This window comes from Carassius auratus, unplaced genomic scaffold (genome assembly GCF_003368295.1).
Source record: "Carassius auratus strain Wakin unplaced genomic scaffold, ASM336829v1 scaf_tig00023476, whole genome shotgun sequence".
NCBI lineage: Eukaryota > Metazoa > Chordata > Actinopteri > Cypriniformes > Cyprinidae > Carassius > Carassius auratus.
Genome location: NW_020525272.1, coordinates 48,103 through 120,191, shown reverse-complemented (window position 1 = coordinate 120,191; position 72,089 = coordinate 48,103). Strand labels below are relative to the sequence as shown.

Sequence of the window (72,089 nt, the reverse complement as noted above, 5' to 3'; positions counted from 1 at the left end):
GAAAAATGTGTTTGTTCATTTAAACCATTATGCGCAGAGAGGGTGAGAGAGCGTGAGGTCTGCAGTCTTGGCCATTAGTTGATTTCATTGTTTTTGTGTAGGTAATACGTTGTCAAATACGTTTTAACTTAAATAGACTACCCATACAAGCAGTTAAGTCTCTTTGTATTATTTTGTCCTGTTATTGACGTAATGCACGTCATTGACAACATGCGCCACCAGATGTTCGAATATTCGTGTTTTTTTTAGAGGGAATATTCGAACATCATTTTTGAGCAATTTTGACAGCCCTAGCTGGAACCCATAAAAATGAAATGTTTACTCCTAGTATGTATATTCTGTACAGATTTTGGGTGTACTCACACTAGGCACGGTTGCCATGAACCGGGCCCGAGTACGATTGTCCCCCCTCCCCACTCCCTCTCTGGCCTGCACTCATTTCACTAGTTCACGCTTACATATAATTAGCTGAGGTATGGTATGCGTATTTGGCGTGCTGTCCGGGGAAGGGCTCTGAGCTCGGGAATTGCCCAAAACTAGAGTACCCCCCCTTCCCCGTATATTGTAAAGTGAACTTGAAGTGAGGAGATGGGGTGGAGGAGGGATGCTGATAAACCGTCAATGGATAGAGGTAAGTCAGCGATATTTATACTGTGGGATTGATTACTTGATTGTGGTCCACCTGTGATGATTAGGCTAAGTATCTGACGCGCTCCTCCCGAATCTTCATTGATAATTACATTTCACTAGTTCACGCTTACATATAATTAGCTGAGGTATGGTATGCGTATTTGGCGTGCTGTCCGGGGAAGGGCTCCGAGCTCGGGAATTGCCCGAAACTAGAGTACCCCCCAAAAAGGCAAGTGTACAAGAGGACAGCCGCCAGTTTAAAGAATGCCCCCCCACAAAAGCAGAGTACTGGCGGGGGCTGATTTGGTTTCTGAGAAGTCATCTCGTTGGCAGGCTGGAAGGGCCTACGTACTCCGGAGGGAGCGACATGGGAGTTGGGAGAGTAGGCCCTACCAGCTGCAGCTAGTGAACTACGTGGTTGTTGGCGCCCGGTCGGTAGGGCTCGGGCCGATGCTCAACTGGAGCTTTTTGGCGTTGGAACGGTGAGCCCTACCGGCCGATGAGGAGGAGCAGCGTGGTTGTGGTGCCCGACCGGGAGGACCCGAGTTGCCTCGACCGGAATAGGTCACGGTGTCGGCGTACGAGCCCTACTGGCTGATAGCACCTGCTATTCAGTGGGTGAAGGGCCTAACGCTGACCGAGAGGGCCCATGAAGCCTCCGACAGGAGATTGAGACTCAGGATGACGGACGTCTGGGTCCTCTCGGTTTGGCAGATAAAAAGCTTTTGGGCTAGCCGACAAGGAGGACTCTGGCAACATCCGAAGGGAGATCCCGACTCACGGCATCGGATGGATGAGACTCACTTGCGGCTGGCAAGCATAGGCCCGTCCGGGAGACTCTCGCCAGACGTCTGAAGGGAGCACACGCGACAGACGGGTAAGCCTCGGCGGACGGGGAGGGTTGGAAAGGAAAACCCGACTGGGAGGACTCTCGCAGCATCCGATGGGGCCTCTAACTCAGAACAGCGAACGGGTAAGCCTCGCCAGACGGGGTTAAAAGATGTGAGAGTAGCTGAGGGTAGCTTTTTTTTTTTTTTTTTTTTTTTTGCAGGATTTGGCGAGAGGACGAGACTCGTAGCGTCGGACGGTTAAGCCTCGCCTACCGTCAAATGGAAAGGTAAGTTGCGTGGCTGAGAGACTGTTACCGACGTCCGAAGGGAGCACACACATCGAACGGGTAAGCCTCGCCGACCGTAGAGTGGAAACGTAAAGCAAGTCTGTCCAGGAGGCTCTCGCCAGCGTCCGAAGGGAGCACACACATCGAACGGGTAAGCCTCGCTGACCATAGAAAAGGAAAAGGTAAGGTTGTCTAACCGGGAGGCTCTCGCCGGCGTCCGAAGGGAGCACACGCATCGAACGGGTAAGCCTCTCCGGATGGCGGACAGAAAAGGTAACGATAGGTGGCCAGGAGGCTCTTGCCAGCGTCCGGCGGGGACAAAACTGGGTGAGCCTCGCAGGCCGTAGGATGGAAAAGGTAAGTTTGTGTGGTCGTTAGGCTGTCGTCGGCGTTTTAAGGGAGTTTGCTACTCCCGGCAAGAGACGGGTTAGCCTTGGCGACCATAGGAAGGAAGGAGAGTTTATTGTGTGTTTGGTACTTGCAGCATTTGAACAGCTTGCTTGTAGGTTTGTAACCTAAACCACGCGGTAAGGTCGTGGTTGGCTGGCCAGGAGGCTGTCGCCAGCGTCCGATGGGAGCACTCGCATCGGACGGGTAAGCCTCACTGGCCGAGGGTGGAAAAGGTCAGGTTGTCTAGCCGGGAGGCTCGGACCGACGTCCGATAGGAGCTTAGCTCCAGGAATCGAACGGGTAAACCTCTCTGGCTGAAAGACGGAAAAGGTTGTCCGGCCGGGAGGCTCTTACCTTCGTCCGACAGGAGCTTAGCTCCCGGATAGAACGGTTAAGCCTCGCTGGCCAAAGGACGGAAAAGGTAAGGTTGTCTAGCCGGGAAGCTCTCACCTACATTCAATGGGAGCCCTGACTCCGTGCATTGGATGGGTAAACCTCTCCGTACGTAAGACAGAATGGCAAAGCAGGTAGCCGGGGGCTTTCACCTACGTCCGAAGGGAGTGTGAGCTCCTGGCAAGGAACGGGTAAGCCTTGCTGGCCGCAGAATGGAAAAGGTGAGGTTGTCTGGCCGGGAGGCTCTCGTCAGCATCCGATGGGAGCTCAAGCTCTTGGCATCGAAGAGAGAAGCCTTGCCGGCCATAGGATTGAAAAGGTAAGGTTATCTGGTCGGGAGGCTATGGCCAGCATCTGGTGTCTTTTTATTTATTAATTTATTTATTTTCTATATTTATTTTTATTTATTATATTTATTAAAATTTGCGACACCAGATGGGTAGTCTCTCCAGCCATCGGAGGGAAAATTTAGATTGTTTTATCTGCGAAGAGCCCGTTAGTGTTCGGCGAAAGCGTAACTTGCGGTATTGGATGGGTACATCTTGCCATCGGAGGGAAAATTTGTTTGGGCTGCAATGTACTCATTGGTGTTCGATAGGTAAATGTTGCTTTTTTTTTTTTTTTTTGGTTAATCGGCCTATTTTAATCGGGTAAGCTTCGCTGGTGGTCGGATGGAAAGTCCAAGATTGCTTAAGTGGGAAAGCATCTGGCAGGATTTTAATACTTGCGATGTCAAACGAGAAAGCTTTGCTGATAGTTGAATGGAGAAGGCAAAGGTTGGTTCAACCGGGAGCCCTCTTGCAGGGACTGGCAGGGAGTTCGATACTAAAGATGATTTATTTGTCTACGAGGGTAGACGCTGTGAGGCTTACTTGCATAATTGTTTAGCAAATCCAATGAGCTGCTTCCGATAATGAGTCCGAAAAAATCTTGGTGCAGTCATAGTATCCGATATTAAGCTTGCAAAAATAAATTGGATTTCCTGTGCCAGTGTACCCCAAATAGGTGCCATGTATCGGCGATGTGGTCATTGTCAGCACGTGAGATCGATGGTACATATCGACGATGTAATCGTGCATGGGTGGAGTAAGAGAAAGATTCTTTATACTGTCTGAGCTTACTATTTACCATTTTGACCATGCAGGTGCACGAAAAGAGCCTATGGAATCACCAATAATCAAAAAATATACTTTCGGACGTACTGATACGCTGGTATTAAGTATAAATACTATATTTAAATACTGCTAGTTCATGTAGTCGGCATTACGGTCATCTCGCTTGTCCAGTGAAATTTTTTATTTTTTTTTAAACCTACGTGCTCACATCATCCTTTGGGAGCATGGGCGAGCGGGAAATGCAGTGCTGAGATGGGATAACGGAGCGGTTTGATAGCCGATTTAAGGTAGGCCACCTAATGATTATTATAAAAAAACGTTGGTTGGAAAATGGGCCTAATATCGTCTTGGCTATTGTCGATACATGATGCTATCACCGCAACCTCGGATGCATGGCATGCCTTTAGGCGGAGGTGATGTGTGTTTTTTTTTTTTTTTTTTTTTTTAATATATATTTAGGTGTAGGAAAGGCTCCTGCGGGAGCAGATGCTGCTACGGCAGTGGGGAGAACGGGAAAGGCTCCTGCGGGAGCAGACACTGCTACGGCAGTGTGGAGGTATAGGAAAGGCTCCTGCGGGAGCAGACACTGCACGGCAGTGAGGAGGTGTAGGAAGGCTCCTGCGGGAGCAGACACTGCGCGGCAGTGAGGAGGTATAGGAAAGGCTCCTGCTGGAGCAGACACTGCGCGGCAGTGAGGAGGTGTAGGAAGGCTCCTGCGGGAGCAGACACTGCGCGGCAGTGAGGAGGTAAAGGAAAGGCTCCTGCGGGAGCAGACACTACTGTGGCAGTGGGGAGAACGGGAAAGGCTCCTGCGGGAGCAGATACTGTTGCGGCAGTGGGGAGATACAGGAAGGCTCCTGCGGGAGCAGACACTGCAGCGGCAGTGGGGAGATACAGGAAGGCTCCTGCGGGAGCAGACACTGCAGCGGCAGTGGGGAGATAAAGGAAAGGCTCCTGCGGGAGCAGACACTGCAGTGGCGGTGGGGAGGTACAGGAAAGGCTCCTGCGGGAGCAGACACCGCTGCGGCAGTGAGGAGGTACATAAAAGGCTACTTGCTTCGGCTGCTGTAGATGTTGGCTGTGGGAAAAGTAAAAAGTGTTAGTAATATTTGATGGGGCAAGCTAAAAATGGATGGGTAGCCTACTGTGTTACCAGCTTAGCAATTTGTTGCCTGATTTGACAATTCCTCAGGCCTTGTCCACCTTATTATGTTCCTGTTGGAAAAGCATCTTTCCTCTCATTTGGCCTCCGGGCTCTTTAGACGGACTCCCGAGCAGATACGTTTGGAACGCTGTTTCCACGTTGTATTATGGACTGTGGAAACAGAGGCCTTTGGAAACGATTGAGCATGTTTTTTAGTCTTGTAAGGCGTTGTACCGAAAGACATGATTATAGCAGTAACGTTAACCCCTTACCAGACACCCCCCATTTTTGGCATGGAGGCAGAAATTATATACCCAAAAAGATGTTTCTGTTCATGATTCTTTCTGACTAGATCCATGATCAACATTTGTCCACGAGCTAACACTTTGACGTTTACCGTTCAGGAATAGGAATAGTTTTCCTGACATGATGGAAAATTAATCACTGGAATTATGTTTTAGCGAAATATTGGTCAAATATAAAAGCCAAAGTCTTTGGACTTCAATTGATGCGCGGTTTATCCAGATCAAGTAAGAGAGTGATGTTTAACGTGCTGTGAAAATGAAACGTAGACTGGGGCCGTTGGCGATGCTTGCAGCAAATGGGTTAACAGCAGTTATGTGCTATTCGCTTCCAAGTGGTTTCTAAAGAGATTTACTTTCCGTTTTTTTCGGATTACGGTCCTTAAAAGGCGATGGTAATTTTACTCACGCTTGCTATCCTGCATCTAAACACGAGGGCAGATGCGTCTTAGATTAATTTTGAGTGATCACGCCAGTGAATGGTAAAATAGGTCCCTAAATGATTTGGTCCTACCAGAAGACTTGCATGGAAATTAAAATTTTAAATTAAATTAAGCATTTAGCAGGCACTTTTATCCAGAGACTTTTTTTTTTTTTTTTTTTTTTTTTAGAACTTATGTCTGTATCATTTCGGCGAGGTTTAAACGTGCGCGGTAAGGCGAATGTAACAATAATAATGCATTTTATTTGTAGAAACAAACGCCAAAAGCAATACAACAATTCATTAAAGACAGACAGTCTTGGATAAATGTGACTTAATCAACTTTTTAAAATCGCCCAACATAGGTGCATATCTGACGTGTAGAAGAAGTACATTCCATAGCTTAGGGCCTTTATATGAAAAGGCTCTTTCCTCCATGGTCTTTAGCTCACATTATGGCTGGTGAAGTGAAAGAGAGTTAGTAGAGCGAAGAGAGCGTGATGGAATATAAGGACTGATGAGTTCACAAAGATACTCAGGTGCAGTCCCATGAAGTGCCTAGTATGTTAAGATAGAAATTTTAAAATCAATTCTCACGTTTACGGGAAGCCCGTGTAATTGTGAAAGAACCGGTGTAATGTGTTCGCGAGGAGAAGTACAAGCGTGCGGCAGAATACTGAAGCTTGCTCAACGATTTAGCTGGAAGGCCTGAGAACGAGGCATTACAATAATCTAACCTAATGCCTTTGGCTTCGTGGTTAAAAAGTGGCATCATCATCCGACGGAACGGTGTATCTGTAGTCCAAATCTATGCGGGATCAACACCCCGGATCAGCGGGTGGCGGTAATGCACCTTTACGTTGGTTTGCCAAAACCGCCATAAAACGCTACTGGAAGAAGACGGAACTACGTCAAGACGTAGTTTAACAAAACTTTAGCCGCAAAACTGCTTTTAGATGCAACACTTTGAATGCAAACTGCCGTAAAGATCCAATGAAGAAAAAGAAGAACCTGTTTTTTAGCGTCTTCGCCTGGAAATGTATTAGTCTGCGCCGCTAGAGGAAGCGGCCTCAAACTGCCACTCGGCCGGAACGCCGTGGTGAAAGGCTGAGCCGTGGTTGGATTCTTTCTGCTGCGATCCAGCGCTCGACGAGAGCTCGGTCTCGGGCGGCACGATCGTGTATCGAGCAAGACGAGCTCGGAGTTGCACGGTCTATTGGCCACGATGTGTGGCTTGGCGAGGATAGCAGCTGTCGCGATGACGCTTAATGCTGCTCGACGGCCGTGTTTGGCTGGGTAGAAATGATCTCGGGTCTGGCGAAAGCAGCAGGTCTTATAAATCCCCTGTTTAGCGCTCTTCGTTGGTACGAAAATTGGGTCTGTGATAAGGTGACTGACGAAGCGAACCAGCATGCTGATAAACCGTCAATGGATAGAGGTAAGTCAGCGATATTTATACTGTGGGATTGATTACTTGATTGTGGTCCACCTGTGATGATTAGGCTAAGTATCTGACGCGCTCCTCCCGAATCTTCATTGATAATTACATATATAGGGTTTCAGCATTCGTGCCGGAGCACGCTTACGTCATTATGGTGCGACGGTTTCGGGATAAACAGGAAGAGCGGCGCTCTCTGAACACAATGGAGTGCATCGCTCTGTTTTCTTTGTGGATAATTTTGTGTTGTTTGGTCCACAGCCTGTTGTTAAACAGATGTGTCGCCTTAGTGGCGCGAAAATTTTCACGAAATCGTGCTGCTCGTATGAGGATGTTTGCAAGGTACCAGCTGAAGTGCAGCAAGGACTTTGCAGTTTTTAGTTTTTATGCGTTTTGCACCTTAGACCAAAGAGACCCTTTCCCTGCCATGTTGGTTTTGGAGCGTCGCAAAACCGTGATGCAAAGCGTCCTTTTCCGTGCCCCGGCACGGTTAGCGCTCACACTGCATGCGAACCGCGCCGAGTCCAACTGAACCGTGCCCTGGCCCACCTCTTCCAAGCGGGCCAGGGCCGGCTAATCGAGCTGCGCCCGGCACGATTCGGAGCACTCACACTAGTCAAACGAACCGCGCTTTGGTGGTCAAACGCACTCGGGCACGGTTCAAACTGGCTGTGTGAGTAGTATTTCATATAAAATATCCTGGCTGGATGCTGACTTTCCACTGTTTATACTCATTAAAACTGAATAGGAGTCTGAGCAAATCACTACATCCATAGGATGAACATCTTCTACCCACTGAAGTGCCATTAAAATTCCAATCATTTCTGTGGTGTATACTGAAACATGATCTGTAATTCTCTTTTCAATACTATATTTAAAATGAGGAATGTAAACTGCTGCTGCTGTATGTCTAGTATCTGGATTCTTAGATCCATCCGTGAATATTTGAATACTGTTATAAATTTCCTTGACTTAGGTGCTGCTTCACAACTATATCTTTTGTTATGATTATTTCCTTTTTTATTATCTTCTCTTGCAATGTAAAATCTACATCAGGTTTAGGGAAAAGCCATTGAGGAATTGCTGGTATTACCACTGTGGGAATAATATTTAAATTATTTATTTCTATGTTCTGGGCTTCTTTTCCTACATTCCATCCAAAGCTCTCCTTTTCCATACTCCCAGCATTTTTGTAGGATCTTTTTCACTGGGTGATTCTCATCATGTCCCTTTATTGTACTCCAATATATCATTTTTAATTGTAACATCCTAACCTCCATAGGCATTTCTGCCATTTCTACATGCATTGCTGAGAAAGGGGATGTTCTCAATGCCCCACAACTTATTCTTAATGCTTGCGACTGAATAACATTTATTTCCTTTAACTTGGATGCTGATGCTGAGCTGTATACTATGCATCCATAATCTATTATTGGTCTGATCAACGCACAATATATTCTTCTTAATGATTGTTGACTAGCACCCCAATCTACTCCTACAAGACACCTTAAAACGTTTATTCTTTTTTTACATTTATCTATAATTTCCTTTATATGACTGTCAAATTTAAGTTTTGAATCAATCCACAATCCCAAATATCGAATTACTGATACTTGTTCTAAGGTTTGTTGATATAATTTTAATTTAATTTGTGGGTTACTCTTCTTTTTTGAAAAACAGATAACTTGAGTTTTTCCTACTGACAATTTGAAACCCCAGTTGTTTACCCATTTTTCCACTTCCTCTACTTCTCTCTGCATGCTTTTTTCAACAAATGTAACATTCTGTCCTCTTTTCCACATGGCTCCATCATCTGCATATAGGGATTTTCCTATTCCTTGTCCTACCTGAGACAATACATCATTAATCATTATATTAAACAAAATTGGACTACAAACACTATCTTGAGTAGTACCATTATCTATTGTGTATATTTTTGAATAACTAGACCCAATCTTGACCTGTATTGTACGCTTGAACAGAAAATCCATTATCCAATTATACATCCTTCCTTTGATACCTATGTTATCCAACTTAATAATCCCTCCTTCCACAACATATTGTATGATTTTTCCACATCAAAAAACACTCCAATTAATACTTCTTTATTTATAAATGCTTTTCTAATTTCTGATTCTAGATGTATGATAGAATCCACCCTTTCTAAATCCACTTTGATGTGGACATAAAAGATTGTTCTTTTCTATTGTGTAATTTAGTCTAGCTATTACCATTCTTTCCACTATTTTACATAAGTTCGATGTTAATGCAATTGGTCTATAGTTAACCGCTTTGGAGTGATCTTTCCCAGGTTTAGCTATTGGAAAAACTACTCCATGTTTCCAGGAGGAGGGGAGCTTTCCTACCTCCCATATTTTATTGAATAGATGTAATATGACATTGAAAGATCTATGTGATAAATTCTTTATCATCTCATTACATATATTGTCTTTTCCTGGGGATGTATTTCTTAAACCTGTCAATACCTGTTTAAGTTCATACAGAGTAAAATCTTTATCCATGGGGCTTTCAGATGACATTCTTTGTACCATGATATTAGGATTATCTCTTATTACTTGCTCTCTTTTCCTTCTCTTATCCTCTGATATGTTACAGTTACTGTGAATCTTCACAAATGTTTTTGCCAATACTTCTGCTTTTTCACTTTCTGTCATTATATATTTGTCCTCATCTATTATTACAGGAATATTTCTATAAATTTTATTCCCTCCCATTTTCCTAATGAAGCCCCATAATTCACTTACACAAAAATACACTCGGGAGTGGACGGGCATTCGGAATGGTCAAAAATACGTGACAAAGAGTCGGGTTTAATATTTTTGGAACCCGGGCGGTACGAGATAGTAAAGTCAAAACGTCTGAAAAAAAGTGCCCACCGAGCCTGCCTGGAGTTCAACCTTTTGGCAGTGCTAATGTATTCTAGATTCTTGAGGTCTGTCCATACAATAAAAGGAACCCCCAATCCTTCTAACCAGTGTCGCCATTCCTCCAATGCCATCTGAACTGCCAACAATTTGAAATATGAAAAATACGCGCAAGGGTGGACCTTGCCGTCTAAGGGAGAACGTTGCGATAACACCGCTCCTACCCCCACCTCCAACGCATCGACCTCCACCACAAACTGACATGTTGGGTCAGGGGTGATCAATATAGGGGCTGAAACGAAGCAGCTCTTCAGTTTGGCGCAAACAGCCTCTGCTGTTTCTGACCTCCTGAACGCAGTTTTGGCGGAGGTCAAGGCGGTCAGAGGTGCAGCTAGTTGGCTGAAGTTGCGAATAAAACACTGGTAGAAGTTGGCGAACCCCAGAAACCTCTGGTAGGGCCTTACGGGAATCTGGACTTGGCCACTCTACTACAGCCTTAACCTTCTCGGGATCCATGCGTATTCCCTCAGTCGACACGATATACCCCAGAAATGGAATTGGCTGTGCATGAAACTCGCTTTTTTTGCACAGGCCTATCTAAAGGGTTAATGGTCCCACCTAGTGATCAACTGTAAAAAATAACAAATGTTACCTCTTCCCAACACGGAAAACCACCAGCAATCAAGAATCTCACACACACACAAACACTATAATTTGCTGTTATACTCCATATAACTCCATATACAAGCCAGAAAGTAAGCCTTTTTTTTGCACAGGCCTATCTAAAGGGTTAATGGTCCCACCTAGTGATCAACTGTAAAAATAACAAATTTTACCTCTTCCCAAAAGGGAAAACTACAAACAATCAAGAATGCATGATTATATGGTGTCATGGCTTTGCAATCAAATTAAAATGGAGGTCAATGGGGCAAAAACAGCCACCAAGAACAAATTTAAATCTAATGCTGCACAAAAACTAACAATGCATCAAAGCCAATCTGACATGCCCAAGACTGTTATAAAAGGTAAAAAAATATCCAGTCCACAATCACTTTTTAAATTGAAAATATGTAAATTTTGAGTGTTTTTTCCCCCAAATCAGTGACATAATTTATGAACTTGGTAATTAAAGAGTTAAAATCTTGGATTTTGATCAGGACTGCGGTTGATTAATAGATTTATGAAAAAAAAATAGAAAAAAAATATTTATCTTATACATTTTACAGCAGTTTAATTTAATGGATGTTTTCATCCACAAACATAACGAAAGGGTAGGGAATTTGCACAGAGTGTACCGTTGAGTTTTTGAAAAATTTCAAAGCATTTTCCCAAAATATGGATCAAAATAAAATTTATCACCAAATATCATTCCGTTAGCTCAAACACAGAGAAAGTTGTGGCCAAAATAATACTCAACTTTACCCCCTAGTGGACAAAAACGTCCCCAACAACGTATAAGGGTTAAAACAGCTCGAGGCCACTTTAACTTGGCACCAAGTTCTGGAAAAACTGTGCCCATATCTTTTCCCATCCCTTCTCCCGTCTAGTCTAAAACCATGACCGTGTCAACTGTCACTTCATGTTCGAAAATCTATTGCACGAATCAACCAACACAAGTTTCGAAAACGGAAATAGAAAATTTATTTTAATGACCTTCTCTCGGAGCGCGTCCAGGTTTTTTTTTTTTTTTAACACGCACCACACAGCAACTGCAGCTTCGGACACACGCATAAGAGCAAATAATACTTCTGCACAATGTTCTCTTTTTACAACAGAAATGTGAATTCTGCCAGTATTGAGACAGTCTCATACAGATTCGGGCTAGAATCGCCTACAGCTGTCAAAAAAGCTGAAAAACTAAATTTGAATTTTTTACTGAAATATGATCAAAATTTGAATTTTATTCAAATTTAAAATGCATAATTTCAGTTAGGGTGAAAAAAAGCTTTTTGCTCCTCTTCTGAGGCCTCAAGATAGCACATCGAGCAAAATACTGCACGTAATGACTGTGAAAAAACAACATAATATTTATAATAATGTTTATGAACCAATTATTATTAATTAAATTGCTTAAAGTACTATAAAAATGCATTGTTAAATAAATAAAAAGGCCGGAAAACCAGTCACAAAGAATACATTTTTTCATTTAAAAACATAATATGCAGTGGGATGGGGAACAAAAACCCAACATAAAGTCTCGAGATATTTTTAGAAAATGAAATTAAATACATTAATTTTACATGTCCTTCTAAACATGCGGCTCTCTTGTGCGAAACGCGAGTCCAACGGTGTCCCTCTAGAAAATGCGTGAAATATGCGTTCTGTGTGAATGGCTTGGTTTCAGTTTTGATGTAAACAAGATCTTCTCCACAATGATGTTCTCTTTTTTTGTAGTGGCTTCATCTGGATAGGCTAACAAAACCTTATAATGCAATGCCACATACATCGTCATCGCATCTCGTGCGCCACTGATAAAGATCAAGTATACTTCGGCCGTCCGCAAACTGTCTGCATTATGTCCTTTTTGTCATCCGCGTGTGGGCATTTTTTGAGACCGCGGACGGTGCACATACACAAGGTGAAAGATGAGACAGCAGTTACTGCGTGTCAAGCTCGTCCGCTTTTGAAATTTGTGTAGACACACAGCTGTGCGCGCGGTGAGATTGAATGGAACACGGACTGTGAAATACCGGGGCTCATAAGGCAGCTTCCTTAATGCACACCTAAACGTTTTTGCATTCGAATGTTGTTTTTTATTTTAAATTCGACAAATATTCGAAAAAAAAAAATTATTTTGGTTGTTGGTTTGTTTTGTTTTTATGTTGTTGAAATTTCTAATCATAAACACAGCCACGTTGAAGCCTGCAGTAAATGTTTTGCATTATGGCAGTCCACTCTGCTTATTGTTTTTCGAAAATGTTGCACTCATGTTTGTCATTGTGCACTTAACTCCATGCCAATAAATCATCAGAAATATTGGTCTTTACATTCGTCCTGCCTGTTGTCCGTGGATTTACCTATATTTGGTGTTATTTGCCGTATAAAACTTATTTAGACATGTAAAATCGATTTTACAATCGATTCAATGAACTTGAACTTGTCACTCAAATCAAACAGGATTTTTTTCACCCAAGTGATGACCCAAGAAAGCAAAGTAAACGTTCTCTCATTAGTAGGTTGCATTGACACCAATGGTGGATGCAAGTAAAACAGTAAAACAGTACCTATTTTTTTTTCTTCTCATCTGAAATTCATGTAATAAACATGTTTTTGACAAAGATTTCAATTTGCTTGAGGTCTATATAACCTCAAATCAAAATGAGGTTTGCAATGATGCGCCCGAAGGCACGGGTTGAAGACCCAGCCAGTGACGTCACAATATGCTAATTTGTTTAAATTCATACCTGCGTCATCACCATCACAAAAATTAACTTTTTTTTTTCATTGAAACTTGAAAAAAAAAATTTGACCGACCTACCAACCCTTTCTTTTAAAAAGTACTGTTACTGCAAACAAAAATATTTTTAAGGATGGCCTCACACTTTTAGAAATTTGAAATGTATGACTGACACAGAACACTTTCACAATGGAGAATATGATGACACACAGAGTAATGAAAAGATTGTACTATATTACATAAAACACACTCTATTACTTAGTACAGACTATGCACACACACACACACACACACACAACCAATTATGTTGAAGATATGTATTTATAGATATTTGTAATGAATTTACAGGTAGTACAATAATTGAATTGAAAGTGCATTGTTAATAATATTTCAAGTTCAAACTTAATTATAATGTGAAAATTGTCAAAACTGATATGTCTGTATAAATGAAGTGGTAAGCTTCAACTTAATGTGATTTTAAATGTAATAATAATGATTTTACATTAAATGTCAGTATCTAATAAAACCTGAGAAAGTAACTATATAAGTGATAGAGTAAGTCAACAACTGATGTTTTGCTTATATCTAGTTATTGTATTTGCTGCGTAGATATTTACTGTTTTTAACCTTAAGTATTACAGTGTCAGTTTTTGTACAATCTCCATACATTTTTGCATGGCTGTTTAAAATTATGAGATGCACAAGTTTGCTTAGTTTTGTGATCTTTTTAGTTTAATTTTAAGATTTATAGACTTTTGGGTGAAGAGTATGTTATGATATGGTACTGATATTACAGTCGTAATGCTCTCCTTTTGGTCGCCACCTTGTCATGGTGGAGAGCCTTGCGTGTTCCGATGAACCTGAGAGCGATGCCGTCTGGAGCTTAAGCTCCTGGTAGGGTCACCCATGGCGGTAAGGTCGAGGGGGGAGGTTCCAGACAAAGAGCGACCCAAAGGGATATACCATCATACCTCAACAGAGAAGGAAAACTTTGTACAGAAACCTTCATGAGCCACTGCCTTGTGGTTAGTGGAGTGGAGTGGAGCCCCTCAGGCGGATGGCGAAGGAACATGCCACCATCCGGCAACTCCTGCAGCTGTGCTGACACTGACCGTATTGGCTCGCCTTTCTGTCAGACCCTGCCAGCAAAGCCGAGAGGGGGGTCCTGACGTCTGGGCAACCCAGGATCTCCATATTATTAGCCCAGGCCTGCACCTGGAGAGGTCACTCCAGCTGCACTGTCTCAGTGCAGAAACAACACGGGGAGCAGCAGTCTACCAGTGTTAAGTCGTGGCTCATTTGGCATCGAGCCGGGCGCTAGGGGTTGCTCCTGATGGTGGGAGGAATAATCAAAAGACCACAAAGTCACCAGCCCTGCGGCTGGCAACCTGGAATGTCAGAACATTGTGCCCTGGCCTCTGTGATGATCTTCAGCAAGTTGACGACACTAGAAAAAACGTTATCATCAATCACAAGCTGTTAAGGCTCAACATCGACGATGCTGCCCTTCAAGAGACACGTCTTCCATCCAGTGGAAGTCTGAAGGAGAGAGATTACACTTTCTACTGGCAAGGACTGGAGCAAGACAAGCGTCGACTTTATGGGGTCGGCTTTACAGTGCGAAATTTTCTCTTACCATCAGTAGAACCTCCTTCTCAGGGGACTGAGCGTATCCTCTCCCTCCGTCTCACAACATCCACGGGACCCTTGCACATCTTTAGCGTCTACGCCCCCACACTATGCTCCACAGCTGAGGATAAAGATGCTTTCTATTACGAACTTGAGGCCAAAATTGCAGAGATTCCACCGAAAGACAACCTGCTCATGCTCTGAGACTTCAATGCCCGGGTGGGCGCTGATTACATCTCCTAGCCACACTGCATTGGACATTTTGGCGTTGGCAAGCTTAATGAGAATGGATAGCGACTACTTGAGCTATGCTCTTACCATAACTTGTGCATTACCAACACCTTCTTCCCAACTGAGCTCCACCACAGAGTGTCTTGGAGACACCCCAGGTCCAAACACTGGCACCAGCTTGACCTTATTGTTACTCGGAGACCCATGCTCAAGCACTTGCTTGTAACCCGCGTGTGTCACAGTGCTGACTGTGACACGGACCATTCCCTGGTCAGCAGCAAGGTGCGCCTCCAACCTAGATGAATCCATCGCTCAAAGCAAAAGGGCCGCCCTCGCATCAACACGGCAAGAACATCAGTGCCAGAGCTGCGGGAACACTTTGCCAGGGCCATTGATGAGGCCCTGGAGGACTGCCCTGTAGACAGTGTTACGATGCGATGGGAGTATATCCGTGACACCGTGTACAAGGTTGCCTCAGACACCTTCGGGAAGACGGTGAAAAAAAGTGAAGATTGGTTTGTGGCAGGGATCACGGTACTGGAGCCTGCCATCACTGCAAAACGTACCACTCTCCTTGAGCACAAGAGACAACCTACTGCTAGGACATTGGCTGCCTTCAGAGAGGCACGTAATAACAAGAGGATTGCTCGAAAGTGTGCAAATGACTACTGGCTGAAGTTGTGTAGCAATATTCAGACTTCGGCGGACTGTGGTAATATCTGAGCCATGTATGAGGGCATGAAGAAAGCGTTTGGTCCCAACGCCATCAAGACTGCTCCCCTAAAATTTACTTCCGGCGAGATCATCACAGATCGCAGAAAGCAGTTGGAGAGATGGGCTGAGCACTACCAGGAACTGTACTCAAGAGAGAGCATCGTTACTGACACAGCCATTCGAAATACCATGCCTCTGCCCATCATGGAGGAGCTTGACTCACCACTCACCATCGAGGAACTTGGGAAGGCCATCGATTCACTAGCCTGTGGGAAAGCACCAGGCAGTGATGGAATTCCACCAGAGGTCATCAAGGCAGGAAAAGTGAGCTCTCTTCTCAGCCACCTCCATAACCTCCTGCTCAAATGCTGGGAAGGGGGCTTCATACCCCAAGACATGCGAGACGCTAAGATCCTCACGCTCTATAAGAAAAAGGGCGATCGCAGTGACTGCAATAACTATCGTGGGATCTCCCTCCTCAGTGTTGCGGGGAAAGTTTTTGCACGTGTCATCCTTAACCGCCTACAACTGCTCGCCGATCGTGTGTACCCGGAGTCGCAATGTGGGTTCCGAGCAAAACAGTAACAATTGACATGGTGTTCACCCTTAGGCAGCTACAGGAGAAGTGCCGTGAGCAGAGACGTCCCCTGTTCCTTGCCTTTATAGATCTGACCAAGGCGTTCGACATGGTCAGTCGGATTTGCCTTTTCACTCTCCTACACAGGATTGGATGCCCCCCCCCCCCAAGCTCTTGAAGCTGATCATATCATTTCATGAGAACACGGTGGGCACAGTCCAGTATCGTGAGTCATCCTCAGACCCCTTCCCAATCAGGTGTGGTGTGAAGCAGGGATGTGTCCTGGCGCCAACACTCTTTGGCATGTTCTTCTCCCTGCTCCTGCGCTATGCCTTCTGCAACTCCGAAGATGGGATCTTCCTCCATACTAGGAGTGAAGGGAACCTCTTCAACCTCGCCCGCCTCAGAGCAAAGACTAAGGTCCGCAGGGTACTCATACGGGAGATGTTGTTCGCAGATGACGCTGCTCTTGCCGCACACACTGAGGGTGCCCTCCAGCGACTTATCACCTGCTTTGCAGATGCATGCACAGAGTTTGGCCTTGCCATCAGCCTCAAGAAAACCAACATATTGGTTCAAGATGTCAACACCACTCCTGCAATTACTATCGGCGACCACACCCTGGAGGTAGTGGAGAATTTCATCTACCTTGGCTCCACCATCTGCAGCAACCTATCCCTGGATACTGAGCTCAATATAAGGATAGGCAAAGCAGCTACCGCCATGGCTCGACTAGCAAAGAGGGCTTGGGACAACACTCTGTTGACACTCAAAACAAAACTGAAGGTGTACCAAGCATGCGTCTTGAGCACCCTCCTCTATGGCAGTGAAGCTTGGACTTTATATTCTCGCCAAGAGCAAAGATTGAATGCCTTTCATATGCGCTGCCTCAGACGACTCCTGAACATCACCTGGCAGGATCATATCACAAACAGAGCCATCCTGACTCAGGCAGGTATACCAAGTATGTTCACCATCCTCACACAGAGGCGACTGCGCTGGCTTGGCCACCTGTGCAGGATGGATGATGGTCGTATCCCAAAGGACGTTCTGTACGGGGAGCTTGCCACAGAAACACGACCAACTGGACGGGCCAACCTTGCGCTACAAGGACGCCTGCAAGCGAGACTTGAAAGCGTGCAGCATCTGCCCAGCTGATTTGGAAGCAGTGACATCGGACCGTGAAAATTGGCGATACACCCTTAAGACTGGTGTCCTCCTAGCCGAAGAAAAAAGAGCAATGAAGTGGGAGGAGAACAGGACCCTCCGGCAGCAAAGTGTTCAGCCTGCCCCCAATGACAACACCACTACTTACACTTGCAGCAAGTGCCAGCGGTGCTGTCACTCCCGTATCGGACTCTACAGTCATAGCAGAGTGTGCAACCAAACCACAGACTGACCTGGCTGCAGATTCTAAACCATTGTCTCTCGAAGACAGAAGGATGCCAACAACAATGCAAAATTTATTTATTTTTTATAGAGAATCGTAATACACCAATTTTACTGATTTTGAGTAAAAAAAAACACTACGAACATGGATGCTGATGGGGTTTAGACTGATGTATGAAAGTAGACCACATTCATTATGGAGAAAACACTTGAGATAGACACAGGCTGCGTCCGAAATCGTATACTTAATGAGTAAGTACTTAATTTCAATAAGTACTTACTTAACGACCGCTAAAAGATTATGTACTCTACAGCCAAATATCGTTGAGTATGAATGCGGTCCGCCATGTTTACGTTATCATGTGACCTATGACTTTATAACGAGTGCAACGACTTCAAATATATGACTGACTGCAACAGGTTTAATACTTACTATCTAAATATTTTGATGTTGATGCAATTTTCTCCTTTTGTGGTCTTGTTGAATACACAGATGCCCTTTTATTGTTATTGTAGTTTAATCCTTAAAGATTAAACCCTTCATAGCATCAATAACTCCACAACCCTACCTCGTACGGTTTTCCACAGCTTTTGCAGTGTTTGTAATATCTGCACAAATAAGACGTTGATCAGCTGCTTGAAGATCTCGCCTTTGTAGAAGAATGTTGATTTTACACTTGAAAAATGTAAGTCAAAGTCGAAGTCAAAGTCACCTTTATTTATATAGCGCTTTAAACAAAATACATTGCATCAAAGCAACTGAACAACATTCATTAGGAAAACAGTGTCAATAATGCAAAATGACAGTTAAAGGCAGTTCATCATTGAATTCAGTTATGTCATCTCTGTTCAGTTAAATAGTGTCTGTGCATTTATTTGCAATCAAGTCAATGATATCGCTGTAGATGAAGTGTCCCCAACTAAGCAAGCCAGAGGCGACAGCGGCAAGGAACCGAAACTCCATCGGTGACAGAATGGAGAAAAAAACCTTGGGAGAAACAAGGCTCAGTTGGGGGGCCAGTTCTCCTCTGACCAGACGAAACCAGTAGTTCAATTCCAGACTGCAGCAAAGTCAGATTGTGCAGAAGAATCATCTGTTTCCTGTGGTCTTGTCCTGGTGCTCCTCTGAGACAAGGTCTTTACGGGGATCTGTATCTGGGCTCTAGTTGTCCTGGTCTCCGCTGTCTTTCAGGGCAGTAGAGGTCCTTTGATCCACCATCTGGTCTGGATACGTACTGGATCCGGGTGACTGCAGTGACCCTCTGATCTGGACACAGACTGGATCTGGTGGCTACGGTGACCTCGGAATAAGAGAGAAACAGACAAATATTAGCATAGATGCCATTCTTCTAATGATGTAGCAAGTACATAGGGTGTTATGGGAAGTGTTCCCGGTTCCGGTTTACCTAATTAATGCAGCCTAAAAATCCTTTAACGGATTTGGATATTAAAAGCATATTAGTATCTTATGTGTATGCCAGGTTAAAGAGATGGGTCTTTAATCTAGATTTAAACTGCAAGAGTGTGTCTGCCTCCCGAACAATGTTAGAGTTCAGAGTCCAGAATCCAGAGTTTAGGCACCAAATAGGAAAAGGATCTGCCGCCCGCAGTTGATTTTTATTCTAGGTATTATCAAATTGCCTGAGTTTTGAGAATGTAGCGGACGTAGAGGATTATAATGTAAAAGGAGCTCATTCAAATACTGAGGTGCTAAACCATTCAGGGCTTTATAAGTAATAAGCAATATTTTAAAATTTATACGATGTTTGATAGGGAGCCAGTGCAGTGTGGACAGGACCGGGCTAATATGGTCATACTTCCTGGTTCTAGTGAGAACTCTTGCTGCTGCATTACAATAATCTAACCTTGAGGTCATAAATGCATGGATTAACATTTCTGCATTTGACATTGAGAGCATAGGCCGTAATTTAGATATATTTTTGAGATGGAAAAATGCAGTTTTACAAATGCTAGAAACTTGGGTTTCTAAGGAAAGATTGCGATCAAATAGCACACCTAGGTTCCTAACTGATGACGAAGAATTGACAGAGCAACCATCAAGTCTTAGACAGTGTTCTAGAGCTTCTTGAAGATCTTTGCCCGAACCCGATGGGACCCGTCGGGACCCGACGGGTTCGGTCGGGTTCGGGCTAAATTTCTATCATCTTACGCGGGCTCGGGCCGGGCTCGGGCTCGCGCTCCGGTTTGCGAGGTAAACAAGCGGTCATGTGATGTGTTTCGATTAGCGCGAGAAAGATGCGAAAATTAATGCTGAGCAGGTGTAACGGAGGCTTGCCTCTGGTGATTACGTTTTGGTTGCACCAGCAACTAAAGCAAACTCTGAGGTGTGGAGAAGTTTTGACCGTGTTTATAATGAGAATAATGACGCACCATCAGTGAGCGCAGGAGCGCGCTGAAGACATACAGTGGTTTCAATCATTTTCCTCCACAAAAACATGTAGACCAAGCTTAATCTCTGTGAGTAAAGGTTTTTCAAATGATAACTAAATATTCATCGAGTCTTAAATGCATAATGTTGACAGAGTATTTACGCTAATGTTGGCATTATTCTTTTATTAAATAAAGCAAATCCGGCGGAGCCTTTATCTTAATTTCGTTATTGCCAAATACCCATCTTAATTTAAAATTTATCTTAATTTTTTTTTTTTTTAAATAACTCGTTTTTATTGGTGCGTTGGTCTATTTATAGGTTAAATGAGTCTATGTATATATAGAATGCTGAGATGTTACGATGTCACAGAGGACTTATTTTATTTATTTATTCCAACTTCCAAGTGGTCTAGTCTATGTTAGGTATGAGTAAATTATGTTAAAACATGAATATATTACTCATTGTTGACAAAAGGCAAAAGAGCTGTGTGCGTGCGCACATTTGAATAATGTCGGGCTGTAAACGGTTTCGGGCTTAAAAAAAGCTGTCAATCAAAATGTACTTGTCGGGCTCGGGTCCTGTCGGGCCTAACTTTTAAGGCCCGATTACAGCTCTACAGTGTTCTAGGTTATTACAAGCAGAGTTTTTAGGTCCTATAATTAACACCTCTGTTTTTTTCAGAATTTAGCAGTAAGAAATTACTCGTCATCCAGTTTTTGCATTCCATTAGTTTTTCAAATTGGTGTGTTTCACTTCCCATAACACCAGATGTACTTGCTACATCATTAGAAGAATGGCATCTACGCTAATATTAGTCTGTTTCTCTCTTGTTCCGAGGTCACCGTATCCACCAGATCCAGTCTGTATCCAGATCAGAGGGTCACTGCAGTCACCCGGATCCAGTACGTATCCAGACCAGATGGTGGATCATGCCTTGCTGCAGAAACCATATTAGAATTTACTTTTATCCATGTGTATTGTTTTACCTTAGGAAAAGCTTCTCTCCAAACATCTACAAGTTTATTAATACATTAAGATTTTTTTCTTAAAAATATCTGCTGACAAACTATGAGGTTCATCAGGATTCCTATCTAAGGTATGACCTAAAGTGCAATAAAAATCTCCGGTCAATACAATGATCCTACCCTGTGGAGCACTTCTTACGGCTGATGTTTTTAATGACAGACAGTTTAGAGATTTAATGGAGTCACAGGACCACTGTAAGTGCTGCTGTTTTCTTAAGGCCAGTTTATATCTGCTTTACTTTATCAATTATGTCTAAGGGATTTTTGCATATCTGCCATAATATTACAGACCCAAACCAGCCATTCCTTGCCAATCCCATAAAACAATGAATGTTTTATTCTGGAATGTTATGCTTTTAGTTTTAAAGTGGTTTTCACTATTAACCATTGTAAATTCTTCTTTAAATTCCAAAAGTGGGAATGTTGAAGATTTCAATGTGATGTTATAAACATTTTAAACTGTTTCACTCTCAAGTGTAAAGTCAGTAATTCAGTGACATTTAACACAGTAAAATCACATTCTGAAGGTCAGGAAATTGCTTAATATATGCAATGTAGATTTGTATTTATCTGGATATTTTATTTAAAATATGCAAAAAAAAAATGTAAGTCAATCCAAATAAATTTGATGTATAATCATGTTAAAAATATATTTGACTGAAAGTGAATTTTTAGTTCCAATTCACTATAAACATTTGATTTGTCATACTTACTTTTTTCTATTGAGAAGTAATGAATTACATGTAACAAGTTATTCTATAAGCTAAACTATAATGTCAGTCATTTCTATGAATTCTGTAGAACTGTTAAGCAGGTGGAGAGGGAGCCATGAGGACTATAGTATGTACGACTTCTCATGTGTAACACATAGTTAATTAGTTTGAACAAGTACAAACTTTTGACTTATGTTAGTTAGTGCACTTCTAAGTTTGTCTTAAAAGCTGTTAAATGGGTGGTCAGTATTTGCTCATACATCTTAATATAGCCAACACAAAGTGTCTTAGTAAAGTGTCAGGCCCCCAGAAGAGCTTCATGCTCTTTGACACTGTTGTTTTTTTCCTTGATCTGTCAGTCTGCAGTGTATCTGATTTGCCACTAACACCTAGGCCTGTCATAATAATCAATATATCGACTTATTGCGCAATATATGTAAATGACCTCAACAAATGTTTTATTAATTATTAATAATGACGCAATATATCACCCATTATATTTACATAAAATCATTTTGACCATGTTTTGTACATTGCACTTGCTCCTGTCTTTTGCAGCTTCTTGTACATAACGTGATGTAGTCGTGAGGTCCCAGTCCAAATTGAAAACATGCTTCTACAAAAAAAAAGTTTCATCAGCAGAAATGGGCTTGTTTAGGGATCTTTGTGCATATGGTCATCTGACTAGCCAAAGTTCAAGTTCATTTAATCAAGATTCAAGATTTTTATTCATCACATACAAAATTATATATAACATATATAACCAGCAGTGAAATGTGAGTCAGGTCCGCTCCATGGACAGTGCAATTATTAAAGAATACAACACAGATGAAAATATACATAAATAAAGCTATGTAAGAATGAAATAAAAGTAAACAATAAAAATATAGGAATAAAATAAAAAAGATGTATATTGTAGAATTAAATATAGAACGCAAAATAATGTGCATGAAAGTAAACTGTAGTCTTAAAAATAAAGATTCACAGGTATGTACAAGAGGCAAATGTGCAAACAGGTTGACACTGTCAGTGTGTCAATGTGAGGTAGTGAATGATGAAGATCTTACTGATGAAGTGAACATTAAGTGGAGACATGAAGATGTTAAGAGGCTGGTTTAGAGTTTAGGAGCCTGATGGCCTGGGGGAAGAAACTCCTCCTGAGTCTCTCAGTTTTTGCCATCAGGCTACGGTAGCGATTACCAGATGGCAGCAAAGTGAAAAGACGGTTACTGGGGTGGGTGGAGTCTTAGATGATTTTAGCAGCTCTACTTCTGCAGCGTTTGAGGTAGATGTCCTGCAGAGAGGGGAGAGCAGACCCTGAAATGCGCTCAGCTAAGCGCACAACTCTCTGCAGGGCTTTGCAGTCTTGACTGGAGCTGTTCCCATACCACACTGAGATACAGTGAGTCAATACACTTTCTATAGCCCCAGAATAGAACGTTTTCAGGATTGCTGGTGAGACCCTGAATTTCCTCAGCTGTCGCAGATGGTACAGTCTTTGACTGGCTTTATTAACCTGTGTTTGAATGTGAGTACTCCAAGTCAGGTCCTAGGACATGTTTACACCAAGGTACTTGAAGCTGCTCACCCTCTCCACAGGTGTCCCGCTGATCATAAGAGGAGTATAGGGCTGCTGCTGTCTCTTCCTGAAGTCCACAATCAGCTCTTTAGTTTTGCTCACATTCAGAGAGAGACAGTTGTCCTAGCACCATGATGTTAATTTCTCTGCTTCATCCAAGTATGCGGTCTCATTATTGTTGTGAATGAGACCCAGAACCACAGTATCATCAGCAAATTTGATTATAGATGTGGAGCTGTGCAAAGACACGCAATCATGTGAGAGAGAAGAGCAGGGGACTCAGGACACAGCCCTGTGGGGCTCCTACGTTCAGGGTGATGGAGCTGGAGGTGTACTGGCCTAGTTTCACCACTTGAGGTCTGCCGGTGAGGAAATCAAGAATCCAGTCGCAGAGTGAAGAATTCAGGCCGAGGTCTATGATATTGGAAGCTAGCTTTATGGGGACTATAGTATTAAAAGCTGAGCTATAGTCGATAAATAGCAGCCTTACATAGTTCCTGTTATTCCTGTTCCTGTATCTCTCTATTAGTTTTATTGGATCTTAGTGCTGTGTTTGACACAATTGACCACAACATTCTTTTGCATTGACTTGAACACTTTGTTGGCATTAATTTAAAAAGTGCATTAGCATGGTTTAAATCGTACTTATATGACCGCCATCAGTTCGTAGCAGTGAATGAAGATGTATCATATCGATCACTGAATTTAATGGTGAACTCCCTTTAACTGTCATTTTGCATTATTGACACACGGTTTTCTTAATGAATGTTGTTCAGTTGCTTTGACGCAATGTATTTTGTTTAAAGTGCTATATAAATAAAGGTGACTTAACTTGACTTATTACTCTCAATATATGTGAGAGAAGAGTGCAGGATGTGAGAAATGGCATCATCAGTGGAACTGTCTGGCTCCAAAGTATCCGGGATGAAGGAGCAGATGACGTTTTTAACCAGTCCCTCAAAGACCTTCATGACTATTGATGTGAGGGCAACTGGATGATAGTCATTCAGACAAGAGGGTTTATTATTCTTATGCACAGGGATGATGACACATTTTTTGAAGGAGGTGGAAACCACAGATGTAGCAAGAGACTCATTAAAAATGGATGTAAACAAACCAGCGAGCTGATCAGCACAGGACCGCAAAACACAGCCAAAAATCCCATCAGGTCCGGCTGCTTTCCTTACATTCACTCGCTTTAGAGCCCTCCGAACCTCGTCCTCCGATCACATGATGATCGCTGCTCTGACTGCTGCTTCCTGACGCGCTGATCGGCAGACTCATGCTGCTAAGATTGCTTTCGAAGCGGCCGTAGAAAGTGTTTAGCTCGTCAGCCAGCGACGGATCTGCTCTCACCTCTGAAGAGGATTTATTTCCAAAGTCACAGATAATCTCTGAAAGACTAGACAAAGTCTTTAACAAAAAGAATCAATCATTTATTTAGAGCAAGAGCAGACGTTTCAGCCATCCAGCTGTTCTCAATGCTCATAATGAATCAACCACAGACATGCAGTCAATTAATACCCGATAGATAATCAGGAAACAAGTGACAGGTGCAAAGGAAGGGGCTTCAGCCCAGACCCAGAGAACAAGTAAAAACACAATTCTTTTAATAGAAAAGTTAACAATATTTATCTCTAAAAAAGAATAAAGGCATTTATAGAAAACATGAATAGTTTATCTCTTCATTCATCCCTTTCGGGAAAAGGCTGTTGAGTTCAAAAATCCAAAAAGATTCTCTCTGTAGCAGTTTTTTATCTACATCACCACCTCTTCTTTTAGGCAAAACTCTTTCAATCCCCAGAAATTTCAAGTCAGAAATTGCATGATTTGCTAGTTGAAAATGTTGGGAAACAGACGAAGTTGCATCACATCTCCTGATTGCACTCAAGTTTCTGGTACTCTTCTAATGCCCAGGGTAATTTTCCATGCAAAAGTTGCACTTCCTGTATACATTACCTTAAACTCCAATCTTTCACACATCCGCACACACGTAAGATATATAAAATCAAGCAAATGATTACATGTAAATCTACTCACGTGGTGTACATTTTAATCTGCCCTTGCCCATTATTGTATGTAGGCAAAACTAGATTAGGCAAAACTAGATTAGATTAGATTAGATTAGATTAGATTCAACTTTATTGTCACTGTACATGTAAGGTACAAGGCAACGAAATGCAGTTAGCATCTAACCAGAAGTGCAATAAGCAGTAAGTACAGAATAAAGGTCTATAATATGTACAATAACTATACAGGTAAGTATTATGGACATAATTTACAGATATTAAATACTATAAGCACGATATACAGATCTGTATAGGAAGAGTAAGGTATGTAACGTAGGGAGAATGGATTTTGAATGATAATACATTAAAGGTCATAATGTTGACAAGATGGCTAGTGTAATATACAAGCTGTAGCACCACAGTTGGAAAAATGAAAGCCATGCATGTCAGTACTTCCATTGAGTCAGTATTGTTGAACTATTGATCAGCTGACTTCACTGAAGAACTGCAGACCATTTTAAGATCCAGCCACAAGGAATCCAGCGTGTAAAAAGTGGATACACAGTGGATCTCGAAGTGAGTGTGGTTTTATTGTCGTATTTGCTATTATAAGATCATTCAGTTGATCCATGACTTTTTAATCACTAAAGGACAAAGGAAACTAATTTGATAAACTAATAAAAATCCTGAAACTAACATGTGATTCATGGAGATTTCTGTAGCACTAATTATAAAAACAATTCCAAGTCTCTGGGCACAGCCATTTAGCTGTTTTTCACCTTTTTTTCTCTTTTTGTCAAATTCTGACCCAGAGAGAAAAAAATACACCTTAATCAAATTACTACGTTCATAAGAAGAACATATAGCAGTGGTTGGGTAAGAACCCAGTCTCCCCAAAAGCTTCACACAGCAAGAATTCAATTCAATTCAAGTTTATTTGTATAGCGCTTTTTACAAAATAAATCGTTACAAAGCAACTTTACAGAAAATTATGTTTCTACAATATTTAGTAGTAGCTAGTAGTTTGTGCACATTTGACAGGATTTTAGAAAAAATAATAATAATAATACAAGACGTAGTCAGATAGACGATGAACTATCAATATTATTAAGTTATTATATGATTCAGTCACACGTTTAGCAATAATTGTTAGTTCTGTTTGTTGATTCAAGGTTAGCATCATCTGGGGTCCTCTGAGGGTCAGCATCATCTCTTCTCAGGTGTTCTGGATCCAGACTGGAGCTTGTTTAAATCCTAGTTACTTTTCTTATACTAGAAGGTATAAGAAAAGTTCATTTCTTACCACTGTTTCTGCCAGAAGACATTTCTGATGTCATTGTCCTGATGTTCCCAGTCAGCTTTCTGAGGTAGGAGCAGTGCTGTCGCATCTCCCTCATCACAATCAGTCTTTCCTCTTCAAGACACACTTCTGACATGTACGCATCAAACTCTTCTTCTTGGTAAGGAACATACATAACATCTCTTCAACACAAATGTGACCTGTACATTCTGAACAGCAGGCGTGTAAAACAGAAGTAGTGTATGAAATTACCAAAACCTGTTGAAAAACTGGGATTTAAGAAGATATAAGACGTTAGGAAGACCCCCACACACTAAAGATAGTCTCCCTTCTTCTTTATTTCAAGAACTGGAGCCTTTAAATAGCTCCGTCTTCCTCTCAAGCAGTGTAGGCCTGATGAAGACCTGCTGGTCAGAAGGATGTGTCCTAATAAACAATAATCATCAGTGTAGCACTCAGCAAGATAAGTATTTGAAAGTGCATACCCAAACATCAACAGATACAGGACAATATGAATAACTAACTTAGGAATTAATGCATCAAAATATAAACAAATAACTGAATAACTTAAAGGCATAATCAGCTTAATATCTGTAGAGTGAAGAGGAAGACATTTAGAAAATAAGCACCTGGAAATATTATATTCAAAAGCAATCCAGATAATACATCTGCAAGTCATACACATAAATATATTAGATGAGTTGTCAACATACCAGTCTGATTATAAAGGCTAGAGACATTTGTTCAGTTGATTTCTGAAGGTTGTGTTGGTCATCACATCTGGTACCTTCAGAATCTTAAAGCCACAATAATACAAGTAGATGATTATGATGTCTTTTATTGAGGCTCTACCTTAAGATTTTCAATACCAAATCCAAATCAGTGTTTACAGTCTCAGTGGAGTTCACAAGCCCACACAAGTTTAAGTCCTTCTTATGCATGGCACAGATTCTCAGTTCTACACGATTACGAGACTGCATTAGTAAACTACTTCGATGTCTGTCCCCTCAGTATCCCACTGTCTGACATCATGTACTGAAGCACAGTGATCTGAGAACACCTAGTTCACTGCTCAAATCCTCCAGTCTCTGACACTCAGACTCAGCCGTTTGAAAATAAAAAAATAAATCTCCTTAATAAATAAATAATCTCCTTAATTTATGTCATTTCTGCAATCTCCAAAGACAAGTTTTTGACAGAAAGAATAAAAATACTAAAAAGAAGAGGTTTTCTAAAGCAATATAAGCAACACACCAGATGTGTTCATGTATGTGGTTGTGAGGACACAATGAGACCGTTTACTGTTTCAGCCTCCTCTCCTGCAGTTGTGCCAGCACCTTCCTGATTTATGCCACTCACTCCACATTATCTAATACATATTATACCTTAATCACATACAGTGTATTATAGGGCTGTGCAATATGAACAAAAAAACCTATCGCAATTTCTTTGATCAATTTTGCGATTTCGATTTTAATCATGATTTTGACACACACAGAAATGCTTTACAGTCATAAATGCAGTCAGGATGAATTTGAAACATATTTTCAAACGAAAGCCAATTACAGCTTTTTCAAAAAGTTGTAACGTCTCTAGAACAGACATAAGTCAAAATAATCAAGTTAAGGTGTGACAAAAAGTCTAGACATATGGCAAATAAATAAATAAATCCCGTGTCCAGGGCCTTTTTTTTCTTTTTTGCCATGCATTGTTCATAGAGCTCATTAATTGTAGCGGTGCCTCAGGTGTTGAAATAGAACATTATACAGGTTCACATGTACTCCGTTTGCAGTGCGTGTACTGTATGTGTATGAGGTGCTGAAACAGCAGCGAGAGCGCGTTATTGTAACACGAAAATCCACGAGCGTCAATCTCTCTGTTCACATGCAGATTTCCTTTGCTCTGTCACAAAACCAGACGTGCTTGCTCAGATACACGCTGCTCTGCGCGGAGAGAGTGTGCGCTTAAAACATGTCTACTCTCACTTAAACTGCGTCCTGTCCACTCCCACTGTCCAGACATCTACTTTACACAACAAATGTGGCAAATACTAAATTATACCGGCCTAAAATTTAAATATAGAATATTATATATAGCAAGCAGTTCATGTGATAGGTCCTTGCGTTCTATTGAAAGATACTTGTTTGTGCTTTGAACATTTGCTGAGGTCAGAATCTCACTCTCCGTAAGACAGAAAAGAAAAAAAAAACCTCCGTAGCTGAATCAGAAGTAGTAGCATCCTAACTGCCAAATACAGATACTACTAAAGATAACACTTTTCTTTGTCTTATTAACAGAATACAGCAGAGGATCTCAACTCTGGCTCCAAGTTTAGCTCCAACCTTGATCAGATTGACCTGCATTTACCTCTCTAGTAATCCTGAAAACCTCTATTCTCTTATTCAGGTGTGTTTGATCATGTTTGGAGAGATGAGAAACCCAGTAATACAGTGTTTGTATAGTGACTTAAGTCTATAATACACGTGACTATTTAACATTTCTAACAATTCCATTGATCTCTTAAAGTTTTTTCCCCTCATAATCTGAAGATAATCTGGAAATGTTAGCAGCATTTAATTTACTAAAACAAAAGTTAGAGAAAATTTACAGTACTGGAGTATTCGTTCTGCATGTTTAATAGATCAATAAAGTGAAACGGAGGTTATTCTTCAATCCACTTAACAGAAGAACTGGAGAACAACGGGGAACAAAACCCCTTCTTCAAATTCTGTATGAACATATCCCACATGAAAAAATACTATAGTAATTTATAGTAAATACAAAAATGTTTTTGAACCATATAGTAAAGTGCTTGAATTAATTTGTTGTGGTAATTCTGTAGTTGCTGTGGTAATAAACTATAGTAATAAAAACAAATGACATTACCCAGTACTGTACTAAGTTTATATTATACTTCAATACACTACAGTTTACTGTAGTAAAAATGAAAGTATATTACAGTATTTATTACAGTTGATCAGTTCACTGTAGTTAATACTACAATATGCTGTAGCACTCATTAAAAAGTGTTGTGAAAACTATAATACAGTAAAATACACTTTACCATAGTAGTTCAAAAACACTACAGTATTTACTATAAGTTACTATAGACATTGATTACTTCACTTCCATTTGATATCTTTGGATTTTCTGAGCATTACAGTAGTAGTGCTGAAGTTAACATCTCAGGATCAACGTTGATCCTGGAGGGCCTGTGTCCCTGCTGAGTTTAGCTTCAACCCTGAAAAAAAACACTAGGTGGAGGTACCACTAGGTGATGGTATACACTAGGTGAAGGCAGCACAAGGTGGAGGTATACACTGGGTGGAGGCAACACTAGGTGGAAGTATAAACTAGGTGGAGGTTACACTGAGTGGAGGTAACACCGAGTGGAGGTACCACTAGATGGAGTTGTATACACTAGGTGGAGGTAACATTATGTGGAGGTAACACTAGGTGGAGGTAACACTAGGTGGAGGTAACATTATGTGGAGGTAACACTAAGTGGAGGTAACACTAAGTGGAGGTAACACTAGGTGGAGGTAACATTATGTGGAGGTAACACTAGGTGGAGGTAACATTATGTGGAGGTAACACTAGGTGGAGGTAACATTATGTGGAGGTAACAATAGGTGGAGGTAACATTATGTGGAGGTAACACTAAGTGGAGGTAACACTAGGTGGAGGTAACATTATGTGGAGGTAACACTAGGTGGAGGTAACACTAGGTGGAGGTAACACTAGGTGGAGGAAACACTAGGTGGAGGTAACACTATGTGGAGGTAACACTAGGTGGAGGTAACACTAGGTGGAGGTAACACTAGGTGGAGGTAACATTATGTGGAGGTAACACTAGGTGGAGGTAACACTAGGTGGAGGTAACACTAGGTGGAGGTAACATTATGTGGCGGTAACATTATGTGGAGGTAACATTATGTGGAGGTAACACTGTGGCGGTAACAATAGGTGGAGGTAACATTAGGTGGAGGCAACACTAGGTAGAGGTAACATTATGTGGAGGTAACTAGGTGGAGGTAACATTATGTGGAGGTAACATTAGGTGGAGGTAACATTATGTGGAGGTAACACTAGGTGGAGGTAACAATAGGTGGAGGTATACACTAGGTGGAGGTAAAACTAGGTGGAGGTAACAATAGGTGGAGGTAACAATAGGTGGAGGTAACATTATGTGGAGGTAACACTAGGTGGAGGTAACACTAGGTGGATGTAACATTATGTGGAGGTAACATTATGTGGAGGTAACACTAGGTGGAGGTAACACTAGGTGGAGGTAACACTAGGTGGAGGTAAACACTAGGTGGAGGTAACATTATGTGGAGGTAAACACTAGGTGGAGGTAAACACTAGGTGGAGGTAACATTATGTGGAGGTAACACTAGGTGGAGGTAAACACTAGGTGGAGGTAACACTAGGTGGAGGTAAACACTAGGTTGAGGTAAACACTAGGTGGAGGTAAACACTAGGTGGAGGTAACATTATGTGGAGGTAACACTAGGTGGAGGTAAACACTAGGTGGAGGTAACACTATGTGGAGGTAACACTAGGTGGAGGTAACATTATGTGGAGGTAACACTGTGGAGGTAACAATAGGTGGAGGTAACATTAGGTGGAGGCAACACTTGGTAGAGGTAACATTATGTGGAGGTAACACTAGGTGGAGGTAACATTATGTGGAGGTAACATTAGGTGGAGGTAACACTAGGTGGAGGTAACAATAGGTGGAGGTATACACTAGGTGGAGGTAAAACTAGGTGGAGGTAACAATAGGTGGAGGTAACAATAGGTGGAGGTAACATTATGTGGAGGTAACATTATGTGGAGGTAACACTAGGTGGAGGTAACACTAGGTGGATGTAACATTATGTGGAGGTAACATTATGTGGAGGTAACACTAGGTGGAGGTAACACTAGGTGGAGGTAACACTAGGTGGAGGTAACATTATGTGGAGGTAACACTAGGTGGAGGTAAACACTAGGTGGAGGTAAACACTAGGTGGAGGTAACATTATGTGGAGGTAACACTAGGTGGAGGTAACACTAGGTGGAGGTAAACACTAGGTGGAGGTAAACACTAGGTGGAGGTAACATTATGTGGAGGTAACACTAGGTGGAGGTAAACACTAGGTGGAGGTAAACACTAGGTGGAGGTAACATTATGTGGAGGTAACACTATGTGGAGGTAAACACTAGGTGGAGGTAACATTATGTGGAGGTAACACTAGGTGGAGGTAAACACTAGGTGGAGGTAAACACTAGGTGGAGGTAACATTATGTGGAGGTAACACTAGGTGGAGGTAAACACTAGGTGGAGGTAAACACTAGGTGGAGGTAACATTATGTGGAGGTAACACTAGGTGGAGGTAAACACTAGGTGGAGGTAACATTATGTGGAGGTAAACACTAGGTGGAGGTAAACACTAGGTGGAGGTAACATTATGTGGAGGTAACACTAGGTGGAGGTAAACACTAGGTGGAGGTAACACTAGGTGGAGGTAAACACTAGGTGGAGGTAAACACTAGGTGGAGGTAACATTATGTGGAGGTAACACTAGGTGGAGGTAAACACTAGGTGGAGGTAACATTATGTGGAGGTAACACTAGGTGGAGGTAACATTATGTGGAGGTAACACTGTGGAGGTAACAATAGGTGGAGGTAACATTAGGTGGAGGCAACACTAGGTAGAGGTAACATTATGTGGAGGTAACACTAGGTGGAGGTAACATTATGTGGAGGTAACATTAGGTGGAGGTAACAATAGGTGGAGGTATACACTAGGTGGAGGTAAAACTAGGTGGAGGTAAAAACTAGGTGGAGGTAACACTAGGTGGAGGTAACAATAGGTGGAGGTAACATTATGTGGAGGTAACACTAGGTGGAGGTAACACTAGGTGGAGGTAACATTATGTGGAGGTAACACTAGGTGGAGGTAACACTAGGTGGAGGTAACATTATGTGGAGGTAACACTAGGTGGAGGTAACATTATGTGGAGGTAACACTAGGTGGAGGTAAACACTAGGTGGAGGTAACATTATGTGGAGGTAAACACTAGGTGGAGGTAACATTATGTGGAGGTAACATTATGTGGAGGTAACACTAGGTGGAGGTAACACTAGGTGGAGGTAAACACTAGGTGGAGGTAACATTATGTGGAGGTAACACTAGGTGGAGGTAACACTAGGTGGAGGTAAACACTAGGTGGAGGTAAACACTAGGTGGAGGTAACATTATGTGGAGGTAACACTAGGTGGAGGTAAACACTAGGTGGAGGTAACATTATGTGGAGGTAAACACTAGGTGGAGGTAACATTATGTGGAGGTAACATTATGTGGAGGTAACACTAGGTGGAGGTAAACACTAGGTGGAGGTAAACACTAGGTGGAGGTAACATTATGTGGAGGTAACACTAGGTGGAGGTAACACTAGGTGGAGGTAAACACTAGGTGGAGGTAAACACTAGGTGGAGGTAACACTAGGTGGAGGTAAACACTAGGTGGAGGTAAACACTAGGTGGAGGTAACTAGGTGGAGGTAACATTATGTGGAGGTAACACTAGGTGGAGGTAAACACTAGGTGGAGGTAACATTATGTGGAGGTAACACTAGGTGGAGGTAACAATAGGTGGAGGTGGTGTGCAAGAACAGAAGCTGTAGGACAAAGGAAAACAAAAACAGTTAACTCTTGCAGCAAGGCTTGCTAGATTAGTCGTATAGTATACATGCAAAATTTCAACAAAATCAAGGTAGTTGTGATGCTGTTATTGCACAATGAATATTTACCATGAAAACCGCATGAATGAACAGGTGATCAGAATTCATTATTGTTCAGACTGCAAGCTTATGACACTTTAAATAGGACTGCATACCAGAACAGAAAGTACTGGACGCAGAGAAGGGATTTAACTTTAATGCGTGTGCATACAAGGAATTTGTTTCGTGACAGAATCTCCGCAGTGCAACAGAATGACAGAGACAGAACAAAAAACAAATAATAAAAGAATAAAATAAATAAGAAATACAAATAAGTAGGTAAGAAATGACAATATACAAATTGACAATTGTATGGCAGGTATATTACGATGAGCAGTTATGCATGTACAGGTACAGTATTGTTCAAAATAATAGCAGTACAATGTGACTAACCAGAATAATCAAGGTTTTTCGTATATTTTTTATTGCTACGTGGCAAACAAGTTACCAGTAGGTTCAGTAGATTCTCAGAAAACAAATGAGACCCAGCATTCATGATATGCACGCTCTTAAGGCTGTGCAATTGGGTAATTAGTTGAAAGGGGTGTGTTCAAAAAAATAGCAGTGTCTACCTTTGACTGTACAAACTCAAAACTATTTTGTACAAACTTTTTTTTTTTCTGGGATTTAGCAATCCTGTGAATCACTAAACTAATATTTAGTTGTATGACCACAGTTTTTTAAAACTGCTTGACATCTGTGTGGCATGGAGTCAACCAACTTGTGGCACCTCTCAGCTGTTATTCCACTCCATGATTCTTTAACAACATTCCACAATTCATTCACATTTCTTGGTTTTGCTTCAGAAACAGCATTTTTGATATCACCCCACAAGTTCTCAATTGGATTAAGGTCTGGAGATTGGGCTGGCCACTCCATAACATTAATTTTGTTGGTTTGGAACCAAGACTTTGCCCGTTTACTAGTGTGTTTTGGGTCATTGTCTTGTTGAAACAACCATTTCAAGGGCATGTCCTCTTCAGCATAGGGCAACATGACCTCTTCAAGTATTTTAACATATGCAAACTGATCCATGATCCCTGGTATGCGATAAATAGGCCCAACACCATAGTAGGAGAAACATGCCCATATCATGATGCTTGCACCTCCATGCTTCACTGTCTTCACTGTGTACTGTGGCTTGAATTCAGAGTTTGGGGGTCGTCTCACAAACTGCCTGTGGCCCTTGGACCCAAAAAGAACAATTTTACTCTCATCAGTCCACAAAATGTTCCTCCATTTCTCTTTAGGCCAGTTGATGTGTTCTTTGGCAAATTGTAACCTCTTCTGCACATGCCTTTTTTTTAACAGAGGGACTTTGCGGGGGATTCTTGAAAATAGATTAGCTTCACACAGACGTCTTCTAACTGTCACAGTACTTACAGGTAACTCCAGACTGTCTTTGATCATCCTGGAGGTGATCATTGGCTGAGCCTTTGCCATTCTGGTTATTCTTCTATCCATTTTGATGGTTGTCTTCCGTTTTCTTCCACGTCTCTCTGGTTTTGCTCTCCATTTTAAGGCATTGGAGATCATTTTAGCTGAACAGCCTATCATTTTTTGCACCTCTTTATAGGTTTTCCCCTCTCTAATCAACTTTTTAATCAAAGTACGCTGTTCTTCTGAACAATGTCTTGAACGACCCATTTTCCTCAGCTTTCAAATGCATGTTCAACAACTGTTGGCTTTATCCTTAAATAGGGGCCACCTGATTCACACCTGTTTCTTCACAAAATTGATGACCTCAGTGATTGAATGCCACACTGCTATTTTTTTGAACACACCCCTTTCAACTAATTCAACTAATTGCCCAATTGCACAGCCTTAAGAGCGTGCATATCATGAATGCTGGGTCTCATTTGATTTCTGAGAATCTACTGAACCTACTGGTAACTTGTTTGCCACGTAGCAATAAAAAAATATACTAAAAACCTTGATTATTCTGGTTAGTCACATCGTACTGCTATTATTTTGAACAATACTGTATATTATGTGCAAAAATGTAAGTGTTAGATAAATAAAGTGTATGTGTATATAAATATAAAGTGTAGTGTGTCCGCCGTTATTATCAGCTGTTCATAAGATGGATTGCCTGAGGGAAGAAACTGGTCCTGTGTCTGGTCGTTCTAGTGCTCAGTGCTCTGTAGCGTCGACCAGATGGCAACAGTTCAAAGAGGGAGTGTGCTGGATGTGAGGGGTCCAGAGTGATTTTGACAGCCCTTTTTCTCACTCTGGATAAGTACAGTTCTTGAATAGATGGGAGGGTTGAACCGATGATTCGCTCAGCAGTCCGGACTACTCTCTGTAGTCTTCTGAGGTCAGATTTAGAAGCTGAGCTGAACCAGACAGTTACTGAAGTGCAGAGGATGGATTCAATGATGGTGGAGTAGAACTGTTTCTGCAAGCAGCGCTGAGGTAAATAAATAACTGTAATATTATACATACGATTTCGATTACAGGGCAAATCAGAAAAACTGTGACTATTCATTCAGTGAGGCACTTTATTTCCAGACAGCCTTTCCCACAACATGTGCTGTGAATGATTACATCAGGCGATGCTCCAACCTCAGGAAATGATGGATTTATGATAAATCCACATTGCTCCACTTTTAAACTTGTGTGTTGAGGTGCTGCCAGTGTGACATAGGCTTTGCTGTTCCTTCATTGTCTATCCCCATCTGATAGCTGTTTTTAGCACACTGTTGACACCGTTGATGTGGCTGGTTTCTCAACTCTAGCGGACTCAATGGCATGCATATTTGAAGCTGTTATTCTTCCTGCTCTTGATGTGTACCAGACAGATGAGGGATGTTGCAGTCTCGTCTGAGCTTCAACTGCAGCTGCCTGTATCTCTGTTACTGCTAGCAGGTGTGTGAGGGTGTTGCAATGCTGGAACAGGATGGGTAGATGGCATCCATCCTTTCCTGGGTCACAAAGATGCCGTAGGGAACTTGGCACTACATGTGGCTTAACTGGGTGATATAATGATGGTAATACTCCTCCATCCCAGAAAGACAAATAGCCTTGCTGTGAGAGTGCATGTCCACAATGACTCGTGGAGCCTAAATGAGTACATATCCCTGATATTCCCCTCTCTCCACTGATGCACTTGTCAAGTGCCACTCTCTTAGCTGCACCAGTGGTGAAGTCGATCTTGTTGCCCACCTCTGATTGGACCTTATCAACATTAGCGCGCATCATCCAGTAGGCTGGAACATCAGTGACAGTCTTGGTCCCCCGTATCCGGACTGATACTTTGATTTTAAAAAGGAGAGCCTCAACATATGTGCAAGACTCTGCTATGCCAGCCATGCATGTGCAGTGTGCACGCTCTACTTGGCCACTGGAGCGGAGGATCACCCATGGGTTGAGCGGAGGTTCATTAAGGCGTTGAGAGTGCAAAACCTATGATATATAGAAAACATTATGGTAAGTATGAGAAATTAATTATTAATAACACAAATATCTCTAATCATGTTATATGACACACACACCATGAACACACCCACCAGGGCTGTGCAATTAATCGCATGTGATTATCATGCACATCTCATCAGTAAAGCCGGTTTTGTGATTAGTAGTAAATCTCCATCGCCTGCTTTCAGAGGGAGCGGCATTTACTACACAGAGCCACAGTTCACTGACAATTTGTGCGAACAACCATTTTCTGCTCATTGATGAGGAAAATCTGAAGGCCCGGCACCCATCAATTTGTAAATTGCAGATGGGCCTCGAGAGATTAATAATTTTTTCATTGCTCAAATGTGTATGCACTGACACTACAAACAAGGTAAAAAAAAACAGATCGGGGAAGGTTACGTGCAGCAGTTTGTTAAGATCATCTGACTGCTCTTTGTGTTTGTACGGATTGAGTTTATTGATTGTCTTAAATTAAAAATTAAAGTACCGTAACTTTGATTCCTTGTTGAGGTTTTTCTTTATATGTAATCTTACACTTGATTATTGTTTGGTCTATTGTTATTCCTGTTTATTACTGATGTATACTAATATGACGGCTGATGAGCATGTCCCCAAACATAGCTGCGACTACCCAGAATGCAATGCACAGTGACTTAGTTTCTCAAGCTCTATTCAGGATTTATTAAATAACCACACTCGAAGAAAGAAATAAGTCTTAAATTATGACCCAAGCAGGCACTGACCTGTCTGTAGCCTAACATGTGATGTTATATTGCTAAAGTTATAATAAAGACCTAATATCAACACAACAATCATGCTTACCTTGCACAGAATTTTTTTTGAGAAAGCACTAAATAATTTCTTTTTGGTCAATATAGTTGTTGCCATTTAGAAAATGATTGCCCTTGCTGGTACTATTTGTCACAGTGTCTGGTCTGTGTTTCCCTAGGTGTCCACTAGTAGTCTCACTTCCCCTAAGGCACCTCACCGCAGACACTACATTTCTCACATAGCTTTGTCCCTTCATCACAGTTAATTGCACACCTGTTATTGCACTCAACTGTCTCCACTTCCTTCGTTATCCTGTCTATTTAAACCGGTCTATTTTACTATGAGGCTCAATGGGGACCAGAAACTGTTGGGTGGCTGAACTCTCTAAGTAGATCATAAAGATCTATTACAAACCTGCATCTTTTTTCAGCTTGAGATCTGTTTCCTTTCACCTTCTGCACACTTGAGTTCTACCTGAAAATAAATGAGAGATGAAGGTCAAACAGACGTCTGAAGGCATGGAAGTTGATAAATATTGCTGGAGAACATTTTTACTGCTTTAACAACAGCAGAAAATCAATGAGAACAGTAAGAATGCATCCAAAAAACACTGAGACTTGTGTTTAAATGTGTAAAATAGTTCTGATAGTGAGGGGCAAAGACCTGCAGAGTCTGATTACAGTGAATGACTGTAAGGAACACGTTAAAAAGAGCCAGACTGAAATTGGTTTTTTGATGCCAATACTGATATTAGGGAGTAAAAAAAAAAGGCAGATATCTCTATACCGTTCAATATTCTTTGTGTATATTATACTACAGTACCCGTGTGTCCAAACATTTGACTGATACTTATTTTGCAATGATCAACATGGTTGTTTAAGAAATTAAATTCTACACACTGCTAATATACCTCTATATATAAATACAGTTTAAATTGCGCAATGTAATGTCCTTTGAATGTAATGTGTATATTGCCTTGGAACTGGAATCATGACGGAACTTCATGTGAAGTCCACTTCGCAGGGCACTTAAGGTTGAATAAGACAACGCTTGAATAGTGCCTGAACAAGAGACCTCCTTACTGAAGGGAAAGTGTTGACTGGTGTCACTATCTCGTGAATGTTGATGTGGATATATCGGCAACAGGCTCATATCAGCCAATAAAATCAGCAAAACGTTATATTGGCCGTGCTCTTATGTTAAATGAAGTATTAGTTTAACAGGGCTCGTACAGAAACTGCGAAATGAAATTCCAGGATTTTTTCATTTTCAAGGACTAATATCAGACATCACAATATCATTAATTTTCAAATTCTAATAAATACTAATAAAACTAAATGTTACAAATAAAGTGCAGCACATTCAAAGCCACAAGGATGTGGCAACTTCAAAAGATACTATGACAATTATATTCAAAAGATATAATGCAAAATGATAGTTAAAGGCAGTTCATAATTGAATTCAGTGATGTCATCTCTGTTCAGTTAAATAGTGTCTGTGCATTTATTTGCAATCAAGTCAATGATATCGCTGTAGATGAAGTGTCCCCAACTAAGCAAGTCAGAGGCGACAGCGGCAAGGAACCGAAACTCCATCGGTGACAGAATGGAGAAAAAAACCTTGGGAGAAACCAGGCTCAGTTGGGGGGCCAGTTCTCCTCTGACCAGACGAAACCAGCATCTGGTCTGGATACGTAGTGGATTCGGGTGACTGCAGTGACCATCTGGTCTGGATACAGACTGGATTTGGTGGCTACGGTGGCCTCAGAATAAGCGAATAATCTAAGTATTATAAAATTGCCTTTTGAGAATGTAGCGGACGTAGAGGATTATAATGTAAAAGGAGCTCATTCAAATACTGAGGTGCTAAACCATTCAGGGCTTTATAAGTAATAAGCAATATTTTAAAATCTATACGATGTTTGATAGGGAGCCAGTGCAGTGTGGACAGGACCGGGCTAATATGGTCATACTTCCTGGTTCTAGTAAGAACTCTTGCTGCTGCATTTTGGACTAGCTGTAGTTTGTTTACTAAGCGTGCAGAACAACCACCCAATAAAGCATTACAATAGTCTAACCTTGAAGTCATAAATGCATGGATTAACATTCCTGCATTTGACATTGAGAGCATAGGCCGTAATTTAGATATATTTTTAAGATGGAAAAATTCAGTTTTACAAATGCTAGAAACGTGGCTTTCTAAGGAAAGATTGCGATCAAATAGCACACCTAGGTTCCTAACTGATGACGAAGAATTGACAGAGCAACCATCAAGTCTTAGACAGTGTTCTAGGTCAATAAATGCAGAGTTTTTAGGTCCTATAATTAACACCTCTGTTTTTTTTTTCAGAATTTAGCTGTAAGAAATTACTCGTCATGCAGTTTTTTATATCGACTATGCATTCCATTAGTTTTTCAAATTGGTGTGTTTCACCGGGCCGCGAAGAAATATAGAGATGAGTATCATCATGTTTCCTGATGATATCTCCCAAGGGTAACATATAAAGCGTGAAGAGTAGCGGCCCTAGTACTGAGCCTTGAGGTACTCCATACTGCACTTGTGATCGATATGATACATCTTCATTCACTGCTACGAACTGATGGCGGTCATATAAGTACGATTTAAACCATGCTAATGCACTTCCACTGATGCCAACAAAGTGTTCAAGTCTATGCAAAAGAATGTTGTGGTCAATTGTTCAAAGATCCAATAAAACTAATAGAGAGATACAACCACGATCAGATGATAAGAGCAGATCATTTGTAACTATAAGGAGAGCAGTCTCAGTACTATGATACGGTCTAAATCCTGACTGGTTAATCATTTAAAGGACTTTTATGCTGCATTAAATAGGAAAACCAGAAACAGGAACACTTCCCATAACACCCTATATACTTTCTACATCGTTAGAAGAATGGCAGCTACGCTAATATTTGTCTGTTTCTCTCTTATTCCGAGGTCACCGTGGCCACCAGATCCAGTCTGTGTCCAGATCAGAGGGTCACTGCAGTCGCCTGGATCCAGTACGTATCCAGACCAGATGGTGGATCAGCACCTAGAAAGGACCTCTACATCCCTGAAAGACAGCGAAGACCAGGACAACTAGAGCCCAGATACAAATCCCCTGTAAAGACCTTGTCTCAGAGGACCACCAGGACAAGACCACAGGAAACAGATGATTCTTCTGCACAATCTGACTTTGCTGCAGCCTGGAATTGAACTACTGGTTTCGTCTGGTCAGAGGAGAACTGACCCCAACTGAGTCTGGTTTCTCCCAAGGTTTTTTTCTCCATTCTGTCACCGATGGAGTTTCGGTTCCTTGCCGCTGTCGCCTCTGGGTTGCTTAGTTGGGGTCACTTCATCTACAGCGATGTCGTTGACTTGATTGCAAATAAATGCACAGACACTATTTCAACTGAACAGAGATGACATAACTGAATTCAATGATGAACTGCCTTTAACTATCATTTTGCATTATTGAGACACTGTTTTCCTAATGAATGTTGTTCAGTTGCTTTGACGCAATGTATTTTGTTTAAAGTGCTATATAAATAAAGGTGACTTGACTAGAAATCGTCATAGATAAGAAGGAATATAATTGTGAGGATACCACCTTTTCTAGTATCTTGGACAGAAAGGGAGATTCGAGATTGGTCTATAATTAACTAGTTCTTTGGGGTCAAGTTGTGGTTTTTTATGAGAGGCTTAATAACAGCCAATTTGAAGGTTTTGGGGACATATCCTAATGACAATGAGGAATTAATAATAGTCAGAAGAGGATCTATGACTTCTGGAAGCACCTCTTTTAGGAACTTAGATGGCATCATACACATTTTTTTAGCTATATCATGCTCATAGACACTAGGGGTTTGACAATACATTTAGCTCATGAGAGAAGACAAAATACAGATACTTGGTTTACTAGAATGAGACAATTTTAATACAGTCTTTTAAACCAAAAAAAGCAAAACAGCAAAACAACAGTTGTATTTTTAAACATTTAAATAATCTAGAGATATAATTAATGATTATCTTGGTAATCTAAAACTAGTGATCATTTTTTAAACTGATTATTTTTTAAACTTTATTTATATCTATCTATTTAACTATTAGACAATAATTACTTTATTTTGATATTTAATTTGAACCAGTCATGACACGGATTTATTGAAAATCACTGTTATAATATATAATATGTCTATAAATAATATAAACATAAGTACATTAAATACTTAAGTCCATTTTGTATTATAACAAATAACTGCAGAGGGCGCCTTCGGCCTCGTGATGTTTCACTTTAAAGCTTGATTCAAGGACATTTAAATGTTATTTTAATATATGGCCACCTGCAAACTCAGAGCTAGGTTTTTAACTTTTATTTTGAAATCATGAAATACAACAAATCATACAGGCTTAACAGAACTATATGAATGTATTATCCTGTATTTGCATAGTTTTATAAATATTTACATTGACACAAAGGGTTTATGAATGTTAAGCAACCCAAACACTTATTTTATATATACTGCCTTTTAAACATTCAAGTACTTTTCAAGTACCTTTTCAAAAATATGTCAGTTTCCAAGGGTTTTCAAGGACTTAAATTTCCAAAAGTCAAATTCAAGTACTTGAAACACTTCCTCTGGACCCTTGTATAATACATAGAGTCTGCATGTTCTTACCGGACTGCCTCTGATCTCGTGTGTCTCATCCGCTGGTTGAAGCGGTTCATTTCCAGCTGTTCTGCTGCATGACACACGAGCAGCTCTCTTACTGCTCCTCCGTTCATCTCTCTCTCTCTCTCCTGGTCTTCATTCTTCTGTCTCCAGTGTGAAAGATAAAGCTCTGCTCCTGTCGTTCTCTGCTATGGCTTCCTCTTCGGTCTCTTCTTTCAGTCATTCATCCATCAGCTTTTATTAGAAGTGCTGAAGAAGCCAGGAGTATCAACTACAGACACAGTTCTCTTTTTGTTTCTCCCCCTTTCTTCTCTTCTCTTCATCTCTCTGTCTCACTGCTCGAAGTCTTTCTTGTTCAGATCTCTCAGCTTCATACTCTGCTCTGAATCTCTCCTCCATCTCTTTTCTCACCCTCTCCATCTCCTCTTGTATTTGTTTCTCTTCTCTTCTTCTCTTCTCCTCATCTCTCTGTCGCCCTGCTCTAAGTCTTTCTTGTTCAGATCTATTAGCTTCATACTCTGCTCTGACTTTCTCTTCCATCTCTTTTCTCACTCTCTCCATCTCATGTATTTGTTTCTCCTCTCTTCTTCTATTCTCTTCATATCTCAGTCTCTGCTTTTCTTCTTCTTGTCTGAATTTCTGAGCGTCTTTGTACATCTGGTTAATGTAGTGTCCTCTATTCCGTGCTATCATTGAGTCAATCATCTGCAGGAGATCATTCACCTGCTCTCTGTTACTCATACTTCTATTGTTGAAGATATGATATCTGCCTCCACACCGATCGACTAGATCTCTTAATCTACAGTTCTCCTCAACGAGATCCACTACTGACCGTCCTTCCACCAGATCTCCATGAGTGAAGAGAATGATGGAGTACTTTAACACATCCTGTCCCAACATCATCTCAATCATCTGAGGAATCTTCTGCTCCTGTTCAGTGAATCTGTCAATTACTCTCAACACAATGAGAAAAGCGTGAGGTCCAGGACTGGATAGATACACACTTCTGGCTATCTCTGTGACTAACTCTTCAGGTCTCATCTGTGTGTCAAAGAATGGAGGAGTATCTACTACAGACACAGATCTGCCTGAAACAGTGGCGTGACCCTCTGAACATACACGGATAACTGAACTCATACTCTGTACTGATATGAACTCTCTCCGTCCCAGGATTGTCTCTTCGGACATGTGCTAAATCATTAAAAAAATGAACTCTGAGAAATAATATTCAGTGAAGGGATTCAAACTTTTATTTCAACAAAACAGTGTTGAATTTACAATGAAGTAATGAAGTAATGAAGAAAGTGATCAAATTGTTATTACAAACAATAGGGATGACATGACATCACAAGTTATCTAGCCAGAAAAGAAAATCTCGACAGGCCCTCAAGTTTTGTTCTACTATGAAATTGACGACGGTTTCAATAATTTCATGTATGGCGAAACCATAATGTTTAGCGACTAACATCACACACAAATCCGTTATGCACGTACACAGACAGAGAGTCTCGTTAATGTACATCTCGCCGCTACATTCGGCCGTCACATACAGAATTTTTCTGGTCGTTACACAAATCGGCGCCTTGCTGGTCGTATACAAGCTCGTCAAATCGGGCCACTGGTTATTTTTCAGGCTTCTTACAACGTCCATTTCTTTCTTGAGATTTGTTACGCGCTTGGAATCCGTCGTACAATCAAGATTCGGATCAGACGCATCGTCTATGATTTTACGCATCAGATCAATCATTTGCTATCTGTAACATTGTTTAAACATAGAGTCTATGTTGGCTTTTACAGGACACATCTTTCCTTCGGCACAGCCGCACTCCACTCGATCATCCGCAGCAGCGCTGGTAGTGGCGGACATCCTTTCCAGAATTTGTTCCAAGACGTAAACCGAGCGTTTTAAAATCCACGATCGATCCAGTGTTGTTTTGTTTTTTCAAAGCGTTCAGATCCGTCGAAGCCTTATTATTTGAAAAATTTGAGAGTGCGTCAGTTTCAGACAAAGCCGTTTCTGTCAGTCCACGTAGATAGTGACAGATACTCCATCGACCGCGCTGTAAAACCCTTGTTCGCAGATCATAAGAAAACCTGCGATAACTGCAGAGTTTATGAGGTCAGCCGCTCACAGGGGATAAAGACTAGCCGTAGTCACGAGGGAGTAGCGGTCGATCTTCTGTACATTCTACCAAAAAATAGGCAGTGGGTGTTGCGCTCAAAAAGCAGAGGAGGGTGAAGGGCCGTAGTTAGGGGTTTGACTTGCGAGAAATATGAAGAAACAAACTTGTATCTGATATAAACTAGGATAGTATAATGATATAACGTAAAATATATTTTATGAAATCGAGCAGATTCACAGAGATATCACTGCGTATGAACAAGGAGTTTGAGGGCCAAAACTAGAAAACAATCCGCGAGGCCTAGGAATATCACTTAGTTGGTGAAAATAAGATAAGAATGCGAAAGTCCGTTTAAACTCATTTAAACAGAAAGAATTTGCAAAGTCCTGGAAGCGTACGATTGTACTTGTTTAGATTAGATTCAACTTTATTGTCATTATGCAGAGTACAAGTACAGAGCTAATAAAATGCAGTTAGCATCTCACCAGAAGTGCAAGAATATAGTGTTTTATATACATAAAAGTGCAGAGTAAGTAAAGCTATACAGAATATAAAGTGTACTTGCAATATACGTACGATATCGATCAGAGTATATACAGAATATAAATATGAATGCAATGTAGGGATCGTATGTGCATGATGAACAGAGCAATGAAGGATTATATATACATTATGAACAGCAGGAACGTAATAAATACAGTCGAATGAGTGTGCAAAAGTATTGTTGAACGATGTATTATATGCAAAAACAGTAGTGCAGTGATATTTTTTTTGTAGAAATAGTTACTGTGCTTGTACATTAACAACTTTAGACAGTTTATGGTGTAATAGCTTTAACCATGTGCAGTTTCTTAGCGTAATGCGATGAGAAAGTGTGTGGTTTACAGTTCGCTCTAGCGTCCGTTAAGAAATCTCGCAATTTTAGGGCGAAAGCGTTAGAACAAAACATTTGTCAATGCGGTGTTAGGCTATAGGGTCATTATAAAGTTTTGTATGTTTATTTTCATTTCAACATATTAATGAACGCTGTTACAGATTTTGTCTTAGTAACGCGTAATACGACAGTTTTTGTTAAAAGGTAAAGATATGGGCTGTTTGAGTAACACCGTCGTCTCCGATGCTCGAAGCTTTCACCGCTTACAGGCACCCCACTAACCTAAACCTGTAACTCTATCATAATTATTTTAAATAACTATAAACTTCATGCGTGACGCCTATGTAACTGACTAACATGTATGCTAAACAAAACATTTGCTGTGGTGAAAAAAAATGAAGTGAATTAATAGATGTCAGAAACTGCTCGCCTCGCGGTTTTCTTAAAGAAGAGCGGGTTATTTAGACGTGACAGCGATTTATTTATTGAAGTACTGTTTAGAGATGCATACGATGAAAATACCACATCCATGACATCCATGACTTTTAATGTCTAACTTTAGTGTAGTAGATGGGTTTGTATGAAGTATAAGAGTCATAACAGAAGATGGTAAGGCTCATTTTAAAAGTCGAGGTAGTGGCTATTATTTGTCATTGTGACACAGGTAGACCAGAAAAAGCTCTAAAGTGCATCACAATCTCAGTTTAAACACTCTCTTGACAATCATTTAATCATCTTGTACTCTATTTGGTTCATGTTTTTGTCTGTTTGACCGTTATGCTGTAAAATTTCTATGAACAGGCAGCATATGTTTGACCGCAGTCTGTGAAAACTGCAAAACAACGTGTCAACAGATCGGTCGACTATCTCTGGTAAAAATAAATGAATAAATAAAAATGATACATGTTTACGAGTCACACGTTGACAATTTTTGTCTTATGTGATCATTACTGCTAAAATCACTGAATTATGAAATGCAAAAGTGTGTACGGCATTTTTCTCTAACCGTTACAAAAGTGAGAACGTCGTAGTTCTCAAATGTGTTTGTATTACAACGGTAGCCCATCTAACAAATCTGGAGAAGTGGAGAAGCAAAGATGTTTAGCACATACACACGTACACTAGAGATGTTGCTTTATTTGAATCGAAGAAGATGGCCGTAGGAACTGATAACATTCTTTAATGTCATCATGTCATGTTTTGTCAACAAAAAAAAAAAAGTTTGGTCAAATGTTTAATAATTTTTCTTAAATGAATAGAATGCGCTCACCCCGCTCTCTTTCCCGCGCGAGAGTTGGCATGGACTTACAGGATTCTTAAAACAAAATGTGATTTGCGTCATCGGCTATCCGAACACGATGACTAAATCTAACGGAAGTAATAAAAATATCATTTACAAATCAACATTTAACAAAAAAAAAATACTTTAACAATTGTATTCTGAATTCTATATGCGTTGTAAACGTAAGTTTTCTCGCTATACTCTCTTTCTTAGTGATTTGGTCGCTCGAATACACGAAAGGCCGTCCAAAATCTTGATACGGCTAAATCTCGAGGTGTAAGAAAAATGTCATTTACAAAACATTGTGATTCTTAGATGTGAAACACCCTTGACATGATCTGTTGGCCTGTGCTTAAATAGTCATAAATGTTTTAGCACAGCTATTTACACAAATAGTATGAGAACTGTATATTGTTTCACTCGCATAGAAAATTAATTACCGCTTTATCCGGGTCAAAGGGAAATGATGATAATAGTTGAAACATCCTTAGCTCGTACATTTCTTTCTTTTTGAAAAATCACAGCTGCTGGTGATTACTGTTTTTTTTTAGTAAACCATTTAACATTACACGATGCCTACAAAATAGTCAAAGCGTATGTTTTCTGTTCTAGGTAAGAACATATACACCGAGTGTTATAGGCCGGGTAAATAATTTGAAAATAGTATTTCTGTCGAATGAGAAAAGTTCAGTCGTACATTTAAAAAAATTTCTGATGTAGAAATTATGTTTCTGCCAAACATATCCAAAGAGAACGGGTTTTCCTCTCTGGAGAGAAAAACACTCGGGTGCATAAATTATATGAAGAGACGATGCCGGTCATCGCGTTATTAAAAAAAAATAAGACGATAGACGGTGTGCCTTGCTTTAGTGACACACAACGTGTTTAAACACGTTTCAAATTGTAGGTGTAATTATTTGACTGACTATAAGCAAGATGTATATTTGTTATTTTACAGTACGCATACAATCTACAGGATAGAAGGATGGGGATATAGTAAAATACAACTATAAACTTTTAAGAAAAGTTAACTTTCATTACACTATTGTAAAGGGATCTTACAGTAGGCTAAATGAAAAGCACTACGTAATAAGGCTGAAGGGCAAACAACTGATGGAAAACACACGTTGGGGGGGATACTGTCGGTTAAATATATTGTTTTAAATAAGGAATATAATATGGATAGTACTTTTAATACAAAATATATAAAAAATAGAACTACAGCCTTTTAGATGTACAGGCGGTCATTTTAATATTTTTGCTTTTAAATGGAGGTATTTTGGGACGGCTAAGCAGAGGGCCTGCAAATGTCTTTCCTGCTCTGTGTCTGAAAGTACCGTGGATATGTGAAAGGTTTACGACCGTAGCAACGCACATAAATTACATCTCTAGGACGCGTGGGTCTTTCCTGAACCATCTTTAATGGTTGAATACCATCGAGGGTCTTTCTTCTAAAAGATAAAACAACTTCATCAAAAACTTCACAGTCTATACTGTGACAAACAAACGAGCTCCTCAGTATAGATTTAAAGCAAAATCAATATTTTAAGTTTTATTTTTAAAAAACATACAGAAAGACTTTGGCTTCATGTTTCATTGTGTGTGTGTGTGTGTGTGTGTGTGTGAGAGAGAGAGAGAGAGAGAGAGAGAGAGAGAGAGTGTGTGTGTGTGTGTGTGTGTGTGAGAGAGAGGGGGAGTGAGTGAGTGTGTGTGTGTGTGTGTGTGTGTGTGTGTGTGTGTGAGAGGGGGAGAGAGAGGGAGAGAGAGAGAGATGGTATGAAAACTTTGAAGATGGTGCTAAAAATAAGAACTTTAAAGAATCTAAAGTGATTAATGCATGATGCATCTGATATAATATGATCATACATATGATATGATATAATATGATATAAATAATTTTTTATTATATAATATTATATAAAAATATAAAATATTTTAGGTAATATATATCATGAATTAAGAATCAACGGACATCAGATGTAGTGGGGGTACTGATTATTAAAAAAACATTACATTAATGTTAGCTTTGAAATAATGTACACCATTGACTTAGATCATGCGTTCTGGAACTCCACCCTCGCCTGCGCGGGGTGTGTGTGAAGCAGCCCCTCAGGTCTCACATACATTTCACTACGAAGACCTGTGAGATTCTGTTTATGATTTAATCATTTTTATTTTATTTTTTAAGTCGTATTATTTTATTTTGGGGATATTTCATTCATGTTTGGACATCTCTCACCGGTCTAAAAATGTAAGGGATAAATTTTTATATGTATCATCAGAAATGTTTATTGTATATATACTATGCTATCACATTTAAAATAAGTTATCTCTTAAAAAAAAGAAGAGTATGGTGTGTTTTATAAGTTTGATTATCTTAAATGTTGAATACCTTTTTTTGTTTAATGAATTGCTTTAGTAGCCCGATGTCATTATATAATTATTTATTTTCATATTCTTTAACCCCTGGAGTCTGAGTGGGTTTTGGGGACTGGAGATATTTTGACACCCCTCAGACATTGGTGTTTTTCATTATCCTAAAACGTATTAGTGGCTAAAAGTCTGAATATCCCATAATATGTGATCAGCATGATTGTACATGTCTGTAATTTTGAGAAGGCTGCGTTTATGATTAGTTTTTGTTTAAAATATGTTTAAAATGTGTTTGAATATGTTGTATAAGTACTGATTGAATACATGATTAAAAAAAAATGTATGATAAAATTATTTGTTTTGGTTTAGTAACATGTCTGTTACTGCGATGTGTTTTATAAAAACGATGAATACTTGTTTAAAATGTATGTTCCGGTTTAGTAACATGCCATCATATATAATTTATTATTGTTTAAAATAGAGATAAGTCTCTTTTTAACTTGATATGTCCACGCGTATGTCCGCTTGTTTATATGGTTTATCAGAATACAAATTTGTATAGCGCCGTGGATATTATAGTGATATAACAAGGTACGTGTGGCTTATGATGAAATTTATAGGCTAGTCATAATTCAGATCGCTTAAAAGTGTACGTGCATGCAGCATTTTATTGTATGGTGGTACTGTAGGTGTACGGTTAAAATAAATAATTAAACAGCTTTTTGAAAAAGATATGATATAAAGATGGATATAAAAGGTTTTAAATATAATATAGAAAATGTCTTGCAACAAATAATGTGAAATGAATTTAACTGAATTGTGTCAATGACACGTCCGGGTTCCTCAATAGACCATATTCTTCATTCTGTTCAATTATATATTTTTTCCCCGATCCTGGTAAAATGTATATTTTTTAGTGATGAACAAAACTAATGTAAATGTTTTGTTTTATATTGTTTGTGAATGTATAATGTGTTTATATTCATTAAAAGAAGAAAATAAGACTTGGAGACGAATGTGTGTACACAGGCATTAGAGGGAGAGAGAGGGAGAGAGAGAAAGGGGTACAAGAGATGCTAGGCGCGCACCAGCCGTAATTCATAGGTGAACCGTCAGAAAACTGTCAAAAACATGGTACTCCCGCGTGAGATACGTTTGGTTTTAATTAAAAATGGCTTTGAAGATATTATGATTGGTTAGTAAATTCCGACGAGTGTGCACTGTGGCGTGCAAACACAGACAGTGGGGAAACAGAGGGTCAGGATCAAAGGTGTGTGAAAACATCTCTTTCCTGCTCTCAAAAAAAAAAGAAAAAGAAAAAAAAAGATCTTGTTTTATCTGAAACAGTCGGTTTCAGTATATTTTTTTATACGGTTTAATTTATAACCTTTTTTTTTTTTTAAAGAACGGAATGTTTTTTCAACCTTAGTTAAATTGTTTTTAGATTATGGATATTATATAAACTATATAATGTTTTATATATATAAATGTGAAATAATTAAAATGTGTTTTAGATTATATAAATTATATAATGTTTTATATATAAATGTTAAATAACTAAAATGTGTTTTAGATTATATAAATTATATGATGTTTTATATATATATATAAATGTGAAATAATTAAAAAGTGTTTTAGATTATATAAATTATATAACTGAAATGTTTTTCAGTCTTTAATTGTTATATATATATAAATTATAGGATGTTTTATATATATATATATATATATATATAAATGTAGAACACACCGACCCCATTTATACACCGCTCATAAATGTAATGGGAGGGGGAGAAGCCGTATAACCACACACACATAACCGTATAACTGTGATAAACTTCAAACAAACTAACTGACACAGAGTTCAAACAACCTAACTGACACAAACTTCAAACAAGTTATCTGGCACAGACTTCAAACAAGCTAACTGACACAAACTTCAAACAATTTATCTGGCACAGACTTCAAACAAACTAACTGACACAAACTTCAAACAAACTAACTGACACAGAGTTCAAACAAACTAACTGACACAAACTTCAAACAAGCTAACTGACACAAACTTCAAACAATTTATCTGGCACAGACTTCAAACAAACTAACGGTCAATAGGGTAAAACTTTCTGTCAAAACCGCATGATCAATGTGTGGGGAGTCTTTCATCTTCCGATTAAACTAGCCGTCAAAACCATGATTTAGAACTAACAGGTCAATAGGGTAAAACTTTCTGTCAAAACCACATGATCGATGCTTGGAAAGGTCATAGGTTAACCCTTGAACTCATTTGTCCCGCCCATCCATCATAAGGTTACCGGAAGTTCAACCTGTCAAAAGGTCAAAGATCAAAGTCATAAATCATCATGACAGAAGCAGTATAATAAGTACTACTACTGATCATGGATCAGTTTGCATATGTTAAAATACTTGAAGAGGTCATGTTGCCCTATGCTGAAGAGGACATGCCCTTGAAATGGTTGTTTCAACAAGACAATGACCCAAAACACACTAGTAAACGGGCAAAGTCTTGGTTCCAAACCAACAAAATTAATGTTATGGAGTGGCCAGCCCAATCTCCAGACCTTAATCCAATTGAGAACTTGTGGGGTGATATCAAAAATGCTGTTTCTGAAGCAAAACCAAGAAATGTGAATGAATTGTGGAATGTTGTTAAAGAATCATGGAGTGGAATAACAGCTGAGAGGTGCCACAAGTTGGTTGACTCCATGCCACACAGATGTCAAGCAGTTTTAAAAAACTGTGGTCATACAACTAAATATTAGTTTAGTGATTCACAGGATTGCTAAATCCCAGAAAAAAAAATGTTTGTACAAAATAGTTTTGAGTTTGTACAGTCAAAGGTAGACACTGCTATTTTTTTGAACACACCCCTTTCAACTAATTGCCCAATTGCACAGCCTTAAGAGCGTGCATATCATGAATGCTGGGTCTTGTTTGTTTTCTGACAATCTACTGAACCTACTGGTAACTTGTTTGCCACGTAGCAATAAAAAATATACGAAAAACCTTGATTATTCTGGTTAGTCACATTGTACTGCTATTATTTTGAACAATACTGTATTTTCTAATGTTAAGATCTCTTTGTTTATGTGTTTTTTTTTACAAGTGTTTCCATTTTCTTATTTTAGTACTATTCTGGAGAAAGTGAGCCTGCTGGGGAAAGACTTAATACAAAGTTAATAGACAATTTTTTGCTGAAATTCATTGTGCTGTTGTTGTTAACAGGCATGGTTTTTCAGTATCTTTTTAAAATATCATATTGTCAATGAAACAACCTAATTTCTGTAGTTAATTTTTGTGGTGCAAGTTGTATACATTATTATTATTATTTTTATTTTTTTGCACATTCACATGTAAATAAAAGAAGTACTTATGTAAGTTGTTAATTTGTTTAATGCAGCTTATACATTTTTTCTCAAAACATTCTTTTATTTTTTCATCCTGTCAATATTTTTACCCATTAAAACAAATTGCTCTATAATTTAAAGTACTTTATACAACCATTTACAGCATAGTTTAGGTTTAAGAAAAACACCATTAGTTTGAGCCCAGTGCTGCCTCCATGTGTTCTGGGGTCTTCAGGAGGTGAATCTCTTGGTGAATGGTCAGCACCTCTTCAGAGACTCAGAGGATAATACAGTGACAGTGTAACGAGGCACATATCAAACACTCTGGAGACCATCTTTATGATGTACCACTGGTGGACAGAAGAGAAACACCAGGGTCTGGACTGTGGCACCCATCACTGTTGGCGTTCACTTCTCAGAAGATCCAGCAGCTCTGTCAGGGCCAAAACCATTAAACACCTGTCCAGCGCTGCCACATTCAGCTTTATCCTGGAGTACAGGGGTCCAGTCTGATTTAGGGAAAGAAGGAAAAGAGAAATTGTTTAGCTCCATGACAATGTAATTAGTAGAAGAAATATTGAGATACTTGAGTAAACTACTTTTAATAACTACCAATACCATATTGGTTAAAATCTACTAGTCATGTTTAAAACCTTAGCTGAAGGGATAGTTAAAGAGCCAGTAAGATGAAAATTCTAAGCTTCCTATCACTGTTTATAAGTCCTGTACAATAGGTTTAAATCCATCCAAGGTTAAAAAAAAATTGTAATTTTGTCAAAATATCATTTTAAAATTACCTCAATTCTCAGAGATCCCCAAACGGTTCACGCGAAGCTGTTCAAAAGATTTAGTTTCCTTAAACCCCACCTTTCAGTAGCATACTGTGTTCTGATTGGTCAACTAACATAGTCAGTTTTAATTGGTTGTTCCGTATTCAAGCCGCGCGCTTCAGTTTGAATCTGAATAGCGCGTTCAGCGCGGGGGCGTGGTCACATTAGATATAATGAAGGGAGACGTGAAAAACAGACATCGCGTTGTTTTCATATGGATTACTTTATCACAGAATATCTGTTAGCAGCACTTGTTACACTTCATTTTAATGACGTGTTTGTAAATGAAGATCAGCGCAGACAAAGGCTGCAGACAGCACACATACTGATAAGACGCTCGGGAGAAAACAAAACACATAACTTCATAATCATACTTCGCGTTGTGATTCGGAGATACTTGTTGGTCTAAATAAAGTTGGTAATGAACCCTCTTTTATGGCCAAACGCTTTGAAAATCCCGCCATGTACTCACCGAGATTAGAAAAGCAGTCATCAGTGAAATTTTGTTGTACTGCTCTGGTATTGTGGTGAAAATGAATTTTAGCCATTGGTTCTTCTGATCTTCATTCTTTGGCAGTGAAAATAAAACAAACTTGCCTTTAAAATGAAAAACACACCGTCTCCTCGACATGATGCTCTCACACCAACCAGAGCGTCTGTGTGTGTGTGGGGGGGGGGGGGGGGCAGGTCAGAGGTCAGTTTCTCTCAAGACGGTAGGTGGAGATTATTATGCAAAGTGCTCCTAGTGACGTACATAGAGATGGGCAAAAGATTTGAAATCTATAACGACTCGTTTCAGTGATTCAGAGTCGACTCCTTACTTTAGAAGCCAATAACTTTATAAATCATCTACTTTTTGGTTTAATTACTTTGCACATTGTTTACACTGATGGACAGCTACATCATACACTGTAATACAGATAATTTTTGATTTCCCATCTGTGTGGCTCTTTAACCCAAAAAGGAAAATTACAAACCTGGAATAACTTAAGGGTGAGCAGAGGATCCCTGAATTGTCATTTTTCGCTGAACGATCCTTTTAGTAGAAGTATTATCTTGCATACTCTAATACAGCGGTCCCCAACCTTTTTAGCACCAAGGACCTATTCAATGTCAGACAATATTTTCACGGACCGGGCATTAAGGTGTGAAGCATAAATACAACAAAATAAAATGATACGACTGGCATAAAACTGTGGTATATTGTAAATATAGTAATAAACATGAATCCACTGTGTATTCATATGCAACTTTATTAGCAGCGTCCTCGTAACATCGCGCCAACATAACATGAATAATATATAATGAAAGAGTACATCATGAATCCATTTTCCAAACCATGTTTTTGACTTATCTTTAATCTCTATGGTACACCTAGATGTAAACAGAGAGAAGTAGCTCCAGCTACAATGTTCTTCCGCCAGACGCGAGCGCCAAAAGTTACCGACTGCAGCTTTAATGTAAGTTATTTATTCTTTCTTGTGCGGCCCGGTACCAAATGCCGCACCGGTACCGGTCCGTGGCCCGGGGGTTGGGGACCACTGCTCTAATAACTGCTCTCTTCTTAAGATATTGAGAGTAACAGTAAAGGTATGTACAGTTTTAATTAATCCATGCATTTATGACTTCAAGGTTAGACTACTGTAATGCTTTATTGGGTGGTTGTTCTGCACGCTTGGTAAACAAACTACAGCTAGTCCAAAATGCAGCAGCAAGAGTTCTTACTAGAACCAGGAAGTATGACCATATTAGCCCGGTCCTGTCCACACTGCACTGGCTCCCTATCAAACATCGTATAGATTTTAAAATATTGCTTATTACTTATAAAGCCCTGAATGGTTTAGCACCTCAGTATTTGAATGAGCTCCTTTTACATTATACTCCTCTACGTCCGCTACGTTCTCAAAACTCAGGCAATTTGATAATACCTAGAATATCAAAATCAACTGCGGGCGGCAGATCCTTTTCCTATTTGGCGCCTAAACTCTGGAATAACCTACCTAACATTGTTCGGGAGGCAGACACACTCTTGCAGTTTAAATCTAGATTAAAGACCCATCTCTTTAACCTGGCATACACATAACATACTAATATGCTTTTAATATCCAAATCCGTTAAAGGATTTTTAGGCTGCATTAATTAGGTAAACTGGAACCGGAACACTTCACATAACACCGTACTTTCTACATCATTAGAAGAATGGCATCTACGCTAATATTTGTCTGTTTCTCTCTTGTTCCGAGGTCACCGTGGCCACCAGATCGAGTCTGTGTCCAGATCAGAGGGTCACTGCAGTCACCCGGATCCAGTACGTATCCAGACCAGATGGTGGATCAGCACCTAGAAAGGACCTCTACATCCCTGAAAGACAGCGGAGACCAGGACAACTAGAGCCCCAGATACAGATCCCCTGTAAAGACCTTGTCTCAGAGGACCACCAGGAGAAGACCACAGGAAACAGATGATTCTTCTGCACAATCTGACTTTGCTGCTGTCTGGAATTGAACTACTGGTTTCGTCTGGTCAGAGGAGAACTGGCCCCCCAACTGAGCCTGGTTTCTCCCAAGGTTTTTTTCTCCATTCTGTCACCGATGGAGTTTCGGTTCCTTGCCGCTGTCGCCTCTGGCTTGCTTAGTTGGGGTCACTTCATCTACAGCGATATCGTTGACTTGATTGCAAATTAAAACAGACACTATTTCAACTGAACAGAGATGACATCAATGAATTCAATGATGAACTGCCTTTAACTATCATTTTGCATTATTGAGACACTGTTTTCCAAATGAATGTTGTTCAGTGCTTTGGCGCAATGTATTTTGTTTAAAGCACTATATAAATAAAGGTGATTGATTGATTGAGTTTTGTTCTGAAAAATCATTTGTTTAATTTCTAAATATGTTCAATGTTATTCAATTTAAAGTTGCCTACTGATACACTGTTGGGTAGTTTAATCTACAACAATGCATCATGTTGTAAAATACCATAGTTTTATAGTGCTGCTGTCTGTGAGAAAAACAAAACATAGTACTTTATATTTGTATATTTGAGTAAACTTAACTAAAGTACTTCCTTACAGTCCACCTCTGATTAAAGTAACAACATTTATTGTCAGAATATTAAAATCAAACAGAGCATTGTTCATACTATGCGCTTTTTTTTATAAAAACGGGTTGCAAACATGTCTACATATGATCACCATGGTCAAGACAATAAACTACGTAAAATCGCACCTTTGTAAGATATCAGTAAGCATTTTAACTGATATGTGTTCGTATATTTTGTAGTTTTTCATATGTATCATTAACGTTACATTATTCAAGTAATCTCCAAACCAGTACCTGCATTTAAAGTTGTAATCCAACAAAGGACGCAGCAAACCAGTGTAACTTGGCCTCGGTCTTGGTTATGCCGGAGGCTTCTCAACTTTGACGTAAAACATAAAACATCTCGGTTACGTATGTAACCACGGTTCCCTGAATAGGGAACGAGATGCTGCGGTGACGTCACCGGTAAGGGAACACCCCTAGGTGTGACGAATGTTTGAACCCCTATACCATCCCGCCAATCTTATTGGCCAAATAGCGCTTGGCACCGCCCTACGCATGCGTATGCATCGTATACCAGAGTGCCGCACGCTATTTCACTCAGATTTCATGAACTGAAGAAATGCTATCAAGATACGGAAGGTTCCCTATTCAGGGAACCGTGGTTACATACGTAACCGATATGTTCCCTTTCATAGGTCACTTCGATGCTGCGGTGATGTCACTGGTATGGGAACCCTATACCATCACGCCTGATGTACCTGATAGCTGGGATCCAAGGAAAGCATCTGCTCAAGCGGACAGAACCCGGGAGCCAGGAGCCATCCTCACATCCAGACTGTAAAACTTGACAAAAGTGCTCGGTGAGGAACATCCTGCCGCAGCACAGACATCATATAGAAGAACCACTAAGAAAGCTTGTGATGAAGCCCCTGCTCTCGTGGAATAACTCTCTCTAACTCTAACTTAGGAGTTAAAGCTCTAACTCCTAAGGACGAAGCGAGTCCGTGCGCCTCATAGGCTAAAGATAAAGTGTCCATCAGCCAATGTGACATGCGCTGCTTTGTGACAGCATGGCCTCTATTTTGTGTCCTAACAGACAAAGCTGGTTGGACTCACGCCATGGAGCTGTTCGATCAACATAAGTCTTCAGCGCTCTGACAGGGCAAGACTCAGATCTCCTGACCCCTCCTCTGCAGGGTGTAAAGCCTCCGAGACCACTTGTTGAAAGTGAAAAGGGTTCGAAGCGACCTAGGGACTTAATTAGGTCTCGGTCACAGCAATACTTTCACAGAGCCTGGTGCAAAATCCATGCACGAGGGCGAAACAGAAAAAGCCTGTAAATCCCCAACTCTCTTGAGGGAGGATAAAGCCACAAGAAGAACTGTCTTTAAGTCAGGATTTTATCTGGTATAGTTTCAAAGGGCTCAAACAGATGCCCTGATAAACCTTGCAACACAATGGATAAATCCCATGAAGGAACTCGCACAGGGCGGAAAGGCCTCAGCCGTCGCGCACCTTGTATAAAACGAGAGACCAGCGGATGACAGCCCACTGAAGCACCATCTATATATATATATATATATATATATATATATATATATATATATACACATATACGTGGTTTGCTGAAATGGCTGCCAAGTAAACTTTGAGAGTGGCTGGCGTTACTCCATAGAGAAACGGTCTTGAAGGAACTCCAGTACCGAAGCCATTGGGCAGTACATCGGATCCAATTAAGAAATCCTCACCAGGTCGTAAACAGTTTCCATTTTAAAGCATATAAGCGTCTCGTAGAAGCTGCCCTAGAATTCATTATAGTCTCAGTGGTTTCAACAGAAAGACCGGGACATATTAACTCACTCTGCTCAGAGGCCACACCCACTGCTTCCATAGATCTGGCCTTAGTGACAAATCATTCCCTGTGCTCGCGATAGTAAGTCCTGTCTGAGGGGAATCTCCATGGAGAGCCCGCTAACAGACTGACCAGGTCCGCAAACCACGGCTGTGTGGGCCACCACGGAGCTACCAGCAGCAGCTGCTCCACCTGTCCACCGAATCCTTTTGGATAACACCGCTGGAATTAGACGAATCGGGGAAAAAGCATACAAGCTGGTTCTGGGCCAATTGTGAGCTAAAGCATCCAACACCAAGGGCGATGGAGGGCATAAGGAGAATCACAGCGGGCAATGCGTAGTCATGCTCGACGCGAATGAGTCTACTCTTGCTTCTCCAAATATTTGCTATAAAAGGCTCACCGTTTGGGGGTGCAACCTCCATTCCCCCTGCTCCAGAGTCTGTCTGGATAGCAAATCCACTCCGAATATCAAACGTCCGGGGACATGAACCGCTCGGATCGACAGAAATCTGTTCTGAGACCAAAGAGGAATATTTCTCGCCCAGCTTGCACAAGGGGCGAGAGCGTAATCCTCCTTGTTGATACAGATATGACACAACCGCTATGTTGTCTGATCTGAGTAGAACATGATGGCCGATCAGCAGATTCGAGAAATACTGGAGAGCTAGAAAAAACGCCAGTGATTCCAACCTGTTTATATGCCAACTGTGTTGTGTCGCCGTCTATACTCAGCAAGCTCAGCGCCCTTGACAAACAGCTCCCCAACCGGTCAAAGACGCATCCGTCGTGACAGTCTCTCAGGAAGCACAAATCCCCAGCCGAACTCCAGCTAGAAGGAATTCGGTTGACATCCATTGTCTTATTGACATAACACACCTCCGTGTCACCGAAATCGTCCGATGCGGAAGACAACGGGGTGAAGATAGTTTTAGAGATAGTTTTGCTGTCATCGCGCGAGAGTCCAAGTTTATTCCAGAAGATTATCTGCTGAGAGGGAATTAAAACACTCATCTAGAAATTTGTGCATAAGCCCAGGCTGTTTAGATGATTCAGCACAAGATCCCGATGAGAGTGTGCTTGAGTCTGCGATTGTGCTTAACACCAGCCAATCGGCCAGGCAATTCAATACATCAACGCCCTGGAGCTGCAACAGGGCCACCCTGCGTGCATGCATTTCGGAAATACTCTATGAGCCAATGCTAAGCCAAAAGAAGAACTGAATGATGTATCCATGACGAATTGTGCGTAACACCCATAGTGAAAATGCCAGGCAAGTGCTACCCTGCGGCCCATAAAACGTAGTGGTTTCCAAGCCTCTGCCTGCAGCGTTCCCACATGCATTAACGTCCAAGCACGGAAAGCTTACAGCATCCGTAAGCAAGGAAAGCGCATGTGTAAAAGTCACTACGTTCCGTTGGGTCTAATCCTGAAGCGTATCCGCGGCAGAATTAAATCCAACAAAATGAACATCGGGCCATGCCTCTAGTGTGATTACAGAGGTTGGGGGTTAGATGCGAGGCGACTTATAGAAATACACTCCAGAGCGCGGATTCTTTTTTTTTTTTTTTTACAGTAGCCATAGGCTATCACGGAGAGAACATGTAGAGAGCCTGCTAACGAACCTCTCATGAGTGCCTCCTCGTGATAAACCCATTATACGGCTCTTACCTTTCGTTGACTCATTGCGTCCGCGAAGAGGAGTTAAGCCCTTTATGTGCAATCATCGCCGACGGCCCCAGTTTATTATTGTTTCACTTTCACAGCATGTTAAACATCACTGTCTTACTTGATCTGGACAAACTGTGCATCAATTGAAAGTTTAAATTAAAATTAAATTTATGCATTTAGCAGACGCTTTTATCCAAAGCGACTTACAGTGCATTCAGGCTATCAATTTTTACATATCATGTATTCCCGGGGATTCAAACCCCCAACCTTGCACTTGCTTGTTTGCTAAGGCAGTGCTCTACCAGTTGAGCTACAGGAACACAGTTTAAAGACTCTAGCTTCGATATTTGACCAATATTTTGATAAAATGGTGTTGCAGTGACAGACATTAAGTGATTTATGTCAGGAGTGCAAAATAATAAATCCGTATTATGCCACATTTTGAATAGAAATTCACCACTCACTCATATTCAGTCACGTCAGCAGTGGTTTATTTGTGTTCACAAAGACTCACTGAACAGCGTCAATAAGGATTTATAGACAAAAGATGCATATCTGCGGAGATATATGGATATATTTACTGATGTTTACTTCATATTTCTTCAGACAGAATCGTCATTTCTATTCATTTTCCACGGATTTACGCGATCTGATGATAAACAGCCTCTCCCAGCGATCTGTGTGTGCGTGCAGTAGTCACAGCTCGTGCTGTGTGGCTCAGACTCTGATTGGGCCTTCCCAATGTCAATCTTAGAGTGTCATAACCGGACACCGCCACATCGTGTCACATGCTTCCTGCACACTTCCTGGTAGTTATCTGGCCAAAACAACACTGAAAAACCTCTGTACACACGAAATATCCGAATAATAAACCGGCAATTACGATAGTAAAGCTTGGTATGATTTTTTCTTGAGATTTGGGGTGTTTTTATAAAAAAAATCGAAAATGTACATCGGAAATGCTTACTTGTGCAGCGATGAAAAAGGCTACAAATAACATATTTTTACAACAGTAAATGATGAAATACCACCCCTGATCGCCAAAGGAAGTTATTATAAACACTCGATCGGGGTTTAAAGTGAGTTTTGAGTAAAAGTGTACTAATGTCTGATGTAGCTTGATGCTAACATTAGCTACAATGCTACTAATAGCAGGTGCATTTCTTCTTCATAATGCAATTTGTCTCAATAATTCACGTAAGGTCTTAAGAAAATGTTTTGTTGTATTTTTATAGTAAGACTTTTGATAAATAAGGGCTAAATGCAAAGAGAGACTGAAGTGAGATCGCTGCTTTGTTGCTTTGTAAAGCCTGAAAGACCACAATCAATGCTAATAAAGGTGGAATAAAAACAAAAGAATAATGATAAAAGAATAATGCGGATAATGTGTCGTACCTGGCGGAGGTGTGAAAGACTCGTTTGGTGAGAACAATAAAACAATGAATCGGGGAGTTTTGCAAAGCCAACACACACACAAAATACACACGTGAGTTTACATGTGAGATCTTACAGGGATGACAAGGGCCATAAATCAATCTGATTAGCCTTCTCTAAATATTTTGGCCTTAGAAAATATTTCATAAAATTCACAGTTTACAGATTCGATTATGAAAAGTTTTATGAAGTTTTGGAGGACTTGTGGCCTTAGCTACACTGTGTTTTCAAACTCATATCTTACATCAACACATTTTTAAATACATTTAAAAAATATGTTTTTAATATTTTTATTTTTGTTTGAGCTTATATATCTCTATTATCATAACAGTCTGAGTGATTCTGATTCCTGAACAGTAAACTCTGAAGTGTCAGCTTTGTGAACAAAGGTTAATTATGTATCTAGTCAGAAAGAATCATGAACAGAAACATTTTTTATTTTTTTTATTTTTTTTATTATTATTAACCAAAAAAAAAATATATACAATAATAAACATTAATTTACATAACAATGTACATAAATAAAACATGCCAGAGTGTACAAACCATTGATTGATTCATCAAAAAACTGAATATTCTTTAAAAATATGACAAGTCTTCCTTGCTTTTTTATTTATAATGTTCTCCAAACTGGTGCAGTAGTCCTTTGTCTCCTGAAGAAAGTGAGTAAAATTTGGCTTGGATCCTGACCATTTTTTCTTGTGTATATGACATTTTCCCAAAATAATAAACAGTTGTACAATAAAATTGAAAGTATTATTATTGTTGTTATTTTCATTGGAATAATACATACATATATCAAAATTATTTAACTTAAATATAACATTTGTTTTCCTTCTAATGAAATTTTCCACATCCACCCAAAAATTTTTAGTGTATATACAATTACAAAACAGATGGACAATAGATTCTTTTTTCATTGAGCAAAAATCACATGAATAATCAAATCTCTAACTTAAATCTCTCTAACACACTTTTAACTGGATATATACCATGTAAAATTTTAAATGTAACCTCTTTTACTTTATTATTTAAACAGTATGCTTCACAAATACACCAAGCTTTTTTACAGTTTATATTCCTAAATACATTGGTCCACAACAAGCTTTTATGAGTAGCTGTTCCAGCAGTTATAATATTCCTTATGTTTATTTGTACACCTATGTTTCGAAATATCAATATCTCCTATAAATATGCTGCCTTTAACAAATATTGCCTCAGAAGAATCACTTCCACAAGCTCTTACAAAATGTATAACTTGTTGAGGTATGGCATCAAATACAATAGTATACTCTTTTGGCGTTACTGGAAACCCAAATTTTTCCAAGAATTCACTATAAGATAATAAATTACCATTTGAATTTCAGAGTTGTCTAACTAACACAATATTATTTTCATACCAATTATTATAGAAGAGAGATTTATTTTTATATTGAATGCACCTATTAATCCAAATAATGTATTTATTTGGGGAAAAATTATGCTTAAACACCAGCATCCAGGCCAATAAAGCTTGTTTATGAAATTTGGCCAATTTGACAGGTAGTCTTTCAATTTTAAAATCACATCTCAAAAGATCTATGCCCCCCACCATATCAAACACATGTTTTGGAAAAGTATACCACATACTATCCTTTTCTTGCATGAATTTAATAAACCAATTAATCTTGAATGTAATGTTTAAAGTGTCAAAACTAAGCACAGATAATCCACCTCTGCTCTTTGGTTTACACAGAATTTCTTTTCTCAAATAATGGTGTCTATTTTTCCATAAAAAATTAAATAACATTTTGTCTAATTCTTTACATACATTAGATGGCATATCTAAAGCTAAAGACCCGTAAACAGATCTTGATATCCCTTCTGCTTTGGATAGTAAGACCCTACCATTCAGGGATAAATCTCTTTGAAGCCAAATATTAGTCTTGTCTTTGTTTTATCAATTATTGGCTTGAAATTGAGCACACTGCGTTCACACTCATCTTTATGTATAATAACTCCTAAATATGTGACTGTATGTTTAATAGGAATACCATGTAATTCTGTTAAGATACATTCTTTAAGTGGAAACAGCACTGATTTATTTATATTAATTTTAAGACCTGATACTGAGGAAAACTCTTTAATGCAGTTAATTGCTTTTATTATTTCTAAATCATTTTTAAGAAAAGTAGTAGTATCATCAGCCAATTGACACAAATTTAAATACTCTTTCAAATACTCTTATACCTTCAAACTCTGCTTTTTTTATATGTATAGTCATAATTTGTGTAACTAATAAAAACAAAAATGGAGACAAAGGGCTACCCTGCTGTATACCTCGATCAATTTTAAATGTACCACTTGTTCCCATTAATAATTTGACTGAACTATTACATCCATTGTAAATAGTTCTAACAGCTTTTTGGAAGTAATCTCCAAAACCAAAATGTTTAATACATTTGAACATAAACTCATGACTCACAGTATCAAATGCTTTTTAAAAGTCTATGAATAACAAAAAGGAATCTGTTGGTATATAGCAATTATAGTCAATCATATCTAAAATTAATCTGATATTATTACTGATATGCCTCCCAGTCATAAATCCTGACTGTTCTTCCTCAATGATCTCTTCTAGACCTTTCTTTAATCTTTTTGCAAAAACTAGAGCAAAAAGTTTAGCATCATTATTCAGAAGGGTAACTGGTCTCCAGTTATCAATGTAAAGTTTATCCTTATTCGGCTTAGGAATAATTGTAATAAGTCCTTGTTTGAGAGTCGCAGGTAATTCCCCGAATTCAATGGATTCTTTAAACATGGCTGCTAAAAAAGGAGATAACTGACTGCTGAATGCCTTATAGAATTCACTGGTAAGACCATCGTTCCCTGGAGACTTATTATCTTTCAAGCCTACAATACAATTTTTCACCTCTTCTAGACTAATATCTTTGTCACAAAACAATTTAAATTCTTCATCTATTTTCTTTGTTGTGTCAGAAATATTATTCAAAAATAAATCTGTTTCTCTCTCATCGTAGGGGTCTGAAGTGTACAGAGATTTATAAACTGGGTGACATATTCAGCGATATCTTTATTGTTTTCACATAGTTTATTATTAATCATGAGTTTACGTACAGATGATAATTCCCTATTACGATTTTCTAAATTGAAAAAAATATTTTGTATTTTTCTCACCTTGCTCCATCCACTTCTGTCTACTCCTTATAAAAGGCACCTTTAGCTTTGTCTATATAAATTGTGTCTAATTGTAATTGTAAGGAGGCCAATTGTTTAATTTCTTCATTTTTTAAAATTTGCTTACCAGATAATGTCATTATTTCTTCAATTAATTTATTTTCTTTTTCTTTTTTAACTTTAGTAATTTTTTTCCCTAAACCTATAGCTATACTTCGTATTTCAAATTTCATTAATTCCCAATTGTGACCAAATTTATTAAAAATACATGCCTGTTTCCAATATTTTTCTATAATTTCAATGGCTTTCTTTTTAAACCATTCATTCTCTAACAAGTTTTTATTTAATTTCCAATAATTTGTTTTAGGATGAGCTAGACTTACAGCATTTTTGTTAATTTTAATCATTATAGCCTTATGATCTGTTAATACCGATGTTTCAATTTTCACTAATTCAACGTTATCTACACTATTTGCAGATATTAGCCAAAAATCAATACGAGTTTGTTTAGTCAAATCATTATTGCTCCATGTGTACATTCTTTGGTGTGGGTAAGTATATCTCCAGATATCCAAAAGATCCAGTCTTGCACATATGTTTTTTAATTCAGAAGTTTTTTCATTGTTTTTAGGAGGCCATCTGTCTATTTCTTCGTCCATCACAGTATTAAAGTCCCCACCCCAAATAATCATTGCATAAGGAAATTTAGAACACAATTGATTAATTTTACTCTCAATTGTTAAAAACAAAAGATTATTCTTCTGCTTATTATTTGTGGCATAAACATTTACTATAATAAATTGTGAAAGATCAATACTAACATGTAGAATTATCCATCTTCCTTCAGTATCTGTTTGCTTACTATGAATGCGTCCTTTGAATTTACCTTTTAATAAAAGTACCCCTGCAGATTTATTAGTACCAAATGAGAACCAAACATCATTCCCCCACTGACTTCTCCAAAAGGTTACATCTGCTTCACAAGCATGAGATTCCTGAATGAAATAAAAGTCTGCACCTTTGCTTTGACAATACAAAAATAAAGATTTTCTTTTTAGTTGGTTTCTTATACCTCTGGCATTAATGGAAAGAATTGAAACTGACATGAACAACAACAAAATAAAGATTAACTTATCCCAAGTGCACTTAATAAGAACATAAATGTCACACACTTTAACTGCGTTGCATTTATCAACCATAACTCAGAACAGTCTTCTTTTGACTTCCATAGGCACCATACTTTAACAGATAAACAGTCAATATCTAAAGTCTTTGATTATTGAAGGAGTCCTATACTGAAATGTTCATCCTTTAATTTCTTTTCCATTCACAAATGCTTTATTAACGACCAGGTAAGCCTTCTCACCATTTTTCCTAGCCTTCTCTACTAATGGCCACAGACGAGCACGCGTAGCCCGGTCATCAGCTGTCAGATCTTCCTTCACTTGAAAACCTCTGCTCTTGAGAAATTCGTTGTTCTTGGCACCTTTCCAGAAAGCATCTCTTGCCGATCTAGGCGTGAATCTGACGATCACAGTCCGCGGAAACTGATTCTTTTTTCCGTTGTCCGTTCTGCCGATGCGATGAGCCACATCCACCGCTGCCACGATTTCTTCACCATCACTGCCTGGAAACGCTGCACGACAAATCTCTTTCACCTTAACTTTGACGTTTTCCTCCCGCTCTTCAGCTACTCCATACACCCGAAGATTGTACCGACGGCTATAACGATCTGCGTCATTTACCTTTTGCTCCAATTCAGTAACTTTCTTTTGCATTTGTTCCACTCTCACCTTCATTGTGCTGTTTTCTTTCTTTAGATCCACTACTTCTTGATGACAGAACTCCAGAGATTTTTTTAGCCCCTCGATTTGCATCGTGTTGTGTTTGACAGCTTCGTCAGTTTGATCTGCTCTTTCGTTGATCTTGGCAGTGATAACGCGAATTACGTTGTCTTGTAGTTCGGCCAAAGATGGTTCAGAACTTACATTCATCTGTTCCTTGCGCGCTTTCTTTGGAAGTTTTTTATCCGGTGTATTAGGGCTCGAGTCACAGGTCCCATCACTTTCCTTGTAAGCCTTGCAGGAATAGGAGTGCATATCTTGATTCGTTCTCTTATCTTTGATGGTAACCACCTCCATTTTATCCTCAGTACACAACTCAAATGTCGAGGGAGGTGGAGCATCCACTTCGGAGGGCCCTTCGTGTACTTCGGAGACCCGTCTTCGAAGTCCGTGGCCTTCAAAGTGCGTACACTCAACTTTGGGACACAGTTGTACGACTCCTGATGCAGGGGTCCTATGAGGAGGAGCCTGTAGCTGCCTCAATTGTGCCTATAGCGGTAACCACAGTGATCATATACCATTGTCTATGACTGAGCTGGTGATATGTTTCTGGACTGAAAAATTGGACTGCATAACTTCCACATAAAGGCAATGAAGAGACAAAAACAATCACCTCCTTTTTTCAAAAGCCAAACAATGTAAGTATCCTATGCCTGTTGACTTTCCGTGACTAGTTTTGTTATGGGAATAGCTAGTCTGACAATAATGACAAGAAGGCTTTTTCACTTAGCAAACACAGCAAAATGTGGAGACCGTGACTATTTTTCTTGGACTTGCAATACTAAATTAGGCATAACATTATCATCTAACCCCAAACACGTTATTGCACTCAAGTTGACTGTGGTATATTTACTGGCATGTAAGCCACTATAAAAATAATTATAATATATAATATAATTATAATAATTATTATATAAGTAAATTTGTGCAGTGCAGGTTTATGCAAACAACAAATAAAGGCATACATAGCCTTTTTGTCATCCTCTTATAGCTGTGAAATCATGTTTTTTTTTTTTTTTTGTACAGGGGATATAGATCATGTTTATTCCTTTTTGTGGTCTTAAATTATGGGTTATAGTAGTAATGGGCGATATAAACGATATGCGATATAAACGATACAAAATTGGCCTACGATAGAGATTTTAATTCTATTGCACTATCGCGATAATGCATGTTGATGACGCAACCTACCCGCAAAATTTAGAGCCACGAGCTGCAGCCGGCTGCAACGAATCATCATATTCATCATCTTTAATAAACATGGCTGAAAACGTCAGCGAAACAGAGGAGCCCGTGAAAAAGACCGGTGCAACATCTATTATTTGGACTTGGTTTGGATTTAAGCCGTCCGACGAGCAGCAGAAAAATATACTCTGTAGAGTGTGTGGGGCAAAAGTTCCAGCTAAGAGCGGTAACACGACTAATCTGTTCTACCATCTCAAAACTAAACATGTCGTTGAATACCAGCATTGCCAGGCAATGCAGCCAACCGCAAAGTCCAGTACGAAGAACGCAGGACAGAAAAAACAGGAACTGATCCAAACCTCAATCTAACAGTCATTTTCAAAAGGTACTCCATATATTAGGAAGAGCCCGCGATGGATTGAAATTACCAGGGCCATAACTGTTTACTTGTGTAAGGACATGGTCCCTTTTCAAACGGTAGAGAGACGCGGCTTTAAAGCCATGATCAGAGCTATTGATCCACGATATGAGGTGCCAAGCCGTAAATACTTCACAGAAACCGAGATGCCAAAATTGTATGCCGAGCTCCGCGAAAATGTTGAAAAAGAGCTGTGTGACTTGAAATACTTTGCTACTACAACGGACCTATGGTCGAGCCGTACCATGGAGCCTTTCCTCAGTCTGACCATTCACTATATAACGGATGATTGGAATCTTGGCAGCCGGTGTTTGCAGACGTCGTACTTCCCCGCTGAACATACGGCCGAGGAGATAGCACAAGGACTCAAGGAAGCGCTTGAGTCATGGGGTTTTAAAGAAGAAAGCCAAGTTTGCATTACTACTGATAACGGAACGAACGTGGTCAAGGCAGCGTCTCTGAATGATTGGACCAGGCTGCAATGCTTTGGACACAGGCTGCACCTCGCCATCGGTAGGTAAAAAAAATTGTGCATATGCATAATAAATAAATAAATAAAATAAAAAATAATAATAAAAAAAATAATTATATATATATATATATATATATATATATATATATATATATATATATATATATATATAATTATAATAGTGCATAATTATAATATTTTAAAAGTTATACTGTAATAGTTGCCTATATTACTGCATAGTAATGTTGCATTTGCGTTTAAAGATGTAGAATTTGCCTCTGTTCAGTTGTTTACCCAATGCTATTTTAATGTTGCATATGTGTTAAATGTTGTTCATTCAATCCTAATCAAACATTTCAATAGTTGTAATGATGGTTGTTCAGTGTGTGTGGGGAGAGAGAGAGATTATAGATGAAATTAACTAATAATATCTTACAAATTTGTCAACAGAAAAAAGTATGAAAGACCCCCGAACTGACCGTGCTGTTGGCGTATGCAAGGAGATTGTGAGTGCCTTTTCATACTCTTGGAAAAGAAGAAAAGAGTTGAAGAAAGCCCAGGCAGAGCACCATCTTCCCTTTCATCGGCTCATCACAGAAACACCAACAAGGTGGGGGTCACGCCAGATGATGATCCAGAGGGTGCTTGAACAAGAGAAGGCACTATCACAGGTACTGAAAGCAGACAAGAAAACCAAACACCTGGTACCCACTTGGCAAGATACAGATGTGTTGGAATCTATAAGCCGGACCCTCGGCCCACTGCTGGAATTCACAGACGCGCTGTGTGGTGAAGATTATGTTAGTGTGTCGTATGTCAAACCTGTTCTCCATCTTTTCAACAACACTGTTCTTGCTGCAGCTGATGATGACACCGAGCTGACCAAGGACATGAAAAGAGTCATCCTAGAGTACTTAAACGAGAAGTACTCGGACCCAAAAACGGTTGACCTGCTGGATATGGCCTCCTTGGTCGACCCACGGTTTAAAGATGCATATATAGCTGATGACCGCCAGGAGTTCATCAAGACCAGAGCGGTAGCAGAAATTCTGTCACTGTTGGAGGTGCAAGCTGCAATGGTCAGAGAGCCACTACCACACACAAGCACATAAGCTGCAGCTGATGGTGCTGAAGCTGCTGAAGTAGCTGTTGAGAGTCAATCAAAGAAGGTAAAACGGAGCCTGGGAAGCTTTTTCAAAAAGGCCTCCTCCGATGGCACAGCTGCTCTTGCTGACCGAGAGGCCATCGAAGTGGAGCTAAGAAGTTACCTGCAGACAATGCAGGTTGATGGAGAGACTGATCCACTGGACTGGTGGCGGCTGTACCAAGCTAATTTTCCAAGGGTGGCTAGACTGGCCCAGAAATATCTCTGTATCCCGGCCACAAGTGCTCCTTCGGAAAGGGCATTTAGCTTTGGTGGCAACATTGTTACATGCCACCGGTCTCTGTTGAAGCCAGAGACTGTGGACAAGCTTGTGTTCCTGGCTAATAATGTTTAGGGCTTAACAAATGACAAATGGTGTGTATTAAACAAAATCTCAGTGAGTGCCTGATTTTAGGGTTCGTTGTTGTTGCTTTTTAACTGAGAAGACACCAGACAGTTTTTCCTGTTCTTAGCATATTTTGTGTCCTTTTAAGAAAATAACTAAAACTACATTTGCACTTTTTACTTTATATATGGCATGGCACTACTGTAGAGAAACTTTAATACTTTAAAACTTTTCTTTAGTTGACGTATATGTTCCTTATACTGAAAGTATGTTATTTATTTATTTTGTGCTTTCATTTAGCACTTTATAATGTTTTCATTTGAAGTTTATGTGCTCTACACTTGGAAGAATTTTCTTTATTTAAAATAGCCATGCCTTATACCGGAAGTATATCCCTAATTCACAGTGTCCGTTCCTTTATTAACAAGACACCAGTTTTAATTTCATTAGGAGAACAAAATGTTTAAAACCAAATGCGTTACCTCGGCTGCAGGTTTGAAATATGTTTTTATTTAAAGTATCTGTGCATTTACACAAAATAATTTTCTTTGCCTAATTTATACTGAAAGTATTTTCAGTACAGTGTATGTTCCTTAACTAAAAAGACACCAGTTTTTCTGTTCTCTGCAACTTGAGTGGCATTTAAGAACCAAGGACTTTAAGTATAGTGTCTTTTAGAAGGAAACACTTATTTATCTGCAACATTTTGTTGTATAATTACAGTTTTGCTTTTGCACAATAAATGTAATCAAAACAACATGCGTTTCTTTATTTCTTAAAAAAAAAAAAAAAACATTTAGCAGTTTGGCTTTCCTAAGGGTCTGTGTAACCTGTTCTGAAATGGTTCCATTATAATTTATATATCGCAATATATATCGTTATCGCAAGAGGCTGCAATGTATATCGCAATATGGATTTTAGGCCATATCGCCCATCCCTAGGTTATAGAAAAACATGGATGTTTAGTTCTTTATGACTCACACATCATTTGAAAGACCATAAATTGCTTGTAATTAACACTTAAATAGTTTTTTAGTTATTCTTTGACATTTGAAATAATGACCAACTTTAGTAGTTTTAGCCGGAATTCTCAGGAATATGTTGTATTTCATATTGTTGTAAAATTCTAGTGGGGTATAGAGGGTTAACTGAAATTATAAAATTTTAAATGTTTACATTGTCCTCCTGGCCTGCAGGCTATTCCTGATGACAGTAAGGCAGACCCTAGTCAGTCAAGTGAGGATCAGTAGAAAAATACAGCATGAAAAAGCAGAGACAGTAGGATTACAGACAGAAGAAGCAGGGACAGAACAAGGAGGGACAGGAGGCAACACAGAGGGAGAGGATGTTGACATGAACAATATGACATATACAAAACCAAATCAACTTGACCCTAAAGTTTTGCAAAAACAAGTGATGAAAGACCAGACACTGACATTCCAAAAATCATGTTATGAGAAGTATCCCTGGCTGCACGTTATTATGGGTACTGATGGTGTTCTGTGTTTACACTGCTCTAAATACTTTAAGACAGGGAAACCAGCACAAGTCAAGAGTATAGACCCAGCTTTTGTCAGCTCTGGATTTAAAAACTGGAAAAAAGTACTTGAAAAATATTCCATGCATGAGAAATCAGAGGGTCACAAAGTTGCAGTTACAACTGCTGCATATACTACACAGTTGAGCAGTGCAGTCAGAACACAGTAGGCAGAAAACAGAGCTAACCTCTTAAAAATAATAGGGGGTGAGATGTTTCTGGTGAGGCAGAGATTGGCCTTTAGGGGGCATGAACATCATCAAGGTAACCTTGAGCAACTTTTAAAATACAAAGCTGAAGATGATCAATCATTTACTAGAGCCCCTTTCACACTGCACGTCGGACCCGCAATATTCCCGTAACATTGCCTGGTCGCCTTCTGTGTGAAAGCAACCACGTCCCGGAATTGATTACCGAATCGAACCCGGGTCGGGGAAATAGTAACATTGCGGTAATCGATCCGGAACGAGCGCTGTGTGAACAAAAGCCAGATCTAATTCCGTATCGAAGTGATGACGCGCGACTCTTTTACCGGCTGTTTTGAAGGAAGATCAACATTCGCGACGAAAACATATGTGCAAACTGTAATGAAGCAGAGATCAGTTAGTTCCTCACTTTCCGCGCTGACGCAGAGATCGTTTGCTTGCTTCAGTTAAAGTATAACGTGCCAAGCGTTGTCGACTCGTAC

At 39.8% G+C, this 72,089-nt stretch overlaps 2 protein-coding genes across 2 annotated transcripts; both read right to left on the bottom strand.

The window, feature by feature from the left end:
* Positions 1-35,885: 35,885 nt before the first annotated feature.
* Positions 35,886-42,562, bottom strand: LOC113077887 (uncharacterized). The gene is made up of 3 exons (XM_026250152.1): positions 42,434-42,562; positions 38,166-38,225; positions 35,886-36,965 (listed from the first exon to the last, which is right to left on the bottom strand). The coding sequence occupies exons 2-3, from the start codon at positions 38,169-38,171 to the stop codon at positions 36,252-36,254; spliced, it is 720 nt and encodes a 239-aa protein (XP_026105937.1). The 5' UTR covers positions 38,172-38,225; positions 42,434-42,562; the 3' UTR covers positions 35,886-36,251.
* Positions 42,563-42,582: 20 nt separating this feature from the next.
* LOC113077885 (GTPase IMAP family member 7-like) lies at positions 42,583-43,615 on the bottom strand. The gene has a single exon (XM_026250150.1). The coding sequence runs from the start codon at positions 43,613-43,615 to the stop codon at positions 42,695-42,697; it is 921 nt and encodes a 306-aa protein (XP_026105935.1). The 3' UTR covers positions 42,583-42,694.
* Positions 43,616-72,089: the final 28,474 nt, after the last annotated feature.

What these genes read in the sequence shown, in the direction of transcription:
- LOC113077885 (XM_026250150.1), bottom strand. Translation starts at nt 43,615, where the DNA reads ATGTCCGAAGAGACAATCCTGGGACGGAGAGAGTTCATATCAGTACAG.